General features: G+C 39.9%; 1 protein-coding gene and 2 long non-coding RNA genes across 14 annotated transcripts; 1 reads left to right on the top strand and 2 right to left on the bottom strand.

The window, feature by feature from the left end:
- Positions 1-11,787: 11,787 nt before the first annotated feature.
- On the top strand, positions 11,788-16,693 carry LOC128782420 (uncharacterized). Of its 4 annotated transcripts, none has more exons than XR_008428769.1 (3): positions 11,788-11,835; positions 13,113-13,194; positions 16,561-16,693. It is a non-coding gene; the product is annotated as an uncharacterized LOC128782420 (long non-coding RNA). The 4 variants fall into 4 exon arrangements; XR_008428771.1 differs by having other exon boundaries at positions 11,797-11,835; positions 13,116-13,194; XR_008428770.1 differs by lacking the exon at positions 11,788-11,835 and adding an exon at positions 12,246-12,325 and having other exon boundaries at positions 13,116-13,194.
- A 6,375-nt stretch (positions 16,694-23,068) lies between these two features.
- LOC128781802 (3'-5' RNA helicase YTHDC2-like) lies at positions 23,069-53,016 on the bottom strand. Of its 4 annotated transcripts, XM_053931765.1 has the most exons (30): positions 52,787-53,006; positions 52,439-52,529; positions 50,758-50,954; positions 48,746-48,942; positions 47,939-48,105; positions 45,003-45,105; positions 43,602-43,758; positions 41,535-41,642; positions 40,291-40,439; positions 39,774-39,909; positions 39,264-39,390; positions 38,949-39,014; positions 37,786-37,964; positions 37,515-37,611; positions 37,347-37,434; positions 37,181-37,261; positions 36,179-36,261; positions 35,032-35,137; positions 34,778-34,897; positions 34,163-34,435; positions 33,596-33,722; positions 32,444-32,649; positions 31,822-32,017; positions 30,623-30,732; positions 29,022-29,311; positions 28,424-28,601; positions 27,352-27,555; positions 25,296-25,478; positions 24,009-24,112; positions 23,069-23,858 (listed from the first exon to the last, which is right to left on the bottom strand). In XM_053931765.1, exons 1-29 carry the CDS (start codon positions 52,995-52,997, stop codon positions 24,050-24,052), a joined length of 4,293 nt encoding a protein of 1,430 aa, XP_053787740.1. In that variant the 5' UTR covers positions 52,998-53,006; the 3' UTR covers positions 23,069-23,858; positions 24,009-24,049. The 4 variants fall into 4 exon arrangements, with proteins under 4 accessions (XP_053787740.1, XP_053787742.1, XP_053787741.1 ...); XM_053931767.1 differs by lacking the exon at positions 25,296-25,478 and having other exon boundaries at positions 52,787-53,010; XM_053931766.1 differs by lacking the exon at positions 24,009-24,112 and having other exon boundaries at positions 52,787-53,007.
- A 5,535-nt stretch (positions 53,017-58,551) lies between these two features.
- LOC128781942 (uncharacterized) lies at positions 58,552-63,094 on the bottom strand. 6 transcript variants are annotated; one of them, XR_008428576.1, is made up of 5 exons: positions 62,928-63,094; positions 62,426-62,602; positions 62,177-62,323; positions 61,856-61,991; positions 58,552-58,823 (listed from the first exon to the last, which is right to left on the bottom strand). It is a non-coding gene; the product is annotated as an uncharacterized LOC128781942 (long non-coding RNA). The 6 variants fall into 6 exon arrangements; XR_008428577.1 differs by having other exon boundaries at positions 62,426-62,565; XR_008428571.1 differs by having other exon boundaries at positions 62,426-62,536.
- Between the last annotated feature and the right edge of the window lie 8,995 nt (positions 63,095-72,089).

Here is a 72,089-nt window from a genome sequence, read left to right as displayed (position 1 = left end):
AATCACAAATGCTCATTACATTTTCCTGTTTTGGAGCACTAAGCTTTAACACTGCTAGACAGACAGGGTTTTGAAAGAATTCAATATTTCATAATTATTCTTATTTGGAAAAGTTATTTTCCTTCCACACAAAAGATAAAAAAATTTGACCCACATCATACGCAATAACTACTGTCATTGTAGTACTTAAAGAAAAGGTTAAAGTACTCGGGAAAACTGTCTTATTGGTATTATATTTCTACCCTAGAAAGGAAAGGAAGTAAAGTCTTAGATTGTCTGGGATGAACCTTCCTTAAGTTAGCCCTGCATGGCAAGAAAAGCCATTAACCCTACAGTACAAAAATGACTGCATCATTCATCATAGATCAAGGCTTGTAGTTTTCAAGGTTTCCATACTAAAAATACAACAATTTAATTAGTATTATAAAATGTGCAATGCTTTACTGACATCTATTTAATATAAAAGTGTCCAGATTTTGGTGTGATAGATATCCACTCATTGTCTAATATCCAAAGGCATCCATAGCTGCTCATCTGTCTCTGTACAAACTGTGATAGAATTTATAATATAAACCATTATTATAGGGATGATTAAGTAAAAGGAGTTGAATCCTGCTCTCTGTACAGGGGTGTAAATGCAGAGCAACACCATTAGCTCATATGTCATTGCCCTACAATTTAATAGGAAGGCATCATCATATTTTCAGTTATTGATATGCTAGTAACAGAGATGAAGAATGCCTGTAACCTAATGATTTACAGACACCCTTAGCCTATGTCCTTCTTCTCGCCAAATGGCATATACATTAAATATAGAATCATCAACTCACAGAATGTTTCGGATTGGAAAGGACCTTTAAAGCTCATATAGTCCTACTTCCCTGCAATGAACAGAGTCAACTTTCACTAGACCTGATTGTTCAAACAACCAGTCCAATCTGACTTTGAGCACTTCCATGAATGGGGTACCCACAGCTCCTCTGGGCAACCTGTTTCAATGCCTCACTGCCCTTATTGCAACTGTCAGGTGCAGCTTTCAGTCAATTCCTTGTCCACAAAATCCTTATATCTGCAATTTAGAGGTAAGAATGTTGTGAGGGAGTTTATAAAAGGCAGAAGTTCGGGTAGATGACATCCATACCTGATCCAAAAATGCAGTTGATCGGCATTTGTTTCCTACAGCAGCATGACGGTATGCTCAATTTCAGGTGGCTGAGATTGTTTGGCCATAATTATGAATACTGCTGTACAGTACCAAGAACTTTCAGGACATCACTGCAGAGCACATCCTATCCCAAAGATAGGTTAATCCAGGCACTTCCAAAACTTTCCTATTTATCATTATGAAAGCATTACCAGAATGAAACAAAAAAAGATTCTGTAAAAACTTGTTTTAGAAAATCCACAGAATTACTAAATTAAAGCCTTATTTTTGGTAGGTAAGTCTTCAAAAAAATTTTATTAAAATCTTTGGAAGTCATTGTTCAGCAGAGAGGAATCTGTGGACACAATAATAATTCTAAACATTTATGCTGGTTCTCTAACAGGTTCAAGAGAGTTTGGTTGCTTTTTTGGTAACAAGCAGAAGGCTTGGTAACAAATTTTTGCTTTTTTTTCATTAACAATAAGAATGTTCTGTTTGCTTTTAAGGAAAATCACCTACATACAGAGTGGGTTGGGAAATCTCAAAATGACTGAAAATTTAGGTAAAATACAGTCTGATTGAAGTAAGCAGGTCATTTTCAGGGAGCAATCAATTTTCATCATTATGTCATATAATTAAATCAAACAAAAAGCAGAGCAGGACTTCTGCACTGCGATTCCTGGAATTTTACCAAATATTAATGAAAAAACATTGCAAAAATAGCTTCAAAAATGCATTTGAAGCTAAAATTATGCAGGCAGTGGTTTCATTTGCAAATCTGTGTTCTTCCATCTCTAGAAATGGAGGTAACTTGCATTTTTTTGCTGTACCTCGCATCTGCAGAAATCAGGCATTGTTTGATGGCATTAAGGGTGCACTGTGCACTGGTGTCTACTAGAAAGACCTGTAGGGCTGATGGACCAGGCCATCAGATCCAGAGTCCAGTAAATCGTGTCCCACTCCTCCACCTGGCAGGGGTCAGACCCCTCTAGTCCTGGTCATAGGTCACTTACTTCTTGTAAAAACAGATTAGAATTCCTTTCCATGTGATATTGAGGAAGATCAATCCTTCCACTTTGCCAGGGGACCCAGTAACTGGAGACTGGACAACAAGTTTTCTGGAAGAGACCTCATGTGTGATTGCTTTCCCTTGAAGTCCAGATACCCATGCCTCTAGGGCTGTGGTAGATTTTTCATGCCACTTAATCATCTCCATATACACAGAATACCCCATGGTGTGTATTTTCTATAAACTCTCTCTTGATCAAGAGAAGGCTTCCTGTTAATAGCTGAGGTACTGGTCCACACATTACTCATGTGCATTGGACTTGATCTGGATCTGTGGGTAATTGCAGGTTTTTTGTATGCAAATGTGTAATCTCTAGCATGGCTAATTCCCTGAGATATGGGATGTCTCTTTCAACTGTGGTCCACTTGCCAGGGTGTCACATAACATCCTCTTTGTTGGGATACCTTTACTTCACATTGGACAGGAGTCACCTTCAGAGAGTCTGAAGACTTATGTCCCTTTTCCAATCACATTGTCAATGCCCCTTTCCCTAGAAGGTGATCCAGCTGCTTGACTTCCCCAACCTTTTACTCCAGCCTACTGGCCCCACAATGCCAGCATGCAAGCAGCCAGGTAATAATGTGCTCATACTGGACAATAGTTGAAACCTTTTCACAGATCATACAGCTCACTTGGGGACCAGGATCCAGTGGTTGCTTCTTGTTCTGCATCTTCTTTCTGCCCTCATGGTATCTCTGGTTTGTCCTTCTGTAGTAAACAACCTGCCTTTCATGTCCATTTCTTTGTATGTATAGGGGCAAGCATTGCTTGTCCCATGGTTTGGAGTAGACATAAACAGTTGCTTACCCCACAGAAGATCTGAGGCACATTCATGGCTCCTAGCAGTAGCACCATGCCAGTTTGAACACTCCAAGACTATTCAAAAATTTCACAATTCTCAAATGCTGTAACATTTGACTTAGAGAAGAAGGAGAAAACATGTGAAGGTACCTTCTCCATAGGCTGGTTCTTGGAGAAAAGGTAAGATGTGCAATCATTAAGTTTCCAAAAGATGGCTCCTGCAGTACAGACATGACAGCAACATTGAGTACCATATCAGGTTAATTTCAAGACCCCTGATTCTGTAATATCAAAAGCCAGTATTAGAGAGCACAACAACATGCTAACTTTAGTCCAGCCCTTGGAGGTTATAAACAGGAGCTTATGACAAGGAACACATACTGCAAATAAGCTGTTACATAAAACAACGCTAGGAACAAATGCAGCAACTCTGAGAGCAAAAGAGGTTAATATTGTGACCAGCTATTGAACTTATACAATTAAGGCTTACAATAAATTTGTTCTAATGTGTTCTGGTCAGACCTGCCATGATCTCAACACTTTGTGCCCCTCATTGGGCACAAAAAAAAGACTGTTGGTTTAACACCAGCCAGCAATTAAGTACCTTGCAGTCACTCACTCACTCATTCACTCACTCACTCACTCACTCACTCACTCACTTACTGTGCCTCCCCTCTGGTGGGTTAGAGAGAACTGGTAAAAGGTAAAATATGTGGTTTGAAATAAGAATGGTTTAGTAATTGAAAAGAAGTAAAATATAGTAATACTGCTATTAATATTAATATTAATATTAATATTAATATTAGGAAAAAGAGAGGGATAAAATCCTAGAGAAAAAAGCAATGCATTATACAAATCTTCACCACTCACTGACTAATGCCCAGCCTCTCCTTAAGAGGCAATCACTTCCTTACAGCCAACTCCCTCTGGTTTATAATACTGAATAACTTAGTACTGAACATGGCATTCTGTGTTTGGTAAGTTCAGGTCAGCTGTTCTGGCTGTTCTCCCTCCCAGTTTCATATGCACCTACTTGCTGGCAGAACATGGGCAAACTGAGCAGTCCTTGATTTAGGGTAAGCACTACTTAGCAACAGCCAAAACATCAGTGTGTTATCAACACTATTCTCATACTGAATCTAAACCACAGCACTGTAGCAGCTACTAGGAACAAAAAAAAAAGCAAAGCTGTACTGTAGGGGCTACTGGTAACAGAATTTTTTCTCATGAATCAGAGCAGAAAGTAATTGAGATGAGTTAAAGACGGGTATTGCTGTCTCCAGTGCATTTACTAGGAATAAAACAAGGGGTGAAATTCTGCATCCATCAATGTGAAGTACCATGAATGGAAAATGAGGAAGCTCTTTATGATATACATATACAATTCGAGGTTTTAATTTAGCCATTATCTCTCAGGAAGAAGCTTAGAGCATTTGGGGCAGTTCCTTGTAAACATAACATCAACATTTAACACTCAATACTCAAAAAGGCAAACAGAATGTTAAGAAGTGTAAAAGGAGAAATCAAGTACAGAGCAGGAAAACCACACTGCTACTATTTTGTGCAACTTCATCTAATTAAAAATAATATAATAAAATATCATATCATATATCATATAATATATAATACCATCTCAAAAATATTAGACAAATGTATCTTCTTTTCAGAGGAATATTGCAGAAATTGAAGAGATACAGCAAAAGGTGGTGTAGCTGATCAGTGTTGCAGAACAGCTCTTCAAGGAAGAAAAGATAAATAGATGAGGATTACCTGAGCCTTGAAAGCAAACAGCTTCTGAAAAGAAATGGTACAAGAATGACAACAAAAAGTATAAACAGGTAATTAACAGGTTTGATGAGGATACAGTTTGGGAAGACACCTTGTGAAATTTAAAAGTAATAGAAAACCAAGTCCTTGTTCCCCAGAACATAATTAAAGTGCAGGCTTTTAAGGTCATTGACTGTCGTGACTTAAAAGCAGGGAAATAACAAAGCAAAAAAGAGAAAAAACAGCATGTTTTTTCCACACATCAGAAATATCTGATTGTGTGTCAATATGAACTATTTATATAAAAGCTGATCATTTCCCAAACATCAATGTAACTCAAATGCTGAAGTATAGCATTGTTTGAAAGTAAAGAAAAATAAGTCTTTTTTTTTTAAATCCATTTCATAACTTAGTTTAGGTTCCAAAGGGAAAACTCCTGTTTGTGCAGGACTCCAGGAAAAGCCTCTTTTAACGAGAAAATACTTTTATTACCAGCTAAATTGACAATAATGGCTGTTCCCAAGCCCCAGATTGTTTTCCCTTCACCTAGTCAGTTGTTCTTCTGTAAATTGTCTTGCAAGAAGCTGTTCAGATAACACAGGGGATGCACCACACTTATTCAGTTTTCTGGTCTTCATTGCAAATGGGTTTGCATTGCCTCCAGCATAAGGACATCATCGATCAAGTTGATTTTTGCTCTGAATATCTGGAATAGGTGGGTTTCTTTCTACCATTTAGATGTCCCTTAATTTTTGTTAATATTGCAGTGACATGAGGGGATAAAGAAAAAAAATCACAGTCAGGTGAGAAGGAGCCTGCCAACCAGACTGACTTGTGCTTTGCATTTGGGGCGAATATTTACTATTTTACAATGCTCCCCCAACTTCAATGTGATTTAGCAGCAGTTGCAAAGTGAGATGCATTTGATTTGTACTTTTTCTGAATTTTATATCAGTAATAGATGCAGTCTCTTTGAAGTCTCTGCTAAGATTAAAGAATACATTTAGATGAATACTCTTCATTTGATCTACTCTTATAAGAAAGATAGTGATGGAGGAGAGATGTCTTTTTTTATTTAGCTCTACTATGGGATAGGAAGATCCTCATCTGATGAAAGAAATAATCATGATTTCAGTTGACCTACTTAGAAAAAACATATGAAAAATAATTTAAACCAGCTTAACCTGTTGTCTTCCACTCATTTGTTACGCTAAAAGAAAAGCTCCTAGGAACAAGATTGGAAAATAGATTGGAACTAGTTGCAAGAGCTGCAAATTATAATGCTTGAAGTAACATCTTTCTTTGCTGAGTGAGAAAGAACTGGATAATATTGAACTACCGCTCCTGGGATGTTCGTATCACATGCAATACAAAAGCATGGGCCACAATAAATACCCTCACCATTCAGGTGTGGAGTCGCTGACAGTGCCCATTTCCTCCTAACATGTAATCAGGGTGAGCCTGTGGTCTGTAGAGTATGTTGGAAATTTCAGCCTAGAAGCACTCATTTCGGTCTCATTTCAGGCAGTTCCCCACACACATATACAGAAAGTTGTTGATGTAAGTTATAAATTCATAAAGCACAAATGCAGCTGAGATTCTGAAATTACAGACAAGTTGCCTAGAGATGCTCAGGTCTGCAGTAAGATGCTGTTTCTGCAGTAAGATGAAGTTTCAACAGAAACTTCTGCTGATATAATTTTGCTGCACATATCCATTCCAGTCTCCCATTCCACTGTTTTTCTCATCCTCATTGGTATTACAGATTTCATCCTTCATTACATTTACTGTGCTTTTTTTGCCAAAGCAGAAGTTTCTGCTGTTTTACCAGACACTAGGTAAATCTCCAGTAAAACAGATCCCATTGAAGAGAAGTGAAACAGCAGTTTTAGCCTCCACTGTGCACACAAAGCAAGAGGAACTGGAGGGTTGTGGTGACCATGTTCTGGGCAGGCAACAAGCTTCAGAGTATTCAAATCTTGATAATTGCCTTGTCACCAGAGAAGTAGCAAATTTTGAGACAATCTGAACTACTGTGTGGATGTTCAAGATCTTAATTTTTTGACTTTTAAACCAATATCATCTTAGCCATTGTTGAGCAAGCACATTACTATAATTCTTCTAAAAATAAAGAGCGGCTAGAGAGTACTGAGAGGCTTGAGCAGCTTGACAGTCAGCTAAAAGTAAAGGCTCATGGATCATTAATTCTTTGGGTTTCCCAATGCCTGTTGTTGCAGTCTGATTTGTTGCCTAAGGACCTAAGGCCAAACAACCCTCTAGGAGCTATTGAAAAGTGAGAAAATTCACTTATCTTCTTGGGGGAAAAGATGAATCTCAAGTCCCACCCATAAGGGTTGACAGATAGAACTGCAAGTACATGAAGACCATTAAGAGGTAATGGTGGAGGCCAGGGAAAGAGATGGAAACTAGTCTCAGCTGGGTGAAACTGGACTGAAGATGAACAGAATTATTCTCAGCAGCAGTGTGAAAACCCTAGTGGGAAGACCTATAGTAGAGGCATGCAAAAGCAGAGACTTAACTGAGATGCACTGGCAGGACCAACCTTCAATAATTTGCACCTTTAGGAAGTTCTGACATCAGCTGCTCAGATTTGGAGGTAGCTCAGGACAATGGGACCCATGCTAAGAGAAAGACACCTCTAATTGACTTTGGATGTCTTCTTGACCACTTTTCTATGGTTGAATGGTGCTTCAGAGTGATGAGGTGGAGCTATGATTAGGGGGTGTGGTTGAGGAACATAAGGGATAGAAAACGGCAGTATTCAATTTTTACAAATGTTTGCTGTCTGTTTTCTTTAGATGTGCAGTATTCCCATCAGTGTACTAGCCTCAAATCTTAGCACAAAATACATTTGTAGGCAGTTTGCAGTTAGAGCGTCTTACTAAATACAAATTATTTTTAGGTGGACCTCATTTCCTGGTATCTCAATGACTAATTCACAGAGCAAAAGACTTCCCTTGAATTTCTGGTCCAACTTCAGCAGTAGCAGCAAAGACCTTCATCTCCATTTCAGATGCTCAAAAGTTTATCCAACTTACACTATGATAGCCAGATTCAGGTTATGTATATATTGGCAATGTATTCTTCCACATTCAAGAAAATTTAGGCTTGCTGGGTACCAAACCCAAGGCAGACTACTAGTATAGGGTAAAACAACATAACCTGATGCAATGTCTAAGCCACTATCTATCTCAGGAACAGCAGAAGTGGTTTAGTTCTTATTATACTAAGGAAAAACTACTGAGAGCTGAAGAAATAGCTGAATTTTGTATCCTCTTATATGCCATCTCCTACTCTCTTTTGTATGTTTTTCAAAACTCAGTATTTTGAAGTTTTCTACTTTTCTCTACCACTTGGATTCTTAGGTAACATTTTTTACCCATAGCAGAGTATTGTCACTTCTGATAGGAAATATGAAATTAAGGTGACATTCTGCTTTGGAGAAATAAGACCAAAAGAGTACTAAATAAGGCAAAACCTAATCACATATATTTTATTAAGAGAAAGCAGAACACTTCAAGTAAAAACAGTTTGCCATAACCCAGTTACTTTTTAACTTGTAATATACTAGGCAGTAATATACTTAACTGGAAATGTAAATTGAAAACATACAGTTTGTAAAATAATAGGTGTCAAAAAGAAAAAAAGTGTCATCATTGGAGTAGGGTACAGGCATGGAAAATAAAAGACTTCTATTTTGTCCAGACAAATATGCTCTATGAGCACAGTCAGCACAACTGTTCTGTTTTGTTTCATTTAACCTCCCCATAAAAGAGGAAATTGCAGGCATAGCTTATTGCATGGTCAAGCTAATCTACTTTATATTGGTAAAGCTGAGAGGGCAGAAGGCAATATCAAACTGTGGGTTATACATTATGTTAACTAATTCAGTACCTCTCCAATAAATCTGTCTTACTAAACGAATTTCAGTGCTTAAGCAATGTTGTTAGCAATTTGAAATTCTGGAAGATGTAATATGTTTGTATGGAAACCAAATCTTAGCATTGCATCATTGCCAAGAAGAAATCAAATATACATCTATTGCAGAAAATGTATGTTAAAAAATTGGATAAATGGAAGTAACAGCTATGTGAAAACAAGGACTTGAAACAACTAAAAGTATCACTTCTTTTAGTGAAGTATTTGGAGCTGCATCACCTTGAATCAAAATCTGTGCATAGCAACAGAAGTGAATTTGACAGTCAGCTGTATTTAGATTCTGTGCTATTAGCTTTTTGAAACATAAATATCTTGCTTTTACTACTCATCTGGTATAAAAGTAACTGGTGTAAAAGTTGAGGTTTGATTCTTTTCACCATTTGATGGAAAGGAAAGTGAGTGCTTGGCAGAAATGCAATCTTAGGAGAAGGAATTAGGTTTTACAGGAAGAAAAAGAAAAGTGGACAAGAAAGAAGAGAGAGAGAGAGAAAAGGTGAAAGAACCCAGTTCTCCTTTTGATGTACTGCACTCACTGGTATACTGTTTGACCCCATGGCAGATTGGCTCCACAAAGAGGATGAAGATAGATATCCCCATTTCTGGAATGGCCCTCTCTCACACTGTTTCAACAGCTTTCAGCCACCGCATTGGTCCATGGTCACCTGAAGGTATCAGTATCACTCCTACTGTGTACATGAAAAGCAACTAAGAAAAGCAATTCATTGCTCTGAATTCACTTGACTGCTATTCTCACCCCAGGTGGAAAATTTTCAAGGGCGTGCAGTCAGAATGATGCAGTATCAGAGCCCCAACTGGCATGAGAGAGCATTGCAGATGCAGGACAGCACATAGAAGCATGAGAACCTGCAGAAACAAGTCTTTGCTCAGACCTCGGTTGACCCCATTTCCCCACCCCACCATCCGAAGCTGCTTTGCAAGTTGAACTGCTCTGCTGCTGCTCCGTGAACGAGGTGAGTGAAGAAATTCCGTATGAGCACAGAGTGCTGCTGTTCTCTCCTGCCCCACATATTCAAGCCCTGCTGTTAACATACAGGTGTTGTGCAGATTCAGTCACTTCTCCTGTGACCAGGTGGAAACAGCCCACACAAAGCATACATGGACAGCACCAGGAGGCAGTCCACCAATGCCGTGGTTAAGCCCTTGAAAACCTCCCCCCTATGGCAGTTCCAGAAGGACACTGACCTACCAAAATTAGTTTGATGGATGAAGAGCTCCTCCACCACTACTACCACCTTTTTTCCTACTTTGAATATATCTGTCTGTCAGACTTAATTCCCTTCTAGAGGGAAGGATGCTGTGCCCATGACCAACGGCCACTTCTCCCGGACACTTTGACTGCCCTTACTCATCTCAGCCAGGGTAGGGAGACCCATCCTGCCAGAAGGGCAGAGGCCACAGATAGACTGCAGGGCTTCCTGGGATTTCACCATTAGTACTGTGGTTTTCAGAGCTAAAACCTTGCAGCCATAAAGTCAGCAAAGTATTGCCAACACCACCAGAGGAACACACACACAGAGAACTCATCAAATTGCATAGTGGATATGCAGAACATGGAATCAGGTTTTGATTTATTTCTTTGTTAGTACCCTAGCATCAAATCTTGTATCAAGAAAATAGTTTGGGCACAAACTATTTGGGTACTAACTTAATACAGAATGGATATTAAGATGCTCAGAATACCACATCAGGTGAAACAGGCTGATCTTGATTTTGATTAGTCTTCTACTGTTAGCATAACTTAAATATTTAACCTTGAATTTTTCCTCTTACTTGGGGGGAAAAAAATCCCAAGTAACTGGAGAGTGAAAGTCCATGTAAATCTCTTAGATTCCATACAGATTTTCCTACTAAAAAGAAAAAGATTTTTTTTTTTTTTTGCCTTAAGAAGATAGTGTCAAGAACAAACCTATCATTAAAAATATGAGCAGCAAACTGGGGATGTCCCAAGTCAGCATCATGTGTCTTCCAGGCGAGAGGAAAACTCCCTGTAAGGCAGACAGGGAATTTGAATTATTAAAGCTGAAGGAATAATCCACTCAGACTGATCAGAGCAGGGCTCTCTTGAGAGCTGGTGGGGTTTTTCCATTGGCAGGGAGACTATGTTTTGTACGTGAGCTGCATTTAAAGCAGTTTATTTCCATATTGCTTTCTCAAGCAGAATTTCTATTGCTGCAAGTAGTTTCCAAAAAGACCTCCACTACTTCACCACCCACACACATGAAACACCCCTGTTGTTAGAAATGATCAAAAATCAAATGAGAAACTAAGATTAAATTCTCTAGAAAATAAAAAGTAATTTTCCCATCACTGCTTTGATTACATGGGAAGAATTTTGGGGGATTTTTTTTGGCTGAAAATAGCTACCCCTGCAAGTACATAATGCAGCAAAATTAAAATCAATGGGCACAGGGTTTCCCAGGCAACCTCTTATCAATTGTCTGTTTCTTGGTGATACTGTTTAGTGCAATATAAAACCTTGAACATTTTCATTTGCTGCAGACTGAAAGAAGGGGGGTGGCAGAGGGAATCACCCAAAGGAGAGGCTCATGAATAAATGAGTACTTATAAGATTATTTTGATTCCTCTGAATAATTTCCAAACTGAGTGCAAAGACTGTTTGTCAAGCAATGCACTAATATATTAAGAGAAACTATTATCCTAAACACTAAAGTATTTTTAGTCTCTTATAGAAAATATATCTTGCATTTTAAAAAATATTTCCTTGCCCCCTGTGAAAATTTTCTGTCTTCTTTCATAATTCAGATCTGTCACTCACATTTATTATGACTTGCACCTCCTGAGGTTTCACAAGAAATGCCAATCATGCTGCAGACATACATAAATAATCACTTTGTTGGAATCAGCTTCAAAAGAGCCAGGCATCAGCAAAAGCGATCTGATGTCCCGACGTTCTCTCCTCACCATGTCAGTTGCCTTGTTTATAAATTCTCCTCGAGGTGGGGAGCAGAGAGTTGCTGGGGGCTGTGCTCTCACCTTGCAAATTTGCCTGGTGATATCACAAAGGGCTGGAAGTCCCAGTGAAGCTGAAAGCTCATGAAAGCTTATGTTTTGGGTAGGTATTTATGTGTTATAAAGGTACCCACCTGCATTGAGAAAATTTAAAAGTCTCCAATTACTAAACACAAAAGCTTTTCAGGTTACAAGAATGCCTGTAGCCATGAGCTTACCATCCTCATTGACAAACATATTGCATAAAAATTCCCCTGTGAATTCCTGCAGCAGCCAGATCTTCACCTTCTCTTTCCCTCCAGCACATTTCCCTGTCCAGACTTTTGCCTTTTCCTATCCTTTTTTGTCTATTTGCTTCCATGAAAAACTGACATTTGTGTCAGTCCTGCCAAGATGGGTAAAGAGCATGTGCTGGTAACCTAGTAGCAATGGAGTCCCTAAGACATCACAAGCGTATTTCAGGAGCCACCCTTCAACTCTCATCCTGCTGCACTAATTGTAGTTCCACAAGTACAACAATAAGGCAGACTCTGCTGTCTTTTTGTCCCTTCATGTTCCCTTGAGATGATGGTGAAAATGTGTCCCATATCTTGGTACATACACAGGAGGGAAACAAATCCTTCATTTTCTTTTATTTTCTCCTCATATGGCAAAACCACTAAAGTCTGTTGTGGGCACATAGCTTTGTGGATTCCTCCCTAATGTGATTTAGATTGGAGATATGGGGAAACACTTAGCTGGGAACCTTCATATCACTAATACTTAGCAGGGAAGTAAAGGAAGAAATTTATGCCAATAAAATGAGAAGGTCAAAAGCTGACACCATACTTCGAATACTAAACAGAGTAGCACTGCCTGGATATGTTCAATTACACTTCCATATTTTTACTGCAGCTTGATTCCAAATTTTACTTTAAAGTCATAAGGTTAAAGCATTGGACATAAAGGAAATGTGACCCGGATTTGTTAATAGCAATAACCAGTAAACAGCAAACGAAACAGTACACACACCACTTATAGCTAACAACTGATTGAGATGTAACTTTTGAGACTCCCAAAGTAAAAGTCAGTCATAGTTACCAAATATTACAAAAGAATATTGATTTTATTTGGTACCCATAGCAAACATTATGACACAATTTACTGCAATTGTTTATTTTGTTGGGTATATGTAAATAGTAGAACACAGAAATAATGTTTTGAAAATGAATTGAAGCAGAAGACAAAATCTGCTAGTCTCATTTACAAAAGTCAAGAGGGAGAGATTAAGCAACACTACTATTTGAACATTGCTAATTCATAAAAATTGTTCTGGATTATTTAATCTACTTTGCAAGACAGTAAAGTAACCCAGACCCTGATTAATTTTTTTTGCCACAGCAGCACCTCTATACAAGATAGCATCCTGCAAGAACTGCTTCACTGTTTCTTAGTGTGCAACAGACTGGCCAACCTCATAGAGGTAAAGCACTAGATGGAAAAGATAGGGTGTATGGTCAATATGGGTTTGATCACTACAGTATCAGAGGTACCACCTCTAACTGCAAAAGATCACCTCCAGAGAAGCAATTCAGTGTGGAAAGAAGCCTCACTAACATCAATGCTACTGTCAGAAAGCAAAAGCTCTGCAGTCTTACAGGGCATATCTATGGAAGGCAGGGCAACAGCAGTTTTTCAATTTGATAGTAATATACACAAAATACTTGAGTATTTCTCTTCATTCCAGACCTTCAACAAAACTTATTCTCTAGTAAGTAGAGATTTTGGATATTTTAGGGGAAAAAAACCCTCACTGCTCTAGATTTATTCATATTTTTCTCTACAATATCTGATGCTATGCAGGCAGGACATAGGTCTATGACGAAAAGCCCTTCACTGTCACCTACCTTAACTCTTGGCTACTGGCCAGAGGGTAATTCACAATTTACACTCAGAGCTAAAGAAATCAAAATTAGAAGTCTTTTTCCTCAGTAAAATGAGGGTGAAAATGCGAGATGCACTCTGTGATCTAACCAATACCACTTTCTCCTTGTAATATGTTTTATCTTATGTTGTAGTTACAGGAGAAACACTACCAATATGAGTGTAGCCAAAGTTATGTATTCCACGCCCATCTACATTATTCCTGATGAACTGTTAACAGTGGGCCATTTGCAGAAGACGTCCCTTGCACATCCCACATATAAGCTGGCTGTAATGTTTTCTTTGTCTTCACATGATGATCCTTAAGGGGGATCATCTCTGCCAATGAGCCATCAAGGCCTCCCCAGAATATCCTATGACTCATAGGATTACATCTGTGAAAATGCCCACCCTGGAGTATGTAACAAACACTCCTGCCTGTATATAATCTGTGGCTCAGGACACCACCACTACCACTGGACATCTAGAGGGGGACCAGACTTTCCACAGGACCACCTCTTTTGACAAGACTGCAATCATCTCTCAACAGCACTGCAACTGCTGCTTAACTGGACTGAGTCCACCACCCTGACTCACAGGGGCCATGTTGTATCCTGTAGTTTTAAGCCAGTCTTCTGTATTCATTGCATTTATTGTAATCTTTCTATTAAATTTTATCTTTGACTTAAAATCTCTTGCAAGGTATTTGTGTGAGGTTAACTTCTCCTGCTGGCTTACCTTCAACCAGCATAGCTTATTAAAAAAAAAAATACCTAAAAAACACTATCTCATTATAGCTCAGTGATCTTAACTGTTCTCCGTGTATTTTTATTATATGTCCAGATGGCCATAATCCTTAAAACTCCTCTATTACTTACCTTGATTAGCTGTGCAAAACATAGTAGACAACAGTTAGTTTTTGATGTGCAGAACTCTTTATCTTTCTATCACCAGTTCAAAGTGCTGAATTATCAAAGGACAGAGAGGTACCACCATCTGATCACAATCACACAAAAAGACATAAAGTTAAGAGGTGTATCCATCCTGAACCCAAAGAGAGTTCCTCTCTCAAATGCAAAATCTGGCCACTGTAAACTGTAGTACAAGGTTTCTCTTCCCAGTCAGCAAAGAATCTATGCTACCCTCTCATTGTATTTGTGGGTTTTGACAAGTTAAAGGACTTGATGCTGATTCCACTCTCCTGCTGCAGCTAGAGAGCTCTGCTGTGGGCACAGGTCTGTCTTACGCAACCAGGTATTCCAGAATGCCCCTGCACATACAGGCTCCCCACAATGGCTTTTTTGAGGTTGGGATTGGCATGACCAGAATGGCTTAACTGCACAGACGTCTCTAGGGGCCTTCATGAATGAAAATCTTCCAAACTAGAAAAACTAAGTAAAATAACTTTTATGCTAATCCCACTACTCACCCAGCAGGAGAAAAAGCACTTTATGACTGATTTTCGGCAGTAATTTTACCCAGTATTGCCTGAAAAAACTGAAGCAAGAGCAGTTACCTGTGCACAACTCTGGCATTAGAGTGCTGTTGATGGCTGTTTCCAGTTCCAGAAGTTAACTGAATGCCCAAAATCTCCTTTCACTCAAAAGCAGGATCAGTTAAATGTTGAAAGAATGGATGCCATTCTGAATTCATCACCAACAGAGTTAACAGGCTTCAGCATTTTATTACTTTGCAATATAACCCAAAAAAATATTGCTATTACTGAGATCTACCATGATTGCCTACAAGAGAAGCACAGCTGTTTTACTGAGAGTACAAGCAGGATCCTCAAAACTTAAACTGTATTTTTTTTCCTGATGTTCACAATAAAAGAAGTGTGGTATAATTAAATATATTAAAATTTGTCTGTCAGGAGTAAACAAAATTAACCTAAAGGATTACCATGATTACAGATTATGTGCATTTTTTCCAGATGTGGAGTTTACAAAGTTCCTAAGTGGCAGCATTAAAAATCTATAAAACTCAGATATTATTACAGAATTGAGACCTTTAGAGGAATCACAATTTTCAAATAGAAATATGACTCCTGTTTTCTCAACCAAATGCTAATATTTAATATGGAAAGCATAGCTGAATACCTATTTTTTTAGAAAATATAATAGATTTTCCTTATGAATGAGGACATTTCAAAGGTTATTAGCTTTTCAAAGGACTAATTGCCAGCAGCCTGTGGATAGAAAAACGTTTCATTACAAGAGGAATGTGCTAGAATGCGCTGTTTCACTTTCTTATTAAATATATCTGGTTAAACAAAAAAAAATGTGCTGGATAACCACAGACTCCTGCTAAATGCTCCTCTCACCAGCAATGCTAAGGACTCATCCTCTGGACCTGATAAACCCAGGTAACCTGATAGATAAGCTTCCCCCGTCCTGTTGGATACAACTTCGTACTTGACTCTAAAATGAGACCATGAAATTAAAAATATGTGCAATAAACAGAGGTATCTTTATAGTTGTCTCCTAATTTAATTGCACAGCATCTTGTTGGTTTTCCAGCAGTTTCTTAAGATTTCAATATTATAGAGTTGGGATGATTTTGCCTATCTAACAGCACTCATGTCTTCAAGATATGACCAGTAATAGAATCTTGGTATTTTCCACTCCGGAAAGATTTTCCTTTTGGAGCATGACTAGACATGGCATAGAACAGACAAAAGCTTTCATATGGGGTAGTAGAAGTTGCAGAACTTTTTACAGGATGCATGTTTTCTGCTGAGAAAAAAGCAAGCTATCATAGTGTGGTTTGATTTTTGCCTAAAAGCCACCTCAGTATCAGGGGGTTCCATCAGTATCTACAGCAATGCTGGAATAGTCACAACATTTCTAAGGGATGAATATAGAACCTATTAATCAGATGAAAATTTGAAGTCACTAATGTCTCTCTTATTTTTGTGTGTTGCCAGTAAGTAAGCAAGAAGCTCCTCTAAAAGGCTTGGTCTACAGCAGAGAAAGTTAATGAACCCCCCACAAGACAGATACAGATTACACAGCAAGACTGCTTATGCTAACACAACTTGTTACTACTGCCATAAATGAAATAAACTGTATTGACTTGTTTGTGAGAATGAGCTGCATTTCACTCTGCTGGTATAAAAATGACAATTATTTTATTTTTTACCCCACAAGCCTCACAGTCATCACTAGACTTGGAAGAGGTCTTTGCACCTACCTGTCCCAATGCCTTTCCCTCTCCCTCCTCTGTTGGAGAGGTAATTTCATAACTGACTGTGTTGTTTATGAGGTAGCCATAAGTTCTCTGGGCATTTGATTTTCACTCCTAAAAATGCTTAGGGGAAGAGGCAAGGGAGGAAAATTAAATTCTTATTTTTATTTAACGAGACCTCAGAAACTAGTTTTGGAATGTAATTGGCAGAAATAGGATCTGGGTGGAAAATTTTGGTTGCCATTTCACACATGCACAATCCTCAAAGACAGGTTGTGGTGGACTAAGGAGACTTATTTCTTTCCCCTTGTGCCTATCCAGTCCAAAATATTGTGCTCATAGATTAAAATTCTTGATAACCCAAAAGAGCAAGGATGACTATCCAGAAGATTCTTATATTATTTCATAGCTTCCAGTGTGTTTCTGCTCCTTCTTATATCTACATTAAGGAGATTGCAAAGACAAACAATTTTGCAAAGGTAGGAATGGTAGTCACACTACAGTATTTGTATTTGTGGGAAAAGGAGAGTCATGCAATAGAGAAGCACATATCAAAAGGCAGATATGTGAATTCACTTATTTTAGCATACAGATGCTCTGTATTCTTGCAAGTTTCATAACATAAGCTGCAAGCAGCAACTGCCAGAGAGAAAATAACTGAATATGTCTTTTCTGCTTCTTTTTAATATAGAAGTAAAGACCAAGACTTCTGTTATACTTTAGAAAACCAAATTCTACCCATCTGGTCAAAATTTTGGGAGATAACAAGAAACTGGGTATTTGGGAAAAAATGGAAGAGGCTTTAACATCTGTTTCAAAATTATGAAAAGGTGATTCTTCTGAAAGTTCAAGTACTCTGCATATTATTGCCTGTGACATAAGAAACAATTATCCCGTTATTTAAGGGAGGACTATCCTGGTTTTAAGGAACGCTTTTGTACCTCCTTATATATTAGGAAAACATAAAACAAAGCAAATAGATTTATGAAAGCAGAAATGTCTCATAACTACATGTTAACCTCAGCACCTTATTTACTCCCTTCCGTATATCAACTCCAGACATATTTTTAAACTTCAGATTTGAAAATGTAGTATCAGGTGCCACCAACTGTCCCAAGATCTTTACATCAGCAGTGTTAACTGCCTGGTGATAGAAGATGTAATTATTCATATACAAAGCCATTACTCAAGTTAAGGTCTATAACAAATGATTAATAAATTTGAAATAAATCAACCAGAAAAGAAGCTTTTCCCCCCTGAACTTACAAAATTTTACAAAAGTGTAAAGAAAAAACTACAATAACTAAATAATTGTAACCTCTGCATTCTCTGGCCTTTTTCATCCCTTATTCATGAATCTGTAGTTCCCACATTTTAAGCTTTTCTCTGGTAGAACATCACCACCTAGTGATCATGTGCACTTACAGAAGCTTCCAGAAAGCTGATCAGAATCTGAAAACAGAAGGCTGATGGGAAGAGAAAAAGAAAATTTAAGTGAGGAAAAATCCTTTTTTTATTTAGACTGGGAACAGTTCCTAAGGAAGATTAAATAGGATGTTCTAAAGAAATGTAAGAAAATTTTTAGAGACTGATTAATTGATTAAGAATTAAGTAGCAATATTATTTGGGTAAGAAAAATTATCCTTTTAGTCAACACTATCACAGATCAATTTATTTCATTAATATCAGATAAAATTATAATTAAATTTACTTGTAAAATATTAAGAAAGAGGAAATTCAGACGTTTTCAGGAAAACCCTCCCAGTAGTGAGAGCTATTAAGTGGAAATAGCATCTTGATTACAGTTATATCCTAAAACTAGGCTAGTACACATCATAGAATTAAACCCCATATTTACAAGCATCTCATACAGTCCAATGAATATGTTTCTTCAGATTTTTTTTTTTGGCTCTAATATACCTAAGAATCAAAATGTAGGTCTCATTTGTAGATAAGCTTCTCCCAAACAAATCACTTAGTACTGCAATCACAAAGTATTTCTTTCTGTGAGACCAATACCACCACTCCAGTTATACTCTGTTCATCTCTGAAGTAATTTTATAAGGCAGAAATACAAAATAAAGACTAACTCGGTATATATTTTCTAAATATTAAAAAAAAAGGAAACATACCACACAAATCTGTGCAAAAATCAAGAAAGTATTCAGACAATGAAACTACATTGCAGTCTGTTTAACCAGGGAAGAATCACCTCAACAAAACCGTCTCTTTTCAGGAAGTTCATTTCAGAATATTCATAAAGGCTTTGCCTCTTTAAATGCTTGCTAAAGCTTATTCTCCCAAATTCTTCTGCTTAGAAGTGCATTGGAAAGATCATATTTATACCTTTCCTGCCAGTAAAGTTCAGTTCCAGGCCCCATTCTGGAGTTTCATCAATTATATTTTCTACACCTGTAAGGGGGAAACTCAAGAAAGAACTGTAGCAAGGGGAAGGTTAAGGAGTCCAAGACTGTCCTAAGCAGGAGGTGACAAAGAACTGTCCAAAAGGGAGACAAGACACACCAAGCCAAGGTGCAAAGGGAGAGAGAGCAAAGCCTCAGTACTGATGCATGAGAGGGCCTCAACCCTTGTGAGGCACAGGCCTTTGGCAAGGTACCAGTGCAGGGCTGCCAGAGGGCAGCCCATGGCCTCAGCAGGGCTCAGGCTGTTCTCCAGCCAGTGTCCCTCCCACTTCAGGCAGGCACTCGGGGCTCTGAGCAGGCTGGGCCACTGTCCCTGCATGGGCAGACAGCCTAAGCATTAGTGCCCCACTGCCAGCACCAGGTCGGGCCCCAGAGATGCTGGCTGGCCCTGAGCCTGCTCAGCATCCCACAGGAGCAACACAGGTGGACAATGCCAGAAGAGAAGAGGCCAGCATGTGTCTCAAACACCGATAGCTGCATGTCTGTGGAGGCAGCCAAGGACTCCTGGTAAAAACATGCGAGAGCTGTTGGGAGGATCCCAGCACTGTTGGTTATAACCGCACATGAGAAAGAACAAGTTGTGACTGGAGAAGGGGGCCATGCGGAGTTAGGACATCACTTCTCTGGGACAAACATCCTTGTTCTAGCCACTGGAGGTAAACACAATGCAGTACAGCAAAAGGGCAGGAATGAAGCCAAGAAGTGAGCATGGGCTGTAGAGCAGAGTCAAGACCATGCAAGAACCACCATAAAGCCTCTGACCCATTTCCAGAAAGATCTGAAAAAATGAACTGTGCATGACAACTAACTGGCATACAAAGCAAGAAACCTGGCTTCCAAGCAGGGAAACCCACCCATAAAAAGGAACCCCACTGAATCCTGGGCAATGCTCCCAGGACCATGGACATCTATATCATCTGCACCAACAATGGAACCAGGAATAACATCTCATCATCTGGATTGATGCTGGAACCAGTACTGCTGATCTCTTTTTCTCTCCCCTTTTCTTTATCTCTCCCTCCCTCCCTCTCTTTAACTCACTTCTCCTTTTCTTCCATCTCTTTCACCATACCCCTTTCTCCCAAACCCTGTGCCATGTGTATATAGGGTAGGCTAGGGACTGACATGGCAATTTCCATGCCAAGTGCATAGTTTAGAACAAGGACTAGTGGTCTCTCACACACTTTTTTTTTCCCCTTTCTCTTCCCCTCCCTAGTTAAATTCATGTTTTCTTGTCTCCTTTCCCTTTCACCCTGCCCTTTCTCCCAAACCCTCTACCTTGTGTGTATAGGGTAGGGTATGGACTAATACAGCAATTTACATGCTAAGGTGTAAGTTACTAATAAAACTTGGTGAGGTTTTGCAGACTCTGTCACTTTTGCAGTTCCTTTTGATCACAAACATTTACGAGTCTTGGACGTTTCCTTCCCCATAAGGCGGGGGGTTCACAAGGGGGTGGTTTCATCATGGACACACTAATATAAGTTCTGTCTCAAGATGTTTTCTTCTTCCCATTTTTGGGCATCTCCTGGACTAGTCCTGCAGAAGAGGACCACAGAGATGCCCATGGAGGAGAACACAATCCCCAACTGTTGGGGCAACTACAGTGAGCAGGGAAGTGCCACAAGCTCTCTGAGCTTGGGGGCTGCACTGCGCCATACCTCATCTCATGGCACATACACAGTGCACAGGAGCCGTATTCCTGTGCGAGTCTCCTGTGTGGTCTCCACTGGGATCCAGAGGCTCAGCCAGCAGTCAACCGCCACACAGGACCAGGCACACAGCATGCCTGTGGCAGTTCCCCTGGACAAGAAGGACCCAGAAATGCCTTTGCCCAACATGGAGAACATTAGCAGGACATGTCTGTCAGGCCCTGAGAAGAATGAGAAGAATCTGAGTGTCATCTACCAGACAGAGCCTTCACACGTGCTAAAGACCAGCAGCCAAGGTAGGCTGTTGTGCATCCCAGGAGACCTATATCAAATACTGGAGCTATATCACAGAAAATATTCCTCACAAGGAACTACCAGGATCTAATCATTTGGACTACCTCCCAGACATTACTTCCCAGTTGGATATGGCACCCTTTTCTACACCTGATACAATCCTGAAGATCCTTTAGCAGGTATTTTTTAAGCTTTCACCACACCTCTCTAAGAAGGTCTGTTTGTTTTGCCTGACACAGTAGGCCACTTCTCACATTACACTTCATTTAGGCCTTAGATCACCACCAAATGGTAGACAGCTGATTTTTTTCCTCTAATTTAAGACCTCCAGAAGCAGTGTATCAGCCAAATTTACCCCTTGTGTATTTGGTACTAATTACCTGTAATCCTGTGAAACAGAATATAAAAGCCCAGCTGCAGCAGGATTCACAGACTACAGGCAAGGAAAGGAAAGACAGAGACACCTATTTTAATAAACACAATCAGCAGAAACCATTGTGAAACTCAGCTTCTCTCCAGCTTGGATCCAGATCTTAGCTCCATGCTGTACTTATCCTCACTTGAAATTAAAGCAAGGAGGTCCTTATAATCTTCCAAATTCAGAGATACTATTTCGTTTTACCTCTGTTACTCACCACCTTCTCTCCACCAGTAGATGTGAACCAAACCCAAACTTTAATGGCTTCCTTAAACAGTAAATAGATATATCCCAGTTGAACCACAGGCACTGGGAATGCTCCAGGAGACTGCAGAACAACTGCAGAGCCACTTCAGGCAAGATCAATACAAAAGCTTTTATCTACTGTTTCGTTACACAATTCTTCATACAGGTTATTTAAAAACATAAAGACAATTTAAAAAAAGAAAAAAACCTGAAGGATAGAGAAAGGCACCAAGTCCACAAAATCCAGTTTATGCCAAGTACCTTGTTCAATGGGAACACTGAGAAGCTGAACATTTTAATACAGATTTTCTCCCTCCCTTCCATCAGTTTCAGATCTAGGGAAAAGAAGACACATTCCAGCTTCTACTCTTACAAAAAAATCAGTTTACTTCTTAGGGTCCTTGTAATCAGGATTCCTCCAAATGCCACGTTAATAAACAGCAATGACCACTTTGATCATGTGGAGAAAAAGGGTCATGTCAGAGGACATGACAAGCTTGTCCTAGGCCTGTTTATGAAATGATTGCATCTTGACTGGTAGAGAGAAGTAGCAACATGCCAAAAATCTGACTGTTTTCTAAGAGTAGGGTTCTTGTAAGTTATCTTTACTATTTTTATATAAATTAGAGTGCTAAACAAGTAATAAATGTCTCCCAAAAAAAAAAAAAAAAAAGAGAGATGGATTTTAAAGAACACTACTTGGTGTAAATAGTCTTCAGTTCTAGATTCAAGATGAAAACATTTTTTTTAATATATTTTTTTTAATGTTTGTTTTTTTAATGCCTAAAAATCCCTTTTCTTTTAAATTTTTGGATACCTTTTTCGTCTCCTTCTCTTTCACAGCCATTCATACCCTTGGCAGCTTTTTTATTGACTTCACCAGGTCCTGCAGTAGCCTGTTTCAGGTCTAACTTAAATTTCTAGTGATGCTGTGCCAGAGTTAATGAATACATGGGATAGTCTGAACTATGAGAACATCCCTGAGAGGACATGAGAAACTAAGTAGAAGCTCAGAAGTAGAAAAAGCTCTCCATTTAACCTAAGAATGAGCAACATTACTGACAGTGAGTAGACTGAATTTGTAACAGCCTTACATTACAGTATGTTAATGACTAAGGAAAAGTCCAATAAACCAAAACAACAGTAGTACAGAAGAAAGAAATGAACTTGACAAGGTATAGAAAGGAACATTGAAAACTACATTGAAAGATTAAGCAAGTTGTACCAGTAGTTATTTATTTTTTATAAAAGAAGTAGAAATCTTGTAATAATGCTCAAGTTAGTGAACTATTAGAATACCATTTGGCCACAGGCCTTTGAAAGACTGTTTCAGCTTGTCAAAGTGTGAGTATTTTATTTTTTTTTTTCAAAAAGACTGAAACCAGAAATACCACTGGACCAATCCACACTCAAAAAAGTCTCATGAGTCTTTCCATTCTGTATTTAAACTACAATTCAAAAACTAGCATTCTCCAGCTGTCTGTTTGTAATTGACTACATCCTTCTCTCTTGTACTCTGCATACAGAAGTTCACCAAACAATTACGGAATCTCCCAACATATTTGGAGACATCTATTCTCAATTTATTTATTTTAATCAAACTGCAAGAATAATTAACATTAAACTGGTTTCTTTCATACATTTACTGGATTGAGAATGCTTTAAAATGTAAACTGTCTGCTGTGCTATTTTAAACCCACAAACAACTTACATATAGTGCATTGCTTTAAACTTAGTTTTGAACTTTACCACATTTTCAAATATCTGCACACTACTGTAGAAAAAATAATTCGGCCAAAAAAAGACTGGTGGATAACCTTATTGACATTTTTTACAACAAGGAAATACTGAAACAAACATAAGTCCCTCTTTTTTTCCACTGCTAGCTAAGAGCTAGCATGACTAAGAGCTTCAGGAGTTAGTTTGTTGTGCCTTCTTCCTTATCTTGACATTGTAGGCATGCTGCTCGTTCTAGTGGTTAGAGCTGATGTTTCAACAATGTCAGCTAGGAAAAATCAAAAGGAGGAAAACATTTAGTTCTCTGTGTACCTGTTTTTCCACAAGCTACAAATGACAGTACTGTAATGATATGGTGTATGTTGATACCTTCTACTCTACCATAAAACTAGAATGCAATTAACTAAATAATAACTACCTCTATCTCATTATCTGACATGCTTAATCAGTTAAGTTTTTTCATTCCAAAGGAATATGGTCCCAAAGCTGCAGCAACTGCTCTCCAACTTGTGGTTCCAGCTCCTAGAAGCAATCAGGAAATTAGAAAAGTTATTAGCACTGCTGCCATTGTGTATGTAAGAAATATTTATTACAAAATCCTTAGAAGAGGTTGCTGGTGGTCTTTCTGAAAGAATTGTTACTTTTGCTATTGTGACTTATATTAGAACTATCCATACAAGGGGTCAACAGGAGATTAGAAACTTTCATAAGCAATCTTCGCCTACCAGTTGTTTGGAGTTTTTTATTTCAAGCAAGATGTCAGTTCTCAAGAAAGAATTTGTAATGAAGATACCATCACTAGAACAGATGCACCATACAATTGTGCCTTCCACAGGTCACTTCCTTATTAACTAAAGATCATTATTCTCCACATCTTTCAGGTTTAATTCCATTAAATGCAGTGGAGAATGAGGAAAGGCAGGTCACAGATAATGCAGTGGCTCTTGGTGGAATCATAGACATTAATATAAATCACTCATTTTTTATATTGTTCACATTATTTAGGTCTTAGGAGCCACTTAGAACAAAAGCACTGTCAACTTCAAACATGTGCTATGTTCCTTTCCTTGTTCTTACAGTATGCTCCTTTCCTTATTCTTACAACTGAAGAGATTTTGGGGAAGTAGTGAGAAGACAAGACAAAAAGTTTAGCTCCAGAATCTTATATCAAGGAGATGTTTTAGGAGAGGACTGAGGAGAATGCAAAAACTGCCACAGAGAAATCTTCTGCAAATTATTTTCTGGCTTTTTGTACTTGCATTTAGCTTTAAAAAAATGAAGAACAGTACTAAGCTTTATTCTGCATCAAATATCAAGATTATCTTGAGGCTTTACTGAAAATGCAAACCTCTTATAAACAGTTATTTGGGTATGACAGACTATTTTATCTCGGGGAACACATCTGAATCAAACAGGAAACAAACCTCCAGAAATAAAAAAAAACCTACCAACAACACATCATTTATTTTGTAAAAATCCAGCTTTAAATATATTTTTTTAAACAACATTAAGCATAAAACTGGTTTGATTTTAACAAATCCACTACTGCAAGAGTAATTCTGCATTAGCAGAAGCTACAATATGCACCAAGAAACTGTGATTCAGATTAATACATAAATGAGCACAGTTCAATTCAAAGCTGAACAAGCTAATGAAGAAAACACAGTTCTACCAAGTAAAGAAGACTTTAGAAGAGAGTAACTACCTGGCCATCTCTGCTTATTTGTACTTTCTTATTGTCATTCCAAGGATTGAGCAAATGATGTGCAAACTGAAAAGGAATGCTTTCTTTTCGGATCCACTCCACCTTAAATACACCTCCAAATCCAGCAGATCCCCAGTCCTGACTTTTCTCACACCCTATTGATGAACCCATTCTAGCAAAACCCTGGAAGAAAAATTTAAATATTAAAGAATGGACATAATGAGAGCATATCTATTTATGCTGGAATTAAATAAATGAGTGGACTTCATATGAAACTTTCAAATTAAGTTTCAGTGATTTATTCAAACACTTACACACATGAAGCTGGATTTTCCAAAATGTTTACACCTAGAAAGTTAGAAGTATCATTTGTTTTTCCCACTTCAAATATACCTTCTAGAATTTGACCATGAAGGATGTCTTTCAATTAATCTCTCACAATTACCATTCAAGGGGCTATTTTAAGCTTTGTAACAGAGGTTGAAAAGCTGTAGTAACAAGTGCCAGGTATCAAGATGCATGTTCTATGTCCATTAGCTATTCCTCGCTACTTGTACAAAATTCTTTCAAAAATCCCTTCCTTCCTTCTATCCTTCTTTCCCTTATTCCCTCTTTGTTAACAAATTTGCATATACAATTAAAAACGTGGAGCTGTTCTCCAAATAAGTAAGTCAAAGTGCTTAAAGTTCCTTTTTTAATGAAGCCAAATTAAATTCCAACAAGACAAATATTCATAAATGAAATGAAAGAAACCACAAATCCAAGATTGTATCTAACTTACTTAAAGATACCCTTTAAACACACACACCAAACAAACCAAAAATAAACCCAAGCCACGCACAATGCATCAACTGTTCAGGCAAATTTACTAAGTTATGACTTAGGAGTCCAAGAGATGCAGTGCACTGCCTGAAGTTACCAGTACACGCTGCTGCTCTAAATCATGAAGTCCTAGACAGCTCAAGCCTTACATTAAAATCAGTGAAAATTCATAAAAGGAATAGAGGAAAAATATAGGTGGAAAGTAGAGACACCTAAGGCAAGAAAATACTACTAAGAATGTTAATCTCATATTCCCATGAAGATCCAGTGCATTGTCAAAACTGGAAGGGCAAGGCAGCATAATCCACCTACATCCTGACTTCAGTGTGTCCTCCCCTCCCAGCTTTCTTGTCTAAGAGCACCAATACAACAGCCCATTTTCAGATTCAATTGGCATGCTGAAAATTACTTTCCAATATGGCATTTGCATTTGCCAAATCACTGTACACATATGTACATTTCACCACAATTCTTCAGTGAAATTGTCAAGATCTCTATGTTTGGACTAGTCCATTAAATTTTAAGTTCAGCTGACTTTATTAATAGTTTTTAATATATAAAGAGGTAAATTGAACTTTCTTTACTTGGAGCAATTGAGTTTAGTAGGCTCTACAACACAGTTAACCTGCAACTTTGCACTAGCAGGTCAAGTCTTTACCTTTAAACTGGCCACAAATTTTTCCAAATTGTTGACAAATACCTCACTAAATGTGAACTCAAGACAGCTCTGGAAGAAACATGGCCATGACTTTCCAGCTTCCTAACTTTGAGAAACTACAGTTCCAGAACAGTTTTTATTAAAATTTGTATTAAAGACATAGGATTTTCCTGGCTTTAGAAAGCTGTGACTTGATTGTATCTTCTTGTTCACTTACAGCATTTATTTTGGCATGCAGAGAAAAAGGCAGCAATCCTCTGCTTTGTATGGATTTCTTTGTTTGTTCCACTGCTGCTGTTTTAAAGCATTTATGTAGGGTAGAAACATTACTCTGACTCATTATGTTTGGAGACAACTTAGTTTTAACCTTTGAGGGGAAAACTGAGTTCATCAAAAGGGACTATTTTGGAGAAGAATGAAGTACTCTCCCTCAACAACCGGAGACATTGGCACAATACCCTACTTATTAGAAAGTCAGAAGTCATAAGCAAAGCCCTCCATGCTGTACACAGCCATTTGCTGCACTCTCCTAAACCATCAACCACCAACAACAACTGGTATCAGCTAAGGACTCACCTGGAAGTGTCCAGAGCCTTGAACAGAAAATATTAAGTAAACCATGCTGCTTTCCCAAAAGGCTCCATTCAGTTTTCGTTCATTACTTGGTCTAGTGGACCATATTCCCTTCTGTTGAGAAGTATCAATGTTCTGCAAGTTGCTACTTTTCATTATAAAGTACCGAACTGGAGTATTTTGTCTTGGTGAAGGCGATTTGGAAGCCTGAAAGAATTAAATTAAATTAATAAATACAATAAAATAAACCAAGCTTTAGCTCTGAAGTTCTACACACATGCAGACAGACCCTTCAAGAAGTTCTTCCTCCACTGTCCAAGACTATACAAGAAATATACTATCAGCAGTTCCTGTCAGAATTGACTTGAAAGTATATTTACATCTATTTTACATTTTTAAGCATTTTTCAAAATTATAATTCATTCATGAGGGGCAGCAAGCAATTATGACAGAACATGCCTACAGAGTCTAGTGATTAATTACAATTTTTTGAAGTCTGAGAAAGCTTCAGATGACACAAAATTAATCACTCTACACTGTAGCCTGCAGCACACTTGCATTTCCATTTTCAGGAAACAAATTTTCTCCCTGTAACACTGGCTGAATTTAAAAAATACAGGGAGAAAATAACCTCACTAAAAATGTATGCTTTATTAAATAATCATCAAAAAACTGCCAAACAGTCATAATGAGGCAGGTAACACAAAACTTAGAGAATCAGTACCAATGTATGCTATAACAGAAACAGAGTTCATAAATGCATGTACTGTATACACTGTCACTGTTTATTACACCAAGTTAATAAAAAAAACTCAAAATTGGATTTTTTTCCTACTTTGAATAGCTGTACTTCAGAAGTCTGCAAAGAATAACATTCTTACTGTATTACACTAGTATAACAAGGATATTTATTCTTGATTTTCAATTCCAAAATAAATATTATGTGGTTGTTAACAATGAAAATCTAAGTTAGGTTCTTAATTTATCAATACAATACCTGATAGTTGCTGAAACATATCAGCAAGAGATTCTATTAATTTTGAAGAGCAGGGTAATATGTTTATGAGAACTGTACCTTTCCAGATATTGGAGAAGATGGACTAGCACAGGGGCTAGGGAAGCTACTGCTGTCTGCAGACTTCACTGATGATTGATCTGACCTGTCATCTGAAGTTTGTTTGGAGTGCAAAGTATTTTTTCGTTTGTATTTCTTTGGCTTATGAAGTATGGGACGTGCAGACCTCATCAGAACTCTAAAAAGTAAAGGTAGATACACAACAGACTGAGTTTGCAAGAGGTCACAGAACAATTTATATCTACATATCAGCCTACTGGATGACCATATATATATTACAGTAATTCCAAAACATATTAAAAATTAAATAAAAAAGGATGCATTCATTCTGAGTGTTATGGTTAAATCTCTTCTGCTACTTCTCAAGGAGCACAATTCATGAACACTATTTCTGACTGCTCTCCCAGCATATATATTAAATAGTTCTCAATGAAATCACAACTACAACACAGCATAGGACAGTATCAAAGCTTTCAGCTGTATTTGTATTGTTTCTTTTTTCTTAATTCTAGCAGAAATTCAAGTGATGTTTTTTATAGATAAATAAATTAGATATTTATAGATAAATTACAGTCTCTGGAAGATTTGAACATCTTACTTTTCAGCATTAGAGGAGTCACAGAATTCAGTTTCTACTGTACTTCTCCTGGTGTTAGTTGACCTCCATGTAGATGGTACAAGATGATCTTCAGAAGCCACAGGTATTGGTCTCTGACCAATTCCTGAAGGCTGCTGCAAACCTACAGACTGTTCTTCAGCAGTTAAAACAGCCACAACTGCTCTTACAGTTGCTTCATCAACTTGAGACCATGGTTTAGAAGGAGCTCGCATGCGACGCAGAAATAAGCTATGCCACTTCTGTCTGAGTTGCAACAACAAACCAGCAGCCTGTAATGAATTTCAGTTCTGTTAAAGACTAATAAAAAATGTATCAGTTAGGCAAACAGTATCCTACATCTTTCCTATCAGACAGCAGCTGGCATTCCGGTAAACTGAAAGGCAAGACTAAGGTCTCAGGGAGGGGAAGAAACAGCATAATTTAAATGTGAGGTTTATCTTTTCTTTCCTCAGATACAAGATAATTTCTAAACCATTTCATGCTGCACTGCACAAAACTTAAAATTCTATTGTAAACACACAAGATTTTTCACTTTTCACTTTAAAAATTTAACTTTTCTTTAAAAGCAGTCTTTTCACATCTAATGCCCTTCCTGCCAGTTCAGTTTGTATTTATGGGCTCTTTAGACATAATGGAAAAGACCTCTGGTTACTCTACCTTCAAACACAATCAGAGCTTTGCAATAACCAGAAGACTTTTATCTTCAAAGGCTGGGGCTTTTTTCTTCTTTTTATAAAATCTGACAGCAATTTTCTTTCAGCGGTTCCAGTTTCAGGTGCTCCATTTTAGTCAAGCAACTTTAATCATCCTCTCAGAAAAAGAAATACACAATATACCATTTTTACTGTTCTCTCAACTCCTCCTCAAATTTTGTGTAATCCAGCTCAAGCTAAGGTCTTGTGTGCTGGGAGCACCACACAGGCAATCCAGGTGACCACAAAGAGCAGAAGGGCCATTATGCACCCACTACCTCCTGCAGTTTGTTGTTCCCTGCAGCCATTTTCTTTTGTCTGGCAGTTTCTTCAGAATCTCCTAACTTAGGGAAATGGATCTAACTGCCAAAAAAAAGCTGGAAATTATAAAGCATCAGCTTACCTAAAGTGCTTCTGAAGCAGATCCAACAGCAGCTGACTGCTGAGGCTTTCCTGCTTCCCAGTGTGATATGTGAGACAGCTGCACCATGACAGAGGAAGAAGGATGAACACTTGCAGTTGGCTAGGTAACTAATTGTTTCTTCCTTTTTGCTTGCAGGTGCAAAATTTAAGAACCATGGGTTGTTACAATCCATAGGAAGCCCTACAACTTGGATGTTGAATGTGTGAATTCACACAACTGACTAACCTGGGCAAAAGGAGATTGAGTCCATGTTTGTATGCTTTTCATATTTCTTACTGAACTCACAAAATAAACATTAACTCATTTAGTATTTTTTCCTGTAAATTTGAGAGATCTGAAGGGATCATAACAGCCATTCTTACAGTAAATTTTTGGTTATCCAACTGTTCTGAGAATCTTTTTAGGATGGTACGGCACAGATATTCTTCTACACAAACCAGGCATGGATGTGATAGATTACATACTTCAGAGTCCAATTTGAGGTGAAGCCATTCATCTAGTTTCAGTAATGATACATTAGAAGTTGTTCTGTCCTCCATCTCACTGTCACTGCTATCACTGGATACCCTGTCTCCTGAATTAAGTATAAAAAGTGCATTAACATTTCTATATTATTTACATTTACATACAAAGATTTGAACATTACTATATTACCAGCAATAGGCTGATTTTCCTTCTAAATTTTCACTTAAAATGTAAACATCTGTAAGCACACTTTTTCATTTCTGCATATACATCCCAGAAGCTCTAACTGTTCTTTGCTTCAGTAAGGAGAACAAGTTCCTAGACCTCTTAAGGGTCCTACTACATAAACACCTATATTGATGTGATCTGACTCCTCCATGTACCTTCATCAATAACAAGCCATTATCAAACTTCTGCCTGAAGTTGTTTGTAAAACCACACATCGCTCTATGCTTTATATCTTAGTATAACAATTAAGGAAAAAAAATTATAAATGCACATGGTAATTTAGGATTCCTTTTTCAAAGTGCAACTCAATCAGCATTATTTTAAGGGTAACAGTTTCAGAGCAGTCAGGAAAGTCAGCTTAGACTCTTACTTCAAACTAGTATTTCTACAGAACTGACAAGAGATAAGATTGTTTTTACCTCTATTCTTGCAGTACTCCAATTAAATATGAAAAAGTGAAATTTTAATAAATTCTCTACTACTTCTAGCTAATAATATGGCTAATCGACATTAAAAGTTATCAGTAGAAAATAGTCTTTAAAATGCATGTGTCAACTGAAAGCAATATGATTACTTGCCACGTTAACTGTAACTACATTATTCAGTTTGAATCATCTGGTTCAAAGTATCAAATAAACTAGGCTGTAGAAAAAATATACATACTACACTTCTCAGCATTAGTACTGTCTTTAGACATTTTGGTTGCATTTTTTATTTTTTTTGAAAACTATACTGTAATTTCTGAGATTCCAGAACTATAAACGTTATGAACTTAAAAGGATTCACAAAACTCAAAACATTTGTAACACAGCCTATAAATTATTCCTGTACAGCTACAGGAACTATATATAGCTCTTTCATTTTAAGAATTAGCCAAAATATGTAGAAAATAGACTTGAAAAATAAGTTTTCCAAATCACGTACTAGTATAATACCAATGCAAACATTCCAAATCCAGACTCCCATATACCTTGACAGGATGAAGATGCCTGTAAAGCATTACTTGGTAACCTAGCTGGCCCGCAGAAGAGAGCAATAGAGATGGGTGTTACAACAGAGCAGCACCTGATGTTTGCTATTCTGTGAGCTCTCGTCATTTCATCATATATCAGCCAGTCTGTAGGGAGTGCCTGAACAGCGGCAGTTTGGCCATTCACTGGGAGAATCTGTGCAGGAGCAAGTAAGAATAGGCTATTTTATTGTCTGTGTGTAATTAAAATAAATTTTAAACTTAGTTCTTTATGTATGTAGAAATAAATTTATAAATATATATTTACATACTCAAGAATTAAAAAAGCACAAGTATATTCAACCAGATTTAAAAGTTATCCTATCATCTCAAATGAAAATATTTTGCTTTAAAAGAGGATCTAAAGAAATATGAGTTTCAGAGCAGAACTTTTTCCTCATAACCATAAGCAGAGATTGTTACCTCATCCAAATACTTCTACAGCTAGCTTTTTCTTTTTACTATTTTGTCTTGTTCCACTTAGCAGGACTAACTGAAATACTGGAAAAATAAACCAACTCCAAATTTTCATTCTATCTCCTGCCAGAAAAAATATTTTCTAAGAAATTCAAAGTGTCTTTACCTTTTTATACTGAGGTTGACTAAGAACAGAGGTTGGATGAAATCGCACTTTCTTCTCCTTCGGTGCAGTTAAAACCAGGCTCTCTCTGTCTACATGTACAAGATTGGGATACATCCCAGCCACTAAGGCAGCTTTAACTACAGCCCAGTTTTCAGAGTTAGTATTAACATCTCTAATATCAGCTCCTCCTCTGGCTCTAACAAAACCTGAAGAAATAAAGAGGTCAAAACTGTATTATATTTGCTTGTATTTAATATCTACTTTTTTGCTTCTCAAAAAGAATTTGAAAAAAAAAAAAAGTGAAATAAACTACAAATTAGTTGCATTTTTCACAACTGCCAACATTAACAGCACCAAGAAGAAACCCTTACACTGAAATCCTTCCTGGTAAGGGATTTAATACTAGTGTAGAATAGAATTGCTTTTTATAATACTTCTTAACTTAACAGAGTATTAGAAATAGTGTAGTTTAATTGCAACTTTCTTACAACTTAGTGTGAGTGGACCCTGGTCAAAATCTACAGTAGGTGAACTTTAAATATAGTGTAGGTGGACTCTTTGTTAGCATGAACAGCTAAACAGGTGAAGTAACAGCTATCTTTGGATAAAGGATGAGACCTTGGAGGGCCCCAAGGCTGGCTCAAGCTGGAATATAACAGCAGGTAACGGGCTGTCCACACTGAGGCAGTGGAAAACCTCAGACCATAAATTGCTATTGGATCAAGAGAAGCATGCAGGGAATAAGCACGGCACACTGACAGTAAGGGGGAAAGAAAGAAAGGAATTTCTTTATTCAGGATTCTCTCCAGGGACATCCAGCTTGAGCTGAAATTAACTGACTCTGCCTCAGAACCTAGGGTCTGAACTCATCTGAACAACTGCCTCAAGAAAAAATTTACTAGAACATACAAACATAAAAGGATACATGTCTCACACTACAAGACAGCAGGACGCTGAACAGTCAGACAGTCAGGGTACTTTCAGTTATGACAGCTGTTCCCCAGCCATATTTTCTCACCCAAGCATATACCCCATGCCCAGCATAAATATGTACTGGTCTTTTTCAACTTAGGAAGGAAAATGACAATTTTCCTTACAATTTGTTTACACTTAACTCTAAAATTATGTTAGAACTTTTTTCAACCTACTTACCTGAAGCTCTAAGCTGGCTAAGCAACTGTGTTCTCATTCCTACGATGATTTGCATTGTGGCTGGAGACAGGAAGTTCTTTTCACAGAAGGCTCTCTCCCAGCCATCACTGCGTGCCTTCTGCCACGCCTGTAAAGAAGAATTTTTTAACATTTGCCTACTAATTTAAATATCTAAAATTCAAATATGCAGAGTTCTAAAAACTACATTTACATCAATAAATCTAATCAAAGTAAATGTATCTAACCTGACCTATTTAACCACTAGACTTTTTTTCCCCATTCCCTAACCAAAACATAACAATAATTATGTTATTTTAAGTTCATTATATATTATAGAGATCACTATGTCAAGGTCACTATTTTAAGTTATCCATGTAACTTGATATAAAGTGGCATCTTGCTGCAATTTACAGAATTTAACCAGGTTTGAAAAGGTCGGACAAAATGTGTCCCTCAGAAATCTGTAAGTCTAATATATAGGAAGGCCATAGTCTACGATTCTACGCCCAGTTTGGTTGGTAGGTCATTTACTCTGATGTATAAATAGTTCTCATTCTGAAAGGATACCTGAAAAGCCCTGAGAAGCACCATGTGGTCGCTGAAGGTTCCCGCAGTAAAACGCTTCCTGCACAGCATCGCTGCACGCTTTTGAGAGGCCAGCGTGGGCAGCACAAAAGGGTCTCGGTAGGCAAGAGCACAGGCAATGGTCAGAACAGGATCCAGGCACTTCAGAACAACGGCACACAACACCATTTTACCAAGGTGTGGCTCCACTGGTAATTCAGTGAGATGATAACCAAGCTCAGTGAGATCTTCCCAAGGATCCATGGCATCTATAGTCTGTTTGAAAAAAGAAAAACAGTGGGGATGTAGGGCAAAGGGGAAGAAGGGAAAAGGGGGCAAAATTAATTTATAATGAAAGCAGAAAGGATATGAATATTGGACATTACCTAGTTTTTTTCCCAAACACTAAAGAAGCAAGTCAAACTAGTTTCAGTTCAAGATTTTACAGTAGTCCCTTCCCTTAACATACATACACATACACAAAATGAAAACCAACAAAAATTCAAAGCATCCTTAAGTAAGTGAACAAAACTTTCAGTACAGTTAAAAGTCAGTAAGATATGTTACCACACCACTAATTAAACACAATTCACATCTAAATTGTATTCCTCTGCTGACCTTGAGCATTTGCAGAGCATTTTTCACAATTAAAGCTGGTGGAGGATCAGGAGCTTTCATAAGAAAGTCAACAACTGAACAATTAATTGGAGCCAGAAGTTTTGTGTATAAACAAAGCTCCTGTAAATTAAGAAGAAGAAAAATACTATTAAGGTTTGGGAAAGAGAAAATACTTACACACCTTTTTGGAGTTATTAGTATGGTCTGGTGATAATACATTTTTTAAAAGTTGTAACTTCTAAGTGAACACGTACCTGAAGTGGCATTCTTAGAAATTCTGGAGTCTGAAATTCCAACATATTCTCAAATCGCAACCTACTGAAGAGACGAAAACAGACTCCAGGCTGACAGCGCCCAGCCCTGGAAAATAAAATGTGGGAAGATGTGAAAATTAAGAGTTTCTTTTTTATAAAAACCCAACCAAACAAAAAACAACTCACACAAACTTAGAATGCAAATGCAGGAGGTCCAAGAAAATGGTAATTTTGTTAAGAGAAAGTCCCTCATATGAATTAAAAGGGTTTTCCACTACATTAATTATTTTTGACAGTATGGGAATGTATATAATTTTATTATAAGAAAATACTTTCAATAGTTATTATAATTTTAACCCTACACTGAAAAATCTGGACAAAAAAGAAGTAAGACCTATCTAAGTAAAGTGACATAATTTTTTTGCTAACTTGAGATCAATCCAAATCTCAGCCATCCTGTGCCATCTGAAAGCTAAGTTGCAAACTTTGTTTCTTCCTTTTCAAATTCCCAAGTTAGAAGTCTAGATGTAAATGGTAGAATGAAGATGTGTGAACGAAGGAACAGAGACAGCAAATGCTCACAATTCATGCTCAAAAACCTGGAGGATAATGACAATATTTTATCTCCAAACAGGCATTTGTTGCTATCTACACACATAACTTCTCAGCCCTCACTACACTAAGAAGAGTATGATCCTGAGAATCCTGATGAATATGCAAAGTCATGAACACTTTGGAGATGGTCAATAAGGAATCACTGCTCAGTGTCACTTCTAAAGAAAGGGTGCCAAGATATCAACTAAAAACTAGCAGTAGGCAGTCCTTTACCCACAGACAAACTAATGTGGCTGCTGGTGCTACATGGCAGAAAGAGGAATTAAGTTTATGGGGGAACAACAACCTAGACCTAATGTAAGTTCTGGGACATTCTTGAGTGCCATTTTTCTGTATCTTGGGAAATTACTCCAAGAAAATACATGCTGACTCTTTATTTACTGTAGAGAAGAAGTATTAGCCATTGTTCATCATGATACTGGACTAGCCTAGAAATATTACCCAGTGTGGCTGCTACAGGTTTGCACTTTACTCTTAAGATACAGGATGGTTGAAATCTGCAAAATAAAAATAAGTATCAAGCATTTATTACCTGCCTTTTCTCTGGAGAGCACTGGCTTTTGAAATCCACACCATTTTCAGCATTGTAACACAACTCAGTGCATCAAAAGACTTCTATAAAAGCAGAGCAACATAAAGCCATGATTACTCATGATACATGAATTAAGAAGTTATTAATAAGCTTTTAACAGAAGTTCTTTAAAAAACAGAAAAAAGTAATTTTAACAAACACCAGCAGCTTCTGGCACAAAGGTACGCTCTGAAGTACCTCCTTTCAATTGAATTTATAATACATGTTTTGCATTATCTTTGTGCTACAGTTTCCTAGCGTGAAGTTTTCTTTCTAGTCTCAGTAGGTAATTTTGAGTCAATAAAAGATATGGACTGTATTTTGAATTATCACAAATCAGGAAAAAACATGTTATTGTATTGATTGAAGTCTTCTTCTTTGTCTCACTTGGAAACCATATCCTTATTTTCTTATATTTGATGCAAAGTTACAGAAAAATTGTATTACCATAGGAACTTCAGAAATTTGGCATGTATCTCCCCTATGAAATCCAACATTTTCAAACACATAGGTCTTAAACTACTTCATCATATTATCTCTCCTTTCCTTCACACTTAATTTGGGAAGGGGCATTCAACACAATATAAGCAATACTTAAAAACTTAACGGATTTGATTTGGACTTGACACAATAGTAGGACAAAGGGAACTCCCAATGCTCTCTTAAGTCTCAGGAATATGGCGGTCTAAACAGATGGACTTGTTTTAAAACAAAAGAAATTGTAAATTAAAAAAAAATACATCAACATTTCAATCTACAATAGTTTTTACAAGGTTTATTAACATCTCATTATTTACAGTATTTGTCATAAAAAGAATGTCAAAACTTCTGTGATTTTTGTTACTTGACATGCACTTGCTGTCAGCCTACTAGAAGAAAATTGTACTCTAAAATTTACCTATTATATATTATAGACTAACACTAGAAAGTTTACTTGTCACAGAAGGTTTTAATCAATCATACCTCTTTCACCTTGCCTGAGTCAATAACAAATACAACATCATTGATTGTTATGCTGGTTTCTGCTATATTTGTAGAAAGAATCTGTAAATAAAACAACCAAATCTATAGTTAAAAGCAAAGACAAAAGAGATTAATACAATATCTGACAAAGTCCTCTAAAACTTACTATTTTGCGCACACCAGGAGGTGGACTTTTAAGCACTTCCTTTTGATCCAAAGTCTGCATATTTGAATGAAGCATGAAAACCTGATATCTAATGCAAGACAAAGAGCACATTTAAGTATTTGTAAAAGATGCAATGAACACCTCAACCATAGGAACCAGATGCTTTACCTGAGCACATTGTCAGCAAATCTCCTGTCATCAAAAAGAATACGGTCCCTCAAGCTAACTATCTCATCATATCCAGGAAGAAATATTAAAATTGCTCCTGAAAAAGAAAGAGGTTTGCAGAGTGAAGCAGCAAATTCACTTAAAATGTGCATCAGTTCTGTGCAGAGTAGCATTTGGAAGGTTTTACGTATTTAGTGTTTCCAAAAGAAGGGCAAGATTCATCAAAGGCTCAAAGTACAATAATTTACTGGGAGTGTATGTTTATACTTACCAGTCTCACAACTATGACAGATGTTATAAAGTAAGTGCATAATGAGGTCTAGATCCACCTTTTCATCATCAAAACTATGATGATAAGCTGTCAACAGTTCTCTGTCCTCTGCACTAAGGTCACTACCACTTGTTTGGACCAGGGAACTTTCATCTAGGTTTCCAAAACCTGACGAAGCACTAAAATAGAAAAATGCATAGACCAGAATCAAGGCTGTTTGTTTCAGGTGTACATTCAGACACCAACTAAACTTAGATCAACACGAACAAAAGTACTCCTTTCAAATTTTAATTTTACAGTGTAGCAGAACAGCACCTCCAAAACACTATTACTGGTCACTGGTTTAAGTGTAATCCAACAAAGCATGAAACTTCAATTTTTAGCATAACTTTAATTTTCTTACTCTTTATTGAAACACAGCCATAAGCTTAGTGTCAGAACTCGAAATATGAAGACACTACTTGTTTACCTGTTAAATAAAAAGTATTTAAAAGAAACGTTTTCCCAAATGTTTTACTCCCATAAGCAGGTACTACGCAAATGGAAACTACACTAAGAAGTGTTCTAAAAATACTGGTCTCTACAAAATGATAACTGAACTGTAACTATAAGTTAATCAGAAACCAATTTTTGAATGACCTAGTATAAATGTTATTTCTACTGAGTTTCTTTAATATGGCTACTGTGTATAGACAACAATGTATAGATAAAAAAGCAACAGGTTTGTTTCCTAAATAAGCATTTGAAATTAAAATGGTACATAGTAGAATCATTATAACTATTTATCTAAGTCACTATACTTAAGTCACTATACTCATATCCTGCCTAGACATATAATCATGATAGCAGTGCCCACATCAAAATGATAAAAAAATAATAATATGAAAGAAGTCTACACCACTCTAACAACATTTATCCTAGGATTTGCACATAATCAATGTGCAAATTGATAATCAAACACAATCAATGAAATACACTGAATACAAACACAATTCTTTTGAAAAAAGCATGTTTTTGAAATATTCCTGGTCTCAAATAAATCCTGCTATTTAGGTCAGATTTAAAGGCATAAAAAGCTAAAAATTGTTGTGCTCAGAAGACAAAATGCAAATTTCCCTTCAATGTTTCCCTTTAACTGTTTCTAGAAAGTAGCTGTAGCTTACCTGTAGGATTCCAACAGGTCAACAACTTCTGTCTGTCCGAAGTGCTTAGCCCAGTCCACAGCCATCCTGAAAGAGTACCCAGAAATCTTTTTTTAAACTTCTCGCTTCAAAAGACACACAGCCTGAGACTCTGAATTAAGAATTCAATTTATAATTTCAAGAATACAATGTGATAAACAGAATTTAGAATGTTTCGAATGTCAAAATTTACAGTAGTGTGTTAAGTTAGCAATTAGTTTAAATGCTAAAGAAAATTCTTTCTCACTTGTATACTGACAAATAAATCTATGTTTTGATTTGTCTGTTTGTTTTTACCAGCCATTAGATGATCTGCAGTGGATATTTGCTCCCATACTGATCAGCTGCTCTACTTGACTCAAAAAGCCTCTCCCTGCAGCAATCATCAGCGCAGTCGCACTGGTTTCACTGTGCCTATAATCAACTGAGAATTACAAATAAATAAATAAACAAATAAACCAGCAAACCAAACAAAAACATTCTTTTTTTTTTCCACCTAAATATGGTATGAATGTGGCTTACATGACTTTTAAAATCCAGGGCAGACAGAATTTGTTTTCTGACTTCATCCCACCACTCAGTTCATGAATTTAACACTACTTTAGACAAAACAGTAGCATCTGCTAATACTTCAAAGCAAGTACAAACAAAAAATAACTAAAGAATTCATTAATTCTGTTAATTCTATCCACTTTTCCAATAGGCATCAGAATTCAAACCCAACAACGTTTGAAACTGAGATAAAGCAGCCACAGAAATTAAAGTAGTTTTGTTATTTTTTTTTATGCATTAAGATGATAGACTTACCACTGACATTTTCAGTCAAAATGAGATGGAACACCTGAGCAAAGGCATCAATATCTTTACGCAACCAGATATCAGAAAGACAAGAATCCATTTCTTTTATTAACCACAGTTCAAGGCAATTCACATCTTTTTCAGTCTGAAGAGAAAAAACAGTATTGAAAGATAGATGTCTTCCAATGTTTATCTTTATTCTTATATATTACATATGAAAAAATTGAACAGTTGCTTTTCCAAGTAATAACCAGAAATCCAGCATTCAGGTACCAGTTAAAGCATTTATTGTACCATGCAAGTACTTTAAACAATGGTAGTTTGGCCATTTAAGCTGAAGAAAAGTTGTGTACAAACCATTGTAAGTGAAAAGCACACTTTGGCTAGAGTAGTTTTTGACAATTTAAAAAAAAAAATTCTATAAAATATGCTAATATCCTTCAAGAAATTCTACAGGAATAGTATCTGCAGAAAACAGATTTTAAAGTAGATTTAAACATATCTCCCAACAAAAGGAAAAACTTACCAGTTGGTTAAATACTGTGTCACCATCATCACCCAACAGACTACACTCTTCAGTTGCCCTTTGGACAAATCTTGGTCTCTCAGGTTCCAGCTTACTATTATTTTCTCGAGCAGAACACCATTCAGTAAGAGTGCTTTGCTGTTTTTCTTCTACAATGCATAAAGGATTACCATGAAAAGTTTTACCATCATCCTAATTATCCATTAATTTCAGTTTAAAAAAAATAGCTGTATCTAATCGCAAAGTTAAAACTATTTGATCTCTTATTTAATCTAGAACATTGTTACCAGTTCAACATAAATTCCATGACTAAGGGCACCCATAGTGCACCACTGCAAAAAATCTGCTATAAGAACAAGGCAAGAAATATCACTTGGTTACTTAACCCCATTAAGCCTGCAACTTGCTGCATTCAAACAGGATTCCTAAGTAACTTCTACACAATTCTCAATCCAGATCTTTCTCCAGAAGTAAAATGCCAAAGAGCAATGATATAGCTCTTGCATGTAACAACTTTTTGTGTACCAGTGAAATAAACAGTAGAAGTCATCAGTGCCCCAACTGAGCTTTTCTGCCCACAGGGATCATAGCTGAGCACCATGATAAATGTTTAGTTAGGATTGTATGTTACACCTTCGGGGTTGGCCTTTTTAAAATTATTTTTAATAGTCATGAGAATAATTACTTTCAGCTGCCAGGAAAACTTCTCAAATACTGTGATCAATATAGCCCAACAGTTAATAAATTGAAAAGAACCTCCTATATTTGGTTCAAGTGTGTTACTACTCTTTGACCTAAATACGTTAAATGCATTCACGTCTGAAGAATGCACTTAAAAATTTTAATAGCAGAAACCACTTCTGTGCAAGACGTACAAAATCCTGCCTTCTCTAATGGCTGCACTTAATTTCGCATCTAAACGTCAGCATATTGTATCTTATAGTGTTCACGTGGGCAAAACCCATGCATGTAATTCTACTTCATAATTATTTTATTTTAGAAATAAAATATTTATCAACTGAAAGAAGTAAGAATATAACCACTGAAAGTAAAAATAATTTTTTCAATCACAATTTACATCAAAAACGTAAGCACAGAGTTTTAAAGATACGTGCTGTCATCTAATTGTGTCTCATTTAAAAATCTGACTTTAAAATTTTAACAGAGAATCATTTTACTTGTTGTTCAATCAATCAATCAGTGAGACTCATTGTCAAGCCATAACAATTAGCAAGTCCACCAACCTTGCTGCTTCTCTTTTTTGTACTTTACCATCTCTTTGTTTGTATACCCAGTACTTCGTAAAATGTCCTCCAAAAACATCTCTTTAACTTCAAAAGGTCTTCCTTGGACTAAAAGTAGAAATAATTCATGAAAGACTAGATATTCCCAAGCTTTGCTTTAAGAACTGATGTTCTTAAAAATAGTTTATTTATAGACAAGAAAGTGAATTAAACATGATTAGGGCCTGATTTTATGAATTACTATATTCCTTGGAAAGTCTTGTAAGAGTATCTTCACTTGAGTTTATCTTCTTTAAGCCACAAAAAAAATTTCAAAAAGAAAATGCCAGGTGCATACCTTGTTTTTCATTAACCTCTTCAATTCTATTAAGTGTTAATAGCAAGAGATATAAGATTGACAGTTATTTACTGCAATTTTACCAAATGAGAAGACGAAAATAGTCACTTTTGTTTAGGTGTACAAAAAAGAATTCACTGCATAAGCCACCTGAATTACTCAATATAAGAGCAATTAAAGAAAGTTTTATCATAAGATCCCATGAGCAGACTGGCATGTCTGTATTCAACTACGTCCTTTCATGAGAAGATGGACTTCTCTAAATATCCTCAATTAGTGCAGCCAATTTTGGCTTTCTTTACTGACTACTTCCCACAGTCTTTCTTTCCTAAGAACTTACCCTGATTTCTCTTCTAACATCACTGTTTTCTAGACCTTATTTTTGGATATTAAATTATGTTTCTACATAGGAAGAATTTTTATCCATTTTTGGTTCCTTAGCACTACTTAGCACTTAAAACAGCTAAGTTCAGATCACCTAAGACTATCTTTCCTTCAGAAAGAACAAGTTACAGTTCACATATTTTTAGAAGCTTCTAAAACTAATCACAAGCTCTGTTTTCAAAAGAAACCCACAACTAAAAAATGTTGGCTTCTGTCTCAAGCTACATCAGGGAAGGTACAGGTTGGATATTAGGAAGAAATTTTTCACCGAAAGAATAATAAAGTATAGGAATTGTCTTCCCAGGGAGGTGGTAGAATCACCATCTCTGGATGTGTTTAAAAAAAGACTGGACATGGCACTTGGTGCTATAGTCTAGTTAAGGTGTTAAGGCATAGGTTGGACTTGATGATCTTAGAGGTCTCTTCCAACCTCATTATTCTGTGATTCTGTGATTGTGTCAGCTATACTGCTGGAGAATCAAACCTTTTTCATTATATTAATTTTTAATTCTTAAATTAGCAAAATTGGAAAAAGCATCTTTTCACTTGTGAAGTCCAGTATGCAGTAACAGTATAACCCCTGTAGTAAACTGAAGAAAGAGACAATAGCCGGAATTTCCAAAATAAATCTATTGATCTAAAAGGATGAGAAGCTGCAAAAAAAATAAACTGGAAAGCCACACAAAAATTACAACGAGGTTTTTCTCCTCCAGAAAAATATTGCCAAATATTAAACAAGCTGTAAGCCTTATTCTCCTAGGCAACAATTTAAAACCGAAAACCAGAAATTAACACTTTTATGTGTAAATGAGAAAAAATAACTCTTTCTCATTAATATCCCCTAAAATTAACTAATGACTTGTGTAGAAAATTCTAAACGAACTGAAGAATAATATGATTAAAACATAAACCCCAATTTGCCTAGGACTGCACTTCTGAAATGAATAGACAGTTATCTGAGTTTTATCCTCTAACTAGTAGCAATCTCTAAAGCCAGAACTAGAATCTACTGGAATATACTAATAGATATCACACTCTTGTAAACCCTAGGGTCTGTATTGCTATGCAGACCAGCATTTTAAGAACCTTTTCCTCCTTGACTTGAACATGGAGGGGGCCATGACATCCCTGCATTTACAGAATATCCATTGATAAAAACAATTCCTTCTGAGGTAGATGCAAATAGTTAAGAAATAACAAACATAAGTAAACAAGGAACGACTACTGCTGGTAACTGTAAGTGTATTTATCACATGCCTTTACTCAGAATGGTTTGGTACAGTTCAGTTAAGATCTGTGAGACTCAGGGCAGGTAAACTGAGATTTAAGTTTACTTAAGTACTTACTGTGTATTACTGGGCAACATCCAAAATACCTAATAAAGAGATCTGCATCTAGAGCAGCACTAGAAATAATTAGTTTTAAATTAGCTTGGCTTTGCAACACATCTCTCAGTTTTATTAGCAAGAAGTCACTGAACCTATCTCTCTCATGTACTTCATCCTGTAGGAATGGAAAAAAAACAACAAAACAAAAGAACATGTAAACATCACAGATCCAAGATTATATATTTTCACAAACATGATTTTTTTTTTAACTAAAACATGCAATTTGGTGGTGCATTGCAAAGGTATTAAAATGTTTAAGTTTAGCTTAAGAAGGATTTTTTTTAAACTATCCAAAAGTTAAAAAAATACTTTAAGAAGTTTTATAATGGTATCAGAGCAGACTGCACTGTAATGCATAACCCACCACAGACCTTAATTTCAGAGATCAAAATGTGCATCTGAAACTTCTCTAATTCTTGCACTTGAATTTCATTTTCAAGATAAAGCCACAAACTGCAAATCCGGCAAAATTTATTTCAATAAAATTACCTTTCACAACTGGTAAGAATTAAAAAAACTGTATGATACCACATAATAAGAAAAAAATGATATATTTCTTAGATTCATTAAATCATGAGCAAAGCTTAACATTAAGGCACATGTCTGATTAATCGTCTTTGCCTATCTTCTGTTTAGTTTTATACTCTGAATGTATGAATCAAGAACAAGATTTCCAGGCTGAAGTCAAGAATGCACAAACCATTCTTCTGCTTTTTTCCTCCTTAGTAATTAGACATGCACCTAAAATTACCACGTTTTTCTTTATCAGCAGTGGAGAACTTGCAGTAAACTTTCTGGTTTCACTGACTTATCAAATTCCACAATAGGAAGTTCACATAATCATACATGAACACAAATAATTTGCTAGAAATTAGACTACATTTTATGTTGAAAACATTGGGTAAACAAAGGAACTGCAAACTTGGTACTGCAAAATCAAGTACATGATGACAGAAATTCTGGCACACTTGCATTGAACCATATGCATGTAAGCCTTCCTAAGGCTCTTCTGCTGACAGAGGAAATTCATAAAAATTTTGACCTCTGCCCTCCACAATCACATCACAATTCCAAAATTAACCGTTGACAAAAACCTAATATAAGATGCTTTTACAAGAAAAAAAAATAAAACAACAAGCTCTAGAAAAATATGCATATTTCAATTAAAAAATCACTAACTTTTTAAAGTTAATTCAGATTATAACTCAACAAAAACACCTTAAATGTCCATCAAATTAATACAGAAAACTAGGGTCTCATCTTCCACTTAAGAAATAATACATATCTCAGTGTGAGATGGAGCATATGTATTGTTTCTTAAGTGGAAGAAGCATATCCATCCAAATACAAGATCCTTACCACAATAACATGTGTCACAGTGGAGAGGATGCTATCTCCTGCCATCAGTGTGCGAAGCAGTATGCCATTAGTGCAAAAAGTTACCAGTGTCTTTGGAGAAATCCTAGTGAACAGCAAACAAAGATGCTTCAGCTTTTTTCACCACTTAAATGCTGCTAGCTTCCCACTATTTACTGAAAATTAAAGATTGAGCGGCTCCTCACCAGAAGTGGAATCACAGTTCTGTCACCAAAGAGCTCACACATACTATTTGTTTATAAACTATGCCTGTTCCCTAAGAGTTCCTAAGGATTCTTACTGCTAATGCTCAAAAACTTCAGAGAAGCGATTAATTAACAAGGAGAGATTAATTTTTTTCTAAATTAACAAGCAAGTGACACAGAATCTTAAGAACCTCACCATATTGTATTAATTTACTGGAAAATTCAGTGTGGACTGTCTTGAAAAAACAGGTTACAATTCTTGCAAATACCCTCAGATATAGTCTTTGTCTACATGTGGTAGGTTGACCTTGGCTGAATGCCAGGCACCCACCCAGGCTGCTCTATCCCTCTCCTCCTCAGCCAGACAGGGGAGAAGGAATTCAACAAAAGGCCCAAGGGTCAAGGTAAGGACAGGGAGATATCACTCACCAGTTACCATCATGGGCAAAACAACTTGATTTGCGCAACTTGGTTTAGCGAATTACCAATTAAATCCAAGTAGGATAATGAGAAATAGAATCAAATGTTAAAACACCTCCCCTCACCCTGCCCTTCTTCCCAGGCTTAACTTCCATTTTTCTCCAATTCCTACCCCTTAGTGCACACGGGGACATGAAATGGAGGCTGTGGTCAATTCACCACATCTTGTCTCTGCTGCTTCTTCCTCCTCACGGGGGGGATTTCTCACACTCTTCACAAATTGCTCCAGTGTAGGTCCCTCCTATGTGGTGCAGTCCTTAGGAACAGACTGCTCCAGCATGGAACCCTCATGGGTTCACAAGTCCCACCAGCAAAACTGCTCCAGTGAAAACTCCACTCTCTGTGGGGCCACATGTCCTGTCAGGAGCCTAGCCCAGCACAGGCTTCTCACAGGGTCACAACCTCCTTTGGGCAGCCACCTGCTCTGGTATTGGGGTCCTCCACAGGCTGCAGGTGGACTGCTCCACTGTGGACCTCCATGGGCAGCAGGGAAACATCCCCCTTCACCATAGTCTTCACCACGGGCTGCAGGGGGAATCTCTGCTCTGGCACCTGGAGCACCTCCTGCCACTCCTTTGGCACTGACCTCGCCATCTGCAGAACTATTCCTCTCAAATATTCGCAGTCCTCTCTTTGTACTGCTGTACAGATTTTCTTCTCAAATATGCTGCTCCAGACTCACACTCACTCTTTTTCCTGATGGGCTTGGCTAGAGGTGGGTCTCTCTTACAGCCAACTGCCAGAGGCTTTATCAGACACATGGGAAGCTTCTTCTCACAAAAAACACCCCCCTCACTACCAAAATTTTGCCATACAAACCAAATACACTATACCTGACTGAATCTCAAATAAATAAACTGAGCCTTTCCAAATGCTTCGATTTTTTCAAGAATCTAAAATTCTTTAAAAGTACTTACTGCCTGTGGCAGTGCTAGTTGTGCAAGTAAAAACAGCAATTACTTCCTCCAACATTGACACTTTAAGTACTGAAAACTTCCACAAAAAACTGTAGAGTACTAAACAAAGGAACACACATACATATGTCTCTATTTCAAGTTTGGAATTCTCTTTTCACTTCAAAAATACTCCTACACATTAAATTCATGGAACACATACCAGATGGAAGTGCTTTACTTTTTTAATCTCTTCTCTCTTTCTCATCAGCCTTCTAGAAATCACCCCTACTGTCTAATAGACAGTAAAACATAAAAAAAATAAATTTCCGTATACTGCAAACACTTCCATCCAACATTTTTTGTCAAGACAGAGCAAAAGGGAGAAATGGCACTGTTTCCTTCTCACATGAACTCTTTGGTTCTTCTGCACTGTTTCCAGTAATTCTTCCATCTGACCTATACTTTATTTTTCTTCATTCAGCATAATTCTTCTACAGAACGAGCATCCACTTTACTTGAAACTCATGTTTACTTGCTCCTCTAATCTTCTAATGCTCTTCTTCTAGCCTTGTGACCTTCGGTATGCATAACAAAATTCTTTAACTCGGCTTTGCTGTTCAAGTGCATTCATTTTCATTAGAAATGTATTATCGTCATCCATATAAGCAACATAACCAGCTATGTATTTTGCCATCTTCCTCTCACTTGTATCCCAGCTGCTCCCCATTCCTGAAAATCCCACTATTTACACAATTCAAAGATTTTAGAAACCACACACAATCTACAGAATTTTATCCATCCCTGCTCTGTTTTAGGAGCAAATTCCTCAAGTCATCTAGAATTTCTGCTTTTGCTTTAAACATAAAAAATGAAACAGAGTAAATTTAACCCAAAGTAGATTGTTAATGCTCATCATTGTTCACTTTCCAATTTTGTTGTTTTCCCTTTTCTGTGCCCTATAAACTCCCTCCACATAGCTTTTGTCACAGCATGCTGGTCTTCCTAGCAATTTTCAAAACTTGCAGAACTTTTGGATTTATCAGTGTTAAAATTAGAGAGGACAAGGATATCCACACATATACTCCCTAGAAGAAATCAAGAGAAAGCTCCTGCAGTTTAGTTCTATAGAACAACTCACTGCAAGAAAGGGGAGAAGGACACTTCTTTTCTTCTGCATAATACAGAAGAAAAACCATCCTTTTCAACTCTTAAACATTCATTACCCAAAATAACACATCCTACTTATGCTTTACACAGTGATATTTTACTGGGCTGCATCCCAAATACACTGCAGTTTAAATAACCAACACAAAACACCAATACCAGATCAACTGACTTTAAGAAATGTCATCAGTACCTGCTTTCTAATCGGATCTGATAACCAACCGTCTGGCCAATCTTTTCTCTTCTTTCTGCTGCCACTCTTTCAGCCACAGCAACTGCTGCCAAACGTCTTGGCTGGGTGCAAAATATACGGCAGGGAGTTCCATTTCTGTGACAGTCATCAAGAATAAACTGGGGGATCTGTGAAGAAGTGGTTTAAATTTATACTTAGTTTGATGGACTTGTAACTTTTTTATCACAATGAAACAATTTAACTACACCTCAGTATCACACACATCGTAAAATTACTCACAATAGGATTATCATTGCAAATGTATCTGAAGTGGCAGAAAAGGCCACAAAAATCAATTTCATCTATTAATATTCATCTTTTTCAAACAAAACACAACAAAAACAACAACAAAATGCAACCAACCAACCAAAAGTTGAAGCTTCTCTCTCCTGCTTCAGGGAAATCTATGTAAAAAACCCTGTAAATTATCTTTCACTGTAACCCAATAATACTCTGGATACTAGAAACTAGCTTTAGAAGGAAAAGGGTATACAAAACTGTAGCTACTTTTCCTTCAATATTCTATGATTATTTTATAGACAAACTATCCATCAGATAATTGTGCAGAATATTTTATGTTTTAAATATGTATCTGCTGGCTTAGTATTGTAAAAGTAAGAAAGTTAACTGGAACACTAGGACCTGAATCACATGGGAAAACAAAAGCCTTAAAACTAGGATAAAAAAAATCTTTATTACAGAAATATTGCAGATTTGGCATCAGTTTGGTGTAAATACTGTTATGTTTTTTATTTCACTAAAACGTACTTGAGTAGTTTTTCCTGATCCAGTCTCTCCAACAATCAAAACAACTTTATGGTCCTTTATTATTTTAACAATTTCTTCCTGTTTTTCAAAAACTGGTAGTGATTGCCTGAAGAAATCAAGCTCTGATTCCCCTCTTTTCACAGGAACCTGGGAGATACCGTCACTAAGTCGTCCACTTGTCTTCACTTCTTTGTTTTCTGTGAACAGAAGTCAATAAATTATAAAGGAAGCTCACTAAAACACTGGTTAAAAATGTACTTAAAATGAACACTTCTGATTTTATTAGCACCCCTGCTGATAAAGTGAGAAGCTCATGACAAATTCAAAAATTATTTTCATGGTAACACATTGTGTTATGGTGCTTGAAATAAATATAGTTCCAAGGATTTTTTACTTTCATAGAAATTTTAAACACAACTGCATTATCACAGTACATTGCTCAAGCTAAAAAAAGGCATGAAAAGCTTAAAGAGAAATAGAAACTAAATCAGAGAAAAAAAGCCTTGGCCTTTGCATCTGTTTATACATTCCCATCTCCAGAGTTTGCCTACAAAAACCCACCACAGAGTAAAACATTTAAGTTATTCCAAAGTGCCAATTGTGTTTTCCAACAAAAAGACAACTTTACTGTGATTCACATGCCTTCTTTCATATCCTTGTCTTTCAAGATTGCCTTTCAGTCAGTCTTACATAACCTAACAGCCTAGTCCATAAGACCTGTCTTAGCAGGTACTAATTGAAACATGATATATTGAGAGCCTTAGAGCCACACAGCAGTGTGATCTATCAGAAAGCAATGTGCAAGTAGCTAAAAAACCTGCATTCTTCTGAGGAGGCTACTTCAACATCAGTATGTTAAATGCTACTCTGTAATTCCTTAAATAATTATTTTCTAGAAAAATGAAAAGCTCACTCTCAATGCAATTTTAATGCAATTATATAGGCATAATGTCATTATTTAATGCAATTAACAGATTCATGCATTAAATTCCAAACACTGTTTTACCAATACAAACACAGACTAACAGATTAAAAGAGCCAAAGACCATTCTGGAGATGTAAAAAGTAAATTTTACACTATTCATTAATTTATACCCTACGTCCCTAAGAAATTGCTTTTTGGTACATTTATTATAGTTTCCCTCTGTTCATTAAACAATCTTATTAAACAAATGAAAGAACTGAGAAAGAAAACTAGCAAAGGAAGCACTTAATTAACACAATGAATCAGAAATACCCACTTAAAGAAAGCATATTGCTATGTTCTCTGTTCACTACACCCAGCTTTGTACACAGAAACACAACATATCTTTTACAAATACAACTTTAAAGCAACAACCATGCTAAAAGCGTTATTTAAAAAACCCATCTTATATCAAAAGTTTGTCTTCCAAAGGACTTTATATACTCTAGAAATCTAGGAGTTTACATAATAGCCCAAGTTTACTTCATAGCTCTTACAGACCAAATCTATTTTAGATGACAAAACAAAACATTAACTCCTTATTTTATTAAGGACATGAATTCCTACAGGCACAACAGACAATTTCATTTTCTCTTAAGGGTATTCTTACACAGGGTGATGGTAACACTTGTCTCTTTAATCTTACCCCATGGAATTTGCAGGGATCAAGTCTGTATCACAACAGATTTGATTAATCACAACTGTATTTAAAAAAAAATCTAGTTGAAATTGTCTCAAAGAATCAAAACTAACTTGATATAGGGGAGACAGGAGACATTGAAATGTGAGTGACATGACTGCCTGAGCATCTTATTGTAGTAAGTATAGTACTTACTACAGTCTTATGACACAGGTTTTAAAAGACCCTGTATTAACAATTACAAGTCAAGCAAATCATTAGGTTTGTTTAGAAAGAAGAGTGTCAGTTAGGACAAAAGAAGAGATAGAAAACAGAGGGGTTTGTTTTGGGTTTGGGGTTTGGGTTATGGGTTGTTTTTTCAAGTAGTGTTGATTGACAAGTCCATATGACAAGACATACTGAACATACCAGATTCAACAGCATATGCATTTCCTTGTTCTGTCTTTGGCAGAAGTTCTGTTCGTTCTTTATTTGTGACAGGAAAATTTCGAATTAAAGTACAAACAGCATGTTTTGTACCAGGAGTTAAGGCACAAGTCATTACTGCACGCTTTAGTTCTGATCCATCTTTTTTTCTTACAGTTAGGTATCGATTTGCTCCTTTTCTGGGAGAAAGGAAAAAAGGCATTTCAGGAATAAGCAAACTAGTTACCTCCATGTAACGATCTTTGACAATAATTCCTTCAATGTGACTTTCAGCTTATTTTCAAACATAATGTCATAACGAGAATCCTCCAAATAATGTCCTAAGTAGCATAATGCAACGTTCACAATAGTCATCATCAAAAGCAGCTTCTATTCATGTGAGGTACTGCAGAACAGACAGTGCAGGCATCAGACTAATATGCCCCAGTTATCACTGTATTTGTCTCCCAAAATACAGTCAGCTCTACCAATCATTTTATCAATCAATACTGAGAGTTATGACATCACATTGACTTTTAGACTAACTTGAAAGATACAGAAGTTAAAAATCAACAAATGATCCGAATAGACAAAAAAGCTCCCTGCTAGTGGCATTCCAAACCTTAACAAAATCCAGTAAAATTTATCAGATCTCAGGATGTTCATTATCAAAGATTTATTATGTAGAAATGGAGCCAAAACACTTAACCATAACACTGATCTACTTCTCAGACTGAACTCTTGACACCAAAATGCAAACAAATATTGTAAATGTACTTGAAACTGAACTAACATGTGCTTAGGCTACAACTGACAGATCACCACTTTCAAAACAACTTCTCAGGGTAAGAACAGAAGGTCACACAAAGAGCCCAGTGACCTGTCCCTGGCAAGGGTGGAAGACTGGTTGCAGGTATGCAGGTGCTGGTGAGGGTAGCCTCTGTGAGGAGAGGCACAGCCATCTCCAGCAGCCCCTGGTAAAAACGACTCTGTCCTCTTTATATCTCATTTCAAGTACTTACACACACTGTTGAGACCCGCCCCCCCCCCCCGACCCTTGTCTTCTGGAGGCTGAAAAGTCCCAGCACTTTGGCCCTTTCTGCATAGAGGAGATGCTCCATCCCCTTCACCAGGTTGCTGGTCCTTCACTAAACTCTCACCAGTCTAGTTCTCTGTCCTCCTGGTGATCCCAGCCCTGGACAGACACAACGCTCTTGGTGTAGCCTAATGGGTGCTGAGTAGACAAGAATGATGACCTCCCTCTGCCTGCCAGCAACGCTTGAACCCATTACTATGCTTCCCAACAGAAGCACTATTTTGAAACACGCTATTCTAAGTTGCACTTTACTTGTCAACACAGGAGATTCTATGCAAAACCTTTGAAAACACTTCAGTGCAGGGAAAAAAAAAACCCAGGAAGGATCTTCGTGAGAAATCTTTCTTATGCACATGAAGTCCTCAAAACTGCATTACAAACTAGTATGCCATGCATTTTTTTACTCAGACATCAAGCAAAGCGCAGAGACATTTATATATACTTTTTAAAGTTTCTTCTCTAGTACCATTCCCCACAACACTGCAGGATAAGTTAAAAATACAGATAGTTTTAACACTGATAACAAAATCCCATAAATTTGCACCAAAAAAAGAGAAAATAATACATAAAAATAAAAGTCAAGCTTACCCTTTACTCTTTGATATCAGTCCAAGAGAATGACAGAGCCGGTGAACAAACGCTCTTTCGGTTCTAGTGAAAGAAGACGGAAATTCCATTTCTGGAAAGAGAATTTAAAAAATAAAACCCCGAGCACAAAAACTCAACAGGCAGTATCCCTGACGTATGACCTCGGCGCCACGAGTTTGTCAGTCCCCAAACCCACCACGCTTCCCTTGCACAGCGGGACTGGTGGCAGCGCTGTCCCCCAGCACCCGTGCACCCCGAGGCAGCGCGGCCGCCCGAGATGCTCCTGCCCGGGAGAGCCCGCGGGCTCGGCTGCCCGCCCGCCCCGCTCCGCGCGGTTCCCCCACGCACCCGTGTCCTCGCCATAGCGGAACCGCTCCAGAGCGAGGTTCACCGCGATCTCCACTTCCTCGTCCACGCGGATATCCCTCAGACCTTTGCCGCCTCGGCCGCGGCCCGGCGCGGCGGGAGCGTCCGAGCCCGCTGTGCCCGCGCCGTGCTGCCGCGGCGGGACGCTTCTGGGCCGCGACATGGCTCCGGCATAGAGCGGGGGCTCTGCCATACGCGGAGACGACAGGCGCTGCCCCCGACGCTGTCCCCGAGCAGCAGGGCCGGGCGGGCGCGGCGCCGTGACGTATGCCCAGCGCCGGGAGGCTGTGGGCGGAGATCGCACCGGCGCGGCCGCTGCGGGGGGCGGAGCCGCCCCGCACACGGAATAAGGGCCTGGGGTGGTTTTGTCCCCGACAGAGCCTTACATACTGTGTCGTCGAATCGGTGTTGCGCAATAGTCTCACAGTCGGCCGTGACTGAAGAGCAGCGCTGATACCTGTCAGGTATCATGCGATTTCATTGAATGACGTTCAGTGTAGGTGGTAATATTGCAGTCCTCAGCCTTGTTGTTTTGAATGTTTTACGGAGTCATCAAGATTTTCCTTCTCTTTCTCTCTTTTCTGTCTTTATTTCTCTCCTTTCTTCTTAAGTCTTGGCAAAGTATGGCTAACATATTCTACCCCTTGCTCCGTACCAAAGTCTGTGGTGAGGACTGCCAGGTGTTAGTTGTAAAAATTGAGAGCTTGCTAGCCAACACTTCTGCAATGATACAGAATTGCTGGAAGGGCTGGTTGCTGGATTTTAGGTGACTGTATGGTAAAAGGATAAAAGTCCCTGACATGTGGCCTGGTGTCTTTGTTCAAGGGAACAAAGAATTTACAGTGAATGTCACATCCCCAGCCAAATGGGTCGTGATATGGTCCAATAGGGAAGGTTTCTTAACAGTTTAGCAATCAAAATGGGACCCTAGGCACCACCTTTACAGCCTCCCTTCTTCAAACATCCGACTGCCATGGAGTTCTTGGGGAACTGTGTGAGTTCACCAGAGATCCTTGAAGCAGGGAGGATACAAAGGATGAATGCTAAAATTCCCCAAGTATATTCAACATAAACTACAAGGATCTCAAACTATTTTTAATAAATTTCTCTAATTATTTCAGACTTTTCCTTCCTGCAGCATTATGTACATAGTTGGTGAAATTAGGTTAGTGCGTTGAGTACTAAGGTGAGGGTGCTGTAAGAGACGGTCTGAAGTTCCCCTCATTTTTGCATCACGATTGTCGCAATGGCAGAGACTAAGATCCTAAAGACCCCAATTAAGAGTTATGGCCTCGTTGAGGTGGATGCTTGCCAAGTGATTGTTTGCAGGTGTGTTTGCTGTACTGCCACGGACCACTGCTTCAAGCAGGGCCTGGCAAGGACCTGGCAAGGAGTGGCTTGTTCTACATGCTTACACCTGCTTCACAATACCTGCTCAATCCACGAATTTTTCCACCTCTTGGCCAAATGACCTTTCTGGAGTAACTTTGGTGATCTCCCACGGAAGATCCCTCATCTGTCTCACAACCACCGTGATGGACGGAGATTGAAGCTCCCTCCCAAGGACTGAGACCTCTATAATCCTAACACAGGAGGGCTGGCCTGACTGAAGCAGGATGTTTGCCAATTGTTGCCTGCAAGTATGTTCACTGGACCAAGAAAACAATGGGTCCCTCTCACTGCTGAAATTGACTTGCCCTGTTTCAGAACATGGACTTTCTGTACCTGTTCCCCCTACTTGGCAGATGACTATAAAAGACCCCTATGTTAACCAAGACTTCGGTTAACCCCCACAGACAACGACGAATCCATGTGGCTGGATAACTGAGGACCTCATCTCAGATGGTGGTAGCTATAATCCCCTAGCCCCTCTTTTCTCTCTATTCTTTATTTCTTTTTCTGTCCCCTCTATTACATTTGCTGTTGGTACCAAAATAAAGGTGCATTTGTTGTGATTAAACTTATAGTCCCCTGCTGTTTGCCTTTTTGCACTTCTGGGATCGGTTAATGAACCATCACGACACCCTACTTCTCTAAGCGGATTGTGACAGGTGCACAGCCTGATCAGCAAAAGGCACACTTAAAGGGGTTTTTAGGGTCTCTCCCAAGTTGCACAGGGGACTGAGGTCACCTGTTAGGTGTGCAGGGGAGATTGAGGTCTCTCCTAAGGCATGTGGGGGCTATAGTCCCCTGTAAATCATGCAGGGGGTTTGGAGTCCCTAGTAAGGCACACAGGGGCTGGGGTTCTGTAGCAGCCTAAACTGCTACAAGTAAAGTCTATGGTAAAGAAGCAGAAAGAGCCTTTGCATAAAATCCACAGATGTTTGATTCAACCACCCGGTGAGATGTTCAGAGTTCCCCCAGCACACATATGTCTCAGCTCTCCCTCCCTCTCCGGAGGGGTCTGGAGATGAACCTGGTCTCAGGGCAGTACAAAGATGAGGGTCAATCAGGGAATAGGGAGGGAGTGGTTCAGGGACATAGGAACAGACATAGGAACAGGGGAAGGAGCCAATGGGGTTTTAACAGCTTTGAGGGAAGCTTCTTGTGTCTCCTTAACTTAGGAGAAGCCCCCCAGGGTCCTCATAACTCAGAAATCATCCAGGGAGTTTGGAGTCCCTAGTAAGGCACACAGGGGCTGGGGTTCCTCAAAAGGCCTGCAAGGGTTGAGGTTTGGGGTCAGCTGTTGAACAAGATCAGTCAGTCCTAAACAACAGGCAAAAGTTGTTCAGAACAGATTTGTGAACAGCTGTTCAGAACAGGTTCGTGATCTCTGCTGCTCTTCACCAGCTGGAGTGGAGTGATGGACTCAGATAACCAAATCCAGAGTAGCACAAATGGGTGTCACAAGGCACCCAGTGTGCTGATGTAACCCATCCCAGAGAAGCCATCAGGAGCTGTGCTGATGTAACTCATCCCAGAGAAGCCATCAGGAGCTCCAGGGAGAGTTCTGACAGTGCCCAGTGAGTTCTCAACAGCCTGTGGCCATCCAGGGGAAGGGAAAGTCCATGTCAGACTGGACCCATATTCACAGAATGTCTCCAAGGTGAACTGCCCATATCCCAGCATTGCTCTGTGAACATTGACGGATGATTTGAGGGATTAACTAAACTTGGTATAGCAAGAAAAGATTGATAGGATAGTTGTTTAAGTATTTTAAAAGATTAAGTAGGAAATTATTAAAAACCTGTGCTGTATCATGTGTAAGTGGCAGTGTTTTAGTGTGTGGTGATTCCTTGAACACATTTCAAGAGTTTATTTTGCAACTAACAAATAGGCAACTGGTGCACAGATGGACCACATCTCTGGAAAACACCACACACACTGAAGGAGTTGTTAAGTCTAGATTGCTGCTATGTGCATACAGTCTCTTCAAAGAGGGGGACCCACAAAGATCTGATGTAGAAGTACACTCATCTTCAAACTGGTGTATTGTGTTTTCTTATCATATTTCTGTAATGGTTTGCCCCTGTACCCCCATATTCCCCGATGATTTTACCCTTAACTGTCCCATTCCTTATATGTCTCTCGCCTCCTCCTCTGGAGTCAATCAGCAGAAAACTGCTGAATCATTCCCCTGTCCCCTCCCTGGTGCCTTGTCCATCACTCAGCTCCCCATCACATCTATCTGGAACCTTCCACTAAGGGTGTTGAGTGATTGGGCAAGGGCCAGGGATCCCTCCTCCCTGCCTTTTCCACTGGGGATTGTGTCCGTCTGTCTCCCCAGTTTCCACTCCCCTAAAATCCCTTATTGGTCGTGGGGTGATTCCCTCCCTTGTCTCCTCTCTGATTTATAAACTGTTGCACCTTGCCGCTCAGGGCTCTTGTCTGGTTGCTCTCCTGAGGTCCTGAGATTCACAGCTCCTCTGAGCGTTCAAATAACCTTGGACTTTGCCCCAGAAGAGAGTCAGCCTGTTTTCCTTCCACAGTCATTGCCGGCCACTCCTCCAAACTGGGCTCACAGCATGAGCACTCCGCCCTGAGAGGCTCTCCAAATTCCACAGGAATATAGGAGAGTGTCTGTTGCCGCCAGCTGTGTCATCGCTGGTCAGGCTGACCAAAGTAGACTTTGGGTGGACACGGCAGCATCAAACCATGTTTGTGACTATCTGAATTGATTTTTGTGGTGTAAATTTGACACACCGTGCCAAAAGGAGGTTATTCAGAAGTTATGCTGAAGTGCTGCTTTATTTTTTGTATATGTATGACTAGTACTTGCTTGTAATGGTGGTAATTCTGCATATATGTCCAAAAAATAGTTATAAACTTACATTTTTCTATATGTACATTTATTTTAAGTATGAGAATGGTAAACATGCAAATAATATTTGAAGACTTCCTCCAGAATATGGAGAACTGTTGCAGTTGTCTGGTAAGATTTGCTATTCATAAACAAAGGGCATTCTCAGTGGCCTGGTTTACTGGTGGAGTTACGGGAGCAGAAAATCTTTTTAGTATTCAAAATAATATTATATCTATTAATTTGGGGAATTATGTTTCATTTTCTTCCAGAAGGATAATATGCAAAGAGTACTGCCTTAGCAAGAAACTGTTTCTGTTGCCTAGTGTTTTGTATTGCCCCTTTGGTGGAAAACAAAAGGAAAAGCTGCTGTAAAAAAAAAGAATTGTGAATGAGAAAGTATTTTTACCTTTAGGAGGTATGTTAGGCCCCTTGAATCAGCAGAGACTTTGGCACTTACTGCACTGCAATTAAGATACAAAATTACTGGAATCAGCTCTTATACAAACAGTTCATGAAAATAACTTGTCATAAGAAAATTGTGATGAGAAAGAATGGTTGTAATACTTGATTATGTTGCCCTAGCAGAAAGGGAACAGAGTGCATCTCTATCCATGTTTCAGCTGTGTCAAAAGGAAATTTAAGTATTTAGGCTGTATTTTGGGGAAGGGCAAATAAATGATAACAAAGAGAGGCCATAATTAAGCTCCAATGTCTGATCACAAAAGGTAGGCATGAGGTTTTCTCAGAGCTGTGGCATCTGACATCCACAGATTCCTAGGTTAGGGGAGTTGACTGAAACAACTGAGAACTTTGAGAATAGCTAGTGGAGAGGTAATGCAGAAATTAGGACCTCAGGAAAGATAGACTGCAACTATATACAGTTGAAGCAAGAGCACCAGCCTGTATTAATTCAGTGGCAGGAGCAGGAGGAACCCAAAGTTCTAACGCAACAATGAACACATAGATATCACATCTTAACACCTTTAATCCAAAAATCTAATAGTAGTACCTGATGATGGAGAAAAACATCACCAGTTTGAGCAAGTGATACACATTTTACATAAAGCAGAATACTAATTCTGACAGAGAATATTTAGTCACTCTGGCTAGATAGTTTCATGATAAATCTATGGAGGGACACAGGCAATATTTATCCAAGTACAAAAAATATGGCCAGCTCCAGGAATTTATGCCAGCACAAAAGAGAATCACAAATGGCTGCCCAACTTGATATGAGTTTTCAAGTAGCAGACTGAGCTCACAGTTAGGAGAGTGACCATGGACTGATTTCCATTTTCAGGGATTGCATACCCTGCAGGCATGCCACCTGTGGCTGTGTGGTGGTAGTAGACCAGCTGTCAGGCTGGGCAGAAGCCTTTTTTTCCAACAAAGAAGTCTTACTCAGGAAGAATAATAGAAGTCTTCTTAAAGAAATCAGTGCTCATTTTATAGCAAATATGATACCAAAATTTTCCAGATAGAAACTTCTTACACAAGTTTTGAGTGTTAGAAAGCAGGCATTCTTTATTGAAGCATGCTGGTCACTCAGAGGACACTTCCTCTAATTAATTGCCCTGAGTGTTTGGGAAACAGAGGTTTTATCATACACACTGATTTACATAATTGTTAGCGATCCCCACTTACTTGATGTATGTGTTTTACTTTATTTTACATTGTCACATCCCTTATTGGAAGTCCTTATATGTTCTTTGGGGGCCTTCTTCCATAGTCTTCAACATCTGGTGTCCTTTTTAGGTGGCTGCTCCTTGACCCCTGCTTTTGAATAAACGCAATATTGTTTATAACTCCTGCTTTGTCAGCCTTGCAGAGCTTAGCTGGCATCCTGCTTGTGTCTTGCATGACTTCTGTTTGATTAAGTTACATCCTATTTTTACTTCTCCAAGGCTATGCTGTTCTGTTCTACTATCCTTATCAAATACAATCAATCAGCTTGCTAATAATATCAAGGTCATGTACATGTTCAATCCTCGTATGAACCATGTATTGGCCTCAATAGTTGGCCTTAATGATCATTGTAGGTCCCTTCCAATTCAGAATATTCTCTCTGTGAACTTACATCCCAGTTAAGGCCTGTTCGATGGTGATGAATGCTTGACTCAATATGTTAACATGTAGAAAAGGATCAGTCTCTTGATCGTAACTGAAGTTTGAGGATTGTTTGTGGTTTCGTATCTATAAATATTTTCATCCTATGACATTCTTGTTAGCCTTCATACTGTTAAGTTTGTTACTTGTTATAATGCTGGATGTAGGAGCAGTGGTTAAATGCATTGAAATGTTTTTGTTTTCCTCTTAGTATATTAGCAGGTAAGCTCAATAAAAACACGGGTGAGAGTGTTAAGATATATAGTCAATGCAGATAGCTCAGTGTGCAGCTGCAGTGCCAGCTGTAGATTGGGCTCTGACTGGCAGGAACCCAAGGAAAGAGACTGTTAACTAGTGCCTTTTTTATTTTGCATTTTAATAGTTTCCTTAAAAGGGGTGAAGAAAAGTGATCTAAGAGGAAAGCTGTCCTGTGAGTTGGGAGAGGCCAGAGGCCACTGAATATTTCCATTCAGATAGCCCTAAGAGTTTTTGGGATCAGTAGTGTGGGGACCTCCAGCTTTGTAACCCAACATTGTACCAGAGAGAAGACCAGCCATTTTTCAAGAGAGAAGCTCATCTCTTCCATGCCTCACGGAGCTGGTTTTGCAGCAGCCTGAGTCTGGAGTAAGGATTTCTCTCTGCAGTTCTTACAAAGTGCTGGGTTTGAGTTACGAGGTTAAAGATGGAGTGGCTAAAGTTATTTGTCATGTCTTGATGGGCTGGAACAGAGACAATTCACAGAATTCACAAAATCACTAGGTTGGAAGAGACCTTCAAGATCATCAAGTCCAACCCATGCCCTAACACCTCAACTAAACCATGGCACAGAGTGCCATATCCAGTCTTTTTTAAAACGCATCCAGGGATGGTGACTTTACCAACCTCCCCGAGCAGGCCATTCCAGTACTTGATCACTCTTTCCGTGAAAAACTTTTTCCTAATATCCAACCTATATTTCCCTTGACACAGCTTGAGACTGTGTCCTCTGGTTCTGTCAGTTGCTGCCTGGAGAAAGAGACCGACCCTCACCTGAATACAACCACCTTTCAGAAGTTGTAGAGAGTGATAAGGTCACCTCTGAGGCTGCTTTTCTCCAGGCTAAACAATGCCAGCTCCCTCAGTCGTTCCTCACAGGACTTGCATTCCAAGCCCCTCACCAGCCTTGTTGCTCTCTGCTGGACACACTCAAGTGTCTCATCATCCTTCCCAAACTGAGGGGCCAGACCTGGACACAGCACTCAAGGTGCAGCCTACCAGTGCCAAGTACAGGGGAGGGATGACCTCCCTGCTCTTGCTGGTCACACTATTCCTGATACAGTCCAGGATGCCATTGGTCTTCTTGGCCACCAGGGCACACTGCTGGCTCATGTTCAGCTGGCTGTCAGCCAGTACGCCCAGGTCCCTTTCTGCCTGGGCACTGTCCAGCCACACCGTCCCTAGCCTATGATGTTGCAGGGGGTTATTGTGGCCAAAATGCAGGAAGGACTCAGCACTTGGATTTATTAAACTTCATCTTGTAAGATTCTGCCCATCCATCCAACCATTCCAGGTCTCTCTGCAGAGCTCTCCTACCTTCCAACAGATCGACACACGATCCCAGTTTAGTGTCGTCCAAAAATTTACTCAATACCCTCATCCAGATCATCAGTGAAGATGTTAAACAGAACTGGCCCCAGCACAGACCCCTGAGGGACAGCACTGGTGATTGGCCACTTGCCACTGGTGACTGGATGCAGCACCGTTCACCAAGGTCACAAGGTCAGAGCCCAGACCTTTGGGGACCCCAGGAATCTCTCTTGTCATGGTAGCCCCACTCTGTCCCACCCCGCCCAATCCCAGATCTTCCCATGCCCAGAAGGCAACTGGAAGTAAGAGGATAAGCCCAAGTAAGGTGCTTGCCATGAATACCTCATGTATCCCTTAAATCTCTGTCTGCTCTGCTCACACCACCCCTCTTGTGGACAGAGCAGAGCCCTGCCCAGGATCTTTCATGCACTCACACCTATCCCTTCTGACATCCCACTGCTCCCAGGGGAGCAAGGAGAGCAGCATCTGCCCTGGCTGCCTGTGCACGTGTCATGAACCCGGGTTTCTAGAGCACCATGTGAGGCACAGGATGCAGTGGTGGATAGGGGACTAAGGATGGAGACATGCCAGAGAGTCAGCCCTTGAGGATGTGCGTGGGTTTAGTCCAGAAACTCACAGCCAAAGGAAAGACATCTGAGTTGTTCTTATCGGAGGTGGATGTGCTGTGCAGCGGCCAGTCCTCCAGTGCACAGAGGAGCTCTGGCAGCACCTCCTCCGCAGTTCTGTGTGAGGAGATAATTGCCCTCCACACAGTCACAGCAACTCTGCGGGCCCAGAACTCTATGTCATTGAGGTTTTGGCCACAATATCGTGGCCTGGCCAGCTTCAGGGTCCCCAGCTGGTCAGCAGCTCTGCCCCTGCCCTCTGCCCCTCTCCAGCAGCACCCAGCCACACTGCTACTGTGAGTAGCAGACAGCCAAGTAATGGTGCTTTGAAGGACAGGGAAGGAGCATGGCAGCAGGGTCTTGGGCCGACATGCCATGACTGGGAAACAATGGCATCGGAGGGGCCTGAAAATTTTCCTCTTTCTGCCACCACACATGGGGCAGTGTCTACATGTTGATGGGCTCTCAGGCTGATGAATCTTGAGCCCTCCAGGCCAGTGAGCCTCATACCTGTCACATGATGGGGCACACCACAGGAGGCTCACCACCACATCATGTGTCTGTGCAAGGGTCATCTCCTGCAGGGTCTGATCTAGTCTGTGATGAATGAGAGCCATTGGTAAATGTCCCTCACAATGGTCAGCACCTGGAGGAGACATGTGAGGGAATTGGAGTGCCACTGCAGAGAGCCATTTCCCCAGCTTACCCCCAAGTAGTGCTTTCTTTTCTAGCACACTGTGCTGGCCTAAAAGTCTGTTGGATGCCCAGCAGACCCAGCTTGAGAATGTACATATTTGCTCGTTGGCCAAGTCCTTGCTATAGACAGCTTACTTTCTTCAGTCTGGAGGTGCCACTTCCCATGATCATATGCAGCATGGCACAGTCCTCTGCTTTATAGGATTCAGCATTTGCCATGTCCTCAGGGGCCATGCTGGTCTTGTCTTCAGGATCAGTAGGTGTATGGAAGTTCAAAAATACCTTAAGGCAGGAAAAAGACGGATGTCAAATCCAGTGCTCTGCAGCAGTGCTTGGCTGAGCTGCAACAGCAAGTCCAGCACAGGCAGTGAAGTCTGCAAGTACCTGTGCATTTCTGTGGAAGTGGCAATGGGTGTGCTTCTTCTTTTCTGGCAGTTTCTCAACAGGATTTGGCAAAACGCAAGCACAGTCAGAGCTGAGGTAGTGCAGGAGAGGCTGGACAACACAGCTGGAGCTGGAGAGCCCTGCACTCCCCAGCAAGGGCTAGCTCTCAGACAACACCTTGTGGGGACACCAATCCCTGTCTCTCTGGCTGCAGCCTGGGGCTGACGGTGCCCACTGGATGGAGCAGGGCTACTGCAGGAATCAGCCCCATTCCCATTTCCCCTTCTTCCCTGGGGATGTCCACAGTGCATGGGATGGCCCAGCTCAGCCCGCCTGCAGCAGCTGGTCTCCCTCCACTTCTTCAGGCTGCTGTGCTGGAGCAGCCCCAGGGCTTTTGTCATCATCCTCATCCTCCTCCCCCTTCTCCCCCTCCTCCTCTTCCCTCCCCTTCACTGAGGTCAATCTGGGCATGCCTGGGGTTCTCTCCACTGGGAGTTCTTACCGTTTGATCCTGCTGGAGCTTGGGTTTTGAGGGCTTCAGCCACAGGGATGGGAGATACCCTGGAAAAGAAGACAGGGGTCAGCAAGACATGAGGTGGCTATGCAGGGCCTCTGTGCAGCCCCGCTCTGTTTCTTCCTGTTCTCTTGTGTATTCCAGGGTTATGTGGGTGGATGCTTTGATGCCAGAAAAAGGTCACAAAGTCCTCATATGGTGGTGGGTCACAAAGGGGCCCATGACACATGACATCCAATTGGCAGTGCCTGTGTCACAGTAGGTCACACAGGGGTCCATGGCATGTGCCATCCAATTGGCAGTGCCCGTATCAGGGTGGGTGGTTGCCATGAACATATGTTTATTGATGGAGAGATCGTGTTCATACAGCAGAACTATGGGCATGTGTTGCTTTGAAGATGTCTCCACCAATGCTCTTTACCTCCATTTTCTGTCTGATCCTTTCTCAAGCCCCTATGTCTTCATCCTCTAGGGTTCTCATGTTTGTCACAGTGGGTCAGACTGCAATCTCCCAGGCCTCTCATCCTACAGCCCAAAGAGAGAGGGAAACAAAACACACCACATCAAAGTCACCACGTTTTTTCACAATAAAAGGACAGTACAAGCACAACCCAGAAGACCTTTACCTCACCGAGGCATCAACAGTGGTGACAATGCCAAGAGTGTGCATAGTGGGTGCCTCTGCCACACTTTACCCCAGAACCACAGTCATGATCTGTTGCATCCCAAGACACAGAGGAGGATGCTGAGGCAGGGACACCTTGGGAAGAAGCACCCCTTTAAGTTAGGGTGACACAAAGAGTTGCTTTCCCACAGTTCCTTGCTGTTATATGTTAATAACCCAAGTTATCCCTTGTCATCCCTTTCATCTTCCCCCGTTCTAGAATGTTCCCCACTCCTGCCTTCCCTATTGGTCCTCATTCCTCACAGCTCCTCCCCTGAATCCCAGTTGGTTGTTACTCTATAACCCCGCCTCTGTACTGCCCCTATTCTCTTTACTCATTGGCTTTCAGACCTGATACTCTGCCTCCCTTGTCCCATCTATAATCCTGGACCCTTCTTTGTTCTTTGCTCTTTTTCCCTGGTCCCCTTCAGTGTGCTGATAATAAAGGCCACTGGAATACCATACAAAGAACCCCTCCTGTGCTTCTTCATTGACCCTTGTGTAACAACATGTGTTGCAAGTGTCTGGTGTGTGCTGAGCTATCCTCTTCTCTTAGAGGATGCTCTTGGGAAGTGGCTTCAGCAGCTCCTGCTGCGCCACTGCAATGATCTGACCAGTGTCTTTGGAGTGGTGGTGCCTTCAAAGTTCAAAGCAGATGCAATGTTGCTGAGTTGTAATGCCTACTATAGATGACCATTCTTCAAGCTCCATTAGCAATGAACGATCAATCAACAATAAGAACAATGAGCATGCAGTAATAACCAACATCATAGGAACAATTAACACTAGCATTGGTCCCCATCGCGGACTGTGGGAGGGGTCCCCGCACTCCCCTGGGAGGCGACGTCAGTTTAAAAGGACTTATCAATCACTTGTTGTTACCTGCCTCAGTTACTTGTCAATCAAAGTTCAGCGTACTCCCCAGTTCTAGAAAGTTTGTTTCTTCTGTTACCCCCATTGGTCCCTGTTGGAAAACCACTCCTCCTCTGTACCCCCATTGGTTTGTTGTATATCACCCCATCTTATCTCCTCCCCTTTGCCTGCTACCCATTGGTTGATTCGTACCCTGACCACTCCTACTCCCTTGTCCTTATATTCCCAGTCCCGCCTTCCCTCGGGGCTCTTGGAACCTGCTCCCTCCTCGAGAGCTTGTTTCCCTGTCTCCTCTACCCGTTCCTTCGTCTTCCCCGCAATAAAGCCTTGTGGATTACAGCTGCCCAGGAGACCTCTCGTCTTTCTTGGTGGAGTTATCCGGGTACCATCGTCTCCTCCCCGCAGACCGGTCAGCCAAGGATCTTTCCCCGGACTAGCGCCCAGGGCCACTTATATTAATACAGCGGACCCCATCCCTACCCCTTCCGCTCTGAGCTCCTCCCTCAATGGTCCCTCCACTCCCAGTTCCCAGAACACTGGGACCAGAAGATGTAATGACAGTGGCCGGAAGGAGGCAATATTGGCCTCCACTGCCACCAATTAGTGGGCAGATTCCGATTGCCCAAAAAAGCCCCACACAATCATCAAGCATCCTCCTCAGGAGGAACAGCAACTCCTCAGTTCCTGAGTCTGAGCATTGCTGGGCCCAGACAGAAAGGGAAACTACTTGGGAGCTGGCCAAAAAGATCCTGGCCTTCCCCATAATTTGTAAACGCAGCAGGAGGGCGACTGCCACCAGTACCTGGGAGCCAGTCCCCTACAGGGAGTTAAAGGAACTTTGCAAGGTGGCAAAAGAGCATGGTCAGGGATCCCACTTTTTCAAAAACCTACTAGAAGCTATCTTCTCCATGCACGTTGTAGTTCCACATGACATCAAAAATATTATGAACTGCCTTCTCTACCCTGCCAAATACATGTTAAGGGAGAGGCAGTGGAAAAAAACATCTAAAATCATCGTCTGACAAATATGCCAAAGATGCCAACAGGCAAAATTTATCGGTGGAACAGATTGCCAGAGAAGGTGACTTCCAAAAACCCCTAGACCAAGCAAAGGACCTTCCTGAAGATGCTGTAGCTGACATTCCTACAGCAGGAAAGACCTCTCTGTTCCTCACACCTGATGATAATGCTCCCACCCAAAGTTTTGCCAAGGGTAAAAAAAGGGGTGACCAAAACCTTTGTAAAGTTTATTGACTGATTAAAGACCACACTCAAAAAACAGATTGAGAGCCTGAAGGCTTGGAAAGAAATTTTAGTAAAAATGGCTATGGCCAACACAAATCATGAGTTTGCAGGTCGATTTTGAGAGCTCTCCCCATGGACACAGAACCAACCATTGACTAGATGGTTGAGGCATGCACCAGAAAACACACCCAAGCAGCGGCAAAAGGAATTGCAGAGGGAGTCTCTGGAGCTTTCACAGCTATATCATCCAGGGAAAACTCCAGATGCTTCAGCTGTGGGGAGCTTGGACTTCTTTTTATAGACTGCCTTGAAAAGCCCTCTCTCCAGGACCATCAACCAGACCATCGGTGGCCCCAAAGACAGCCTAGGTTCCAGCTACATTCAGGAAACTCCCAGCAGAGTGCAGGACGGCCCTATGCTCTGACACTAAATCAAATGTCTTATCACTCTGTCCCATTTGTGAGGTCCACTGTCCCGCCTGTGAGGTCTACCACTGACCATCAGGAGTAGGGAAATGCACTGCAAGCAACACCATCACCATGGGGTATCCCCAAACACATCGCCAAGATCCAACACACAGAGCGATACAGGTGGGAGCCTGGCACCAGCAGGTAACCTCCCTATCCATCGACTTTACTGATGAATGCATACACCACATTCCTACCAGGAAGTTTGGACCATCTGATAGTCCTTCCAGCATTTTAATTATCAGAGACACCTATCATGGGCCTGAACAAATTTACATTATTCCCAAAGTCCAGACTGTCAGCCCAGGAAAAGAGATTTTTGTACAGATTTGGTGTATTGACCCTCCTTTTTGTCTCTCAAAAGAGACACCAATTGTGCAGGCTTTCCTCCTGCCAAAAGACAACACAGAATGAGTTCCCTTCAACCCGACCATCATGTGGATGCAGATTGCGGGCACCAGCAAACCCATCATTGAGTGTGGGCTGTTTTGTAAGGGGGGAAAGGTATACCGCCCAGGGATGCTGGACTCTGGAGCAGATGTCACCATCATTGCTCGCTCCCAGTGGTCAGCAAACTGGGAATTACAACCGCTGGTGGGGATGATCTTGGGGATTGGAAGCATGGCTGTGTCGATGTACAGCAAGAGAAACATCATAGTTGAAGGTCCTGAGGGCAAAATGACCACCATCCATCCATTTGTGGTAAGGGCACCTATTACACCCTCAACCTCACAATAGGACAGGGACCTATTGTCCCAATGGGGAGCCTCTCTATCTGTCTCACCCAGGGATTTTTAACTGGGGCCACTGTAGAGCGCACACCCTCCCTCAACTCAGGTGGAAACAACATCATCCAGTGTGGGTTGACCAGTGGCCCCTTTCCATCACAAAATTGCACGCACTAGAGGCCCTCATGGAGGAGCAGCTTGCCAAGGGCCACATCACAGAGACCACCAGCCCTTGGAACTCCCCTGTCTTTGTCCTCAAAATCCAGGCAAAGACAGGTGGAGGCTCCTCCACGACCTTCACAAAATCAACAAAGTCATTGAGAACATGGGTTCCCTGCAACCTGGCCTGACCTCACCATTGATGTGGCCCTGGCACTGGAAGCTAGCTGTCATCGACATCAAAGACTGCTTCTTCAATATCCTGCTCCATCCTCGAGACACCCCAAGATTCACCCTCTCTTTGCTTTCCCCCAGCAGGCAAGCCACACTCAAGCGGTACTACTGGCTTTTGCCACAAGGCATGAAGAACTCGCCATCAATCTGCTGTACATGGCCCACATTCTGTCCCCAGTGAAGAATGAGTTTCCGCATTCTATAATTCTCCATTACATGGATGATACCCTCATCTGTGCTGAGATGCAGATTTATCTAGACTTGACACTAATAAAAACCATCCAGACCATCGAAGCAGCGGGCTTTGAAATCCGCAAAGACAAGATCCAGCATGCCTGCCCCTGGACCTACCTGGGACTCCAGATTCATGAGAGGACTGTTGTGCCCCAGCAGCTGACCATCTGGGACAACCCAAAGACCTTGTGAGATTTACATCAACTCTGCGGGTCCATCAACTGGGTACATCCCCTAATGGGGATAATGACGGAGGTCCTTGTGCCACTCTTCAACCTGCTTCACAGCAGCAAGGACCTAGATTCACCATGCACCCTCACATCAGAGGCCCGGGGATCCATTACAAAGTTTCAAGAAGCCCTGTCTTCACAGCAAGTCCACAACTTCGAACCCAGCCTGCCTTTCCAGCTTGCCTTCCTGGATAAGGTACTGTGCTTTTACTCACTGATTTTCCAATGGGACAAGATGCTGAGAGACCCACTCCTCATCACTGAGTGGGTCTTCTCACACAATCAACCTTCCAAGACTATTATGACACTGCAGGGACTAATGTCTGAATTAATAAAAAAGGCTAGAGCTCATCTCTGCTCTTACAGAGTGTGAGTTCACATGCATTTACCTTCCATTGAAAACTGGGGATTTGGAGCATTTGCGCCAAACCAACAAGAGCCTCCAGTTCACCCTAGATAGCTATACGGGCAAAATTTCAATTCATTTATCATGACATAAAATATTTAAATCAGAATTTATCTGGTCCCCAAATTACTTCAAAGCAAAACACCTCTCAGGGCCCTGACAGTTTTTACTGATGGCTCAGGGAAATCCTACAAGTCAGTGATGAGTTGGAGGGACCCCAGGATGTAGGAGTGGGAATTTGATGTCCAGGTGGTCGAAGGATCACCACAAACTGCAAAATTAGTGGTCATCATTAGAGCCTTTAAGAAGCTTCAAGAACCTTTCAATCTGTTCACCAATTTGGTATATGTCACTGGTGTAACTATGAAAGCTAAACATTCTTTTCTAAAAGAGGTCTTCAACCCAAATTTGTATTAGTTGCTTTCTAAACTAATATAATTCATTTCCCACAGAAAGTAACTATATCATGTGATGCACGTGAGGTCACACACTGACTTCCTAGGTGGCATTGCGGAAGGTAATAAGAAAGCAGATATGTTAGCCATGCCAACTGGGACCACCAACATCCCCAGTATTTTCACACAACAGAAGTTATTACATTCCTTCTTTCATCAGAATGTACCAGCTCTCATGTGGATGTTCAAGTTACCAAGGGATCAAGCTAGAGCAATTGTAGGCACCTGCCCCGATTGCCAATCATATCAAATACTGCCAATGGGATCCAGGGTTAGTCCCTGGGGACTAAGTAAATGCCAAATATAGCAGACTGATGTGACTCACATCTCATCCTTTGGAAGGACAAAATATGTTCACGTGTCCATAGACACATTTTCAGGAGTGGTGTTTGCATCAGCCCACATGGGAGAAACTGCCAAGCAAACCATCTGACATTTCTCCTTGCGTTTGCTATGCTGCAAATCCCTGCACTGGTAAAAACTGATAACGGGCCTGCCTACACCTCCCACAAGTTAAGAGATTTCTTTAATCAGTGGAGGGTAAGGCACACCACAGGTATAACTCACTCTTCTATGGGTCAGTCAGTCGTTGAAAGGACCCATCAGAATCTTAAGAGAGTCCTTTATTAGCAGCAGGGAAGAATAGAAACTATGCCTCCCATTGAGAGGCTCTGTAAGGCTCTGTATGTTACTAATTTCCTAAAGTGTACAGTCTCAGAGCCAAACCCCCCACCACTGCTCATCAAGGACCCAGAAACACAACAAATATCAGGGCCTTTCTCTTTGATTACCTGGGGGAGAGTGTGTGCCTGTTTGTCCACACCATCTGGCCCCAAATGGTTTCCAGCAAAAAACATAAAAGCATACCTTGGCTCTGCAAACACTGCTCCCGCAGCAAATAACTCAGATCGAGACCCTTACAGAGACACCTGAACATCAGACAATGACTGCTTGGAAATGGAGACAACAGCTAACACCCATGCACCAAAGACCAAGCCATCCTGCCACCAGGTCACAGACCAAACAAGGCCCTGAACAAGCCCCTGCATTGTTGGTTTAGTCTGAGTTGCACCCTCCCACCTAGCTGTCAATCTTACCCTAAGGCTTGCCCCTTGTTGTAGAATGTTCCCTGCCCCTCCTCCAACTTGGTTGTCAATCTCCCCTTGTACCTGCCCCCAGCTCTGGAAATACCCTTGGAAATTCCCTAATATTTGAAGCCCTATTGGTTTGTTTAAACTGTTCCCCTCCCCCTGTGTTACCCCATTGGTTTGAGTGTTAAACCCTGCCTACTACTGCTCCTCCCCAGTCCTTTCCCTATTGGCTGGAAATTGGCACCCTCCCCTGAAACCTTCCCTGTATAAGAATCCCTGCACACCGGTGTTCGGTGTCTTTTGTCTCTGGATCCTCCATAGAATAAACCTCTTTGGAACCTATAGAAAAGACCTCTCCCTCATTCTTGCCCCTGCCTTCGATGCTGAACCATCGATGCTGTAGAGCTTAAGCCCTGCAGCTGTATCCTAGAGTGTGCTGCTTTTTGGGAACAGCGCACTCTTAGCCCAGTGCCAGGAGCTGGCTAGGGAAAATCTGGCAGTGCATCAATGGCTACTACACAAAGTTCCTTCTCTGATTCCCTTTTCCTCACCTCCCCCCACCCCCAGAACCTTCAATATTTACTTACCTGCACACCCTCATTCCTACTCTGAAAACTCCCACTTAGCTGTATTCCTCACTGTGTTGTGGACACAAACAGGACAGGACTGCTGGGGTAGGTTCCTTGAGCTTTTATTGCAATATCACCTTCATTACGTTGTTGAGACAATAGGAAGATGGCAAAAGCTTGCATACAGCCAGCAAGATTTCTTTGTTACAGGACATTTTAAAAACTTTCTAGCCCATAGCATATTGCTAAAGCTTACAGACAGTTGTTCCAGCCAGTTACTAAAAGTACACGCACATCTGCTTCACACAATGCTTGCTTGTCTTCTTTCTATTACAATACACAATACACCATTATTAAGCTTAAAACCTTCTACTATCTTGCTAAGCATATTTCCTTATTGCTGTTTTAAGATCTATCATAGCCAAGCCTAAAACTCAAGCTTTTGTTTAATGTCCTTGCTTGCTATACCACTGTAACCTTTTCTACCTTCAGACTTTGCAGCTGCAGCTAGTTCTGAGGTTTCTGTTTCTAAGGCCTGCTTTCCCACCTTTCTAAAAATCTTATTACCTTTACTATTTCCCACACCCACAGCCCCTACAGCTTTCCCAAACTTCCCACATTCTGCCTCAATGCTGCCTCTGCCAGCAACCAACCGAATGTCCCCACTACGTAGAATGATTCCACTGTCACCGTCCACCTTAATAACATTCCTTCAAACCCCTTTCTCCATCCACTTTTACTGTTATTTTTAAAAGAGGAAATAAAGAAGGAGGAGGGAGGGAAAAGGAAAGCTTTAAAAAAAAGGGAATGACTTCCCTAAAACTAATAACCTCCCATCTAAAACCCCCAACAGAAACACCCCAGACATCACCCTACTACCAAGATGGCTGGCAACACCCACATCAGTGAGGTCCTTCTGACTGTCCTGTGTAGGAATGTGCCCCCTGTTGAGAGAGTGACCAAATTATCCTTTGTCTCCTTAAAAAGGCAAAAAGCCCAGAAGTTTCTCTCCTCAATTTGGTAAAAAGGACACCTCATAGGACCTTTGGGACTTCACCTCAAACCTGCGGCTACCCAATTGGACAGAGGCCAAAAGGTCCCACCTAGGTAATTCACTAGAAAAAGGAGAGAACAAAGGAAATAATCGCTTTTGTGGGTGTTTTAGCAGAGCAAGAACCTCTTGCCCCGGCTCCATTTTTCTCTGTAAGAGCTTTGTTATTTTGCCTTTTATTAAAACTTTTTCTGTTTCCAACCCTACCTCATAAGCCATCCTGGTAATTTTATGCCATTCAAGGTAGCTGAGCTGTCTCAGGTGTGATAGGTTCTCTGAGAGCTCATAAGACCTGGCTCAAGGAGAAAAATACCAGTCCTGGTCTTCTGGGTGTCCATGAGAACGCCAACAGTGGATGCATGGTAACGCAGCCTAAAGAAAACATCTGGTCACCCTCGCCAAGACTCTCTGCCAAGACAACATGTGCCTGTCCATGGGCAGTGCCAGCAATCTGCTGGCCTTGTGCCTGGTAGGGAGTCTTCTAAAACCCGGCGAATACCCCTTCACAGGGAAGGAACCCAACCCAGTAGACACTTGGGATGAGTGGATGAGGATCTTGCCCCATGCACCGGAGGAACCCCAGGAATTGGAACTTTTGGGGTCCTCTGAGGCCACTTACTGTGTTAAGTTTTATTACAGGCCATTGCATAAACCATGGTCTGCATCAGAATATAAAAAATCTATCTATCTAAAGGATGTCTCACCTACCAACAAAATTTACAATTCAATTAATTGGTGCAGTTA

Source organism: Vidua chalybeata, chromosome Z (assembly GCF_026979565.1).
Source record: "Vidua chalybeata isolate OUT-0048 chromosome Z, bVidCha1 merged haplotype, whole genome shotgun sequence".
In the NCBI taxonomy this organism is placed as follows: domain Eukaryota; kingdom Metazoa; phylum Chordata; class Aves; order Passeriformes; family Viduidae; genus Vidua; species Vidua chalybeata.
This window is presented reverse-complemented; position numbering and strand designations above follow the sequence as displayed.

What these genes read in the sequence shown, in the direction of transcription:
- LOC128781802 (XM_053931765.1), bottom strand. Translation starts at nt 52,997, where the DNA reads ATGGCAGAGCCCCCGCTCTATGCCGGAGCCATGTCGCGGCCCAGAAGC. An exon ending in GCTCTCCAGAGAAAAGGCAG is followed by an intron (nt 35,138 to 36,178) that starts GTAATAAATGCT and finishes TTTATTTTCCAG; the next exon opens with GGCTGGGCGCTGTCAGCCTG. An exon ending in TAGCCAGCTTAGAGCTTCAG is followed by an intron (nt 32,650 to 33,595) that starts GTAAGTAGGTTG and finishes TTATTTCTTCAG; the next exon opens with GTTTTGTTAGAGCCAGAGGA.